Source organism: Macaca thibetana, chromosome 10, assembly GCF_024542745.1.
Source record: "Macaca thibetana thibetana isolate TM-01 chromosome 10, ASM2454274v1, whole genome shotgun sequence".
Classification (NCBI taxonomy): Eukaryota; Metazoa; Chordata; class Mammalia; order Primates; family Cercopithecidae; genus Macaca; species Macaca thibetana.
In genome coordinates, this window is record NC_065587.1 from 39,342,804 (window position 1) to 39,414,892 (window position 72,089).

The window sequence follows — 72,089 nt, forward strand, 5'->3', positions numbered from 1 at the left end:
AGAGGCCCAGTGGCCCCAGCTGCTCTCTTTTCCCTGACACCCCAGCAGGTGCTGTCATCACCTGATGAGCTCTTCAGGGCCTCAGTAGCTTTGCTCCTGGCAGCCTGGAAAACACATGTGAACAGCTCTTTTAAAAATCCCTAACTGAAGGGCACTAATTGATCCAAAGGCTCCATGCTTCTGTGGGAGGTTATGGAAACTGCCCATATGCTGGAGTCATAAGAGATGCGTCAGAAGAAGATCTGGTGGTCAGGGGCTCCCCTCCTCTCCAAGGAGAGAGGATTGCACGTGACTGGCCCACTGGGCTCTCTGCGCTGTGTGCTGCAGGGTGGGTGGGTGTAGGCGAAGGAGGGCGAGGTCAGCTCCTCGAATGCTTTCCAAGGAGGTGGACTCAGGAGTGCAGCTGGCTTTCCTCGAGGTCTCGCCTCCTCCACAAGTGTTCCCCAGATCCCTCATGCATTTCTTCCTTCATTTCTTCAAAGATAGACTTCAGGGATCAGAGCACCACACCAGGATCCTCTCATGTTTATTCTCTTAGTTTATCAGATTCTTCAGCCCATATCATCTTTACCAGTTCACGAAAGTCTTTCTTTATTATCTCTACCATCCAAGAACCCCGCCTCTGTCCCTCTTCTCCTTTTCAGCACCCCCTCTAATGTGTTGGATGCATGCCCATAAACTAGTCTTGCAGCCTTATCAAATATATGGGGTTATGGTGCTGGGGCATTTCTTTGAAGAAACAAAATAAGATTTAGAGCTCAGCTCCTAAAAACGCCACTTATTGGAGGGATCCCTGCCTTCTAAAAATGGAAATTTCTTTACCCACTGTGAACCACTGAAGTCGGAGTTCTCATGGAATTGTACATTTTCATCTTGGGAGGGCAGGGATCACACAAGCCAACAGACACAGCATAGCATGAGTACAAGGAGAAAGCGGTTGCAACAACAGCCATGCCTGCTCCCTCTGGGCCACCTGCTCCAGGTGAGATGGAATTTACTTCCCTGTCCCTGTCCTGGGATCACATGTAAACTGGCTGTTCTGGTATATTCACAGAAAGGTTCTTAAAAAGTCACAAAGGTGCTCCGTCCACATTGTTTGGGGTACTAGAGAATTGAAGGTGAACTAGAGATCCATTTTTGGGGCTATGTAATATAGAGGATATATATTAGGCAATGCTATGCAGCAGTTAGGAGCAGCAGAATAGATATGCACGCAAGCAGCAATGTTATATTGTTCTAAGATGTTGTGCTGATTGAAAAATATCAGAAACAAAATGAGATTTAGAGCACAATGCCCCAGCACAATAACCCCCTATATTTGATAAGGCTGCATGGCCAGTTTACGGGCATGCATCCCACACATTACAGGGGATGCTGAAAAGGAGAAGAGGGACAGAGGCAGGGTTCTTAGATGATAGAGATAATAAAATAAAAATAGACTTTCATGAATTGGTAAACATGATATGAGCTGAAGAATCTGATAAACTCAATTCTGCTTCTAAGGAAAAAAATAAAGGAAGGAGGAAGGAAGGAAAACAGGAAGGGAGGGAGGGAGGAAGAGGATGAAGGAGGGAGAAGAAGAAAGAGTAAGTCCACTTCATTTAAAACTTGTTTCCTTGATCCCAACCCCAAAAGACTTGCCATCCTGTGTTGGGATGGGAAGGGGGCAAACCTGCTCACACGAATGGGCACATCCCATGTGGGAGCTGATACCTGGAGAGCCCGGCCGGCACTCAGTGCTGAGCCATCCTTCCTTGTAATGTACATTCCTGCCAGGATTGGCCTGGGAATTGTGACCCGCCTTGAGTGAGGAGACATCTCCTTATTTGCTCCTAGGTCCGTGCTTGCCGTATTCTTCCAGAATAAGCACTCAGTAAACATTTGCTAAGCAGAACATGATCAACAAGACAACACGGGAACCTGAATAAACACATGTGAATTGACTGAGAACAAAGGGATGTTTGGTGCAAGGTTTTAAGAAAGAAACTCAAAAAGTTAAGGTTGTCTGAGAAAATCAGGGGAACAATGTTCCCAAGTGGGCAGAGACCCGGGTGGATGTTGTGGATGGAGTCTTGACAACTGAGTCTCTGTGGCCCAGTTGGCAGACCACGGGGGAAGCCCCCAGCCTGGGTATGCATTTGGGGGAAGCCCCCAGCCTGGGTATGCATTCAGGGGAAGCCCCCAGCACTGGTATGCATTCGAGGACTGTATCTTTCTATCTTGAAAATGTGGGAGCTCCTTGTTACACAGGGGAGTCTCCAGGGTGGTGGGAAGAGCCACATTCAACTCTTCAACTCTCCACATTCAGTTGAGGAGAGGATGCAGGTTGAGAGCACTGCTGTGAATAAACCTCTCCAGTGCTCTCAGCCATGGCCATACCTGTCATCCACACATGCAGCAGGGCACAGAACACGTTCAACGCACTAACTGGTCGGAGGCAGCCATTCCTCCACCAAAGCAAGTGAGCAGGGAGGTGTGGGCAACCCAGAGCTCTGGAAGCTGCTGCTGCAATGGCTTTCATTGCCCTGAATGTGATCAGATGCGGTGCTCACCCCACTGGGTTTCCTGCTTTGCTGTTTTATTCTTCATTGGCATCGACCATTCCCAATGGGATGTTACATCCCAGGAGGTGATTTTGATATCTGTGGGGGGTGGCGGCATGTTAAAATTCTCATGCCCTCATACCAAGCATTTAAATATTGAATACCTATTATTTTATTAACATTATGTTCCTTTCATTTCTTCCTTACATCACAGTTAGGGTTTTAATTTTTTTTTTTTTTTTGAAATTACACGTAATAGGTATTGTGCATTACCTATTGATTTTATCTCAGGATAGAGAAGGGGCAATACAAAATGTTTTGTTACGTATATATCAACACTTTCACACGATCCTGGATTGCGGCTGAAACCTCTAACAAGAGCAAAGGCCACTGTGGAGATCAGAAGTGTTTCACCTGCTGAAGGTAAAAAGCTCGGAGGACGGACTCTGGAAGCCTCACCTTTCCTCCCTGTCTGCATCTGGTAAAGCCCAAGACCTCTCAGTTCTGCAGCTAAAATGTGTCTTCAGTACTGAGTCTTTCTTCCCTCTCCAGGGTCCACCATCATTGGTGCAGGCATCACTCAGGCCCTCCATTCCCAAGAAAACAGGGGGTTCTTTTTAACACCCTGACCATGGCTCAAACCCTCCAGTGGCTTCCCATCACTCATAGACTAAAGTCTGCACGCCTTGGCCTGGGTGGGAACTCTCTGATTTGCTCCTGGCTTCTCTCCCCATTTATTTTCCAAGACTCTCCCCCGGATCCCCAAGCTCAGCCCCAGGGTCCCCCTGACCTGGACAGAGGATGTGCTGGTTCCTGTGTCACTCTTGTCACCTGGAGCTCACGCGCTGCTGACAGTCCCATGAGTGACCCTCAGATTTCTTCTCTGATGGCACTGCTGGGCTGCTGGATGGGTCCCCCTTCCTGTGACTCCCCAGGAGACCGCCTGCCCCACCTTCCTTCCTGGCACCTCTTAAGAGCTGAAATTGTGCCATGAGCTCATCTGCCTTCCTGTTGATGATTGTTCTCATGGATTAGAGTGAAAACTCCATGAGGACAAAGACTCTTGGTGTGATTCATAAGTGTATCCCAAGTCCCTAGAATGAAGTGAGTTAAGCATGTAACTTTAAATGGGAATAAAAATAGCCCTTAACTCATGGGGCTGTTATAAGATTGTATGAGATTATAGAAATCATCACTGTTTGGTGTACTGCCCCTTTTTATATGTTTTGTGGGCTTTGTATCATTTATCCCATCATAGTAGCCCAATTAAGCACTATTACTTTGCCCATTTTGCAGATGAGGGCATTGTTGCACAGAGAGGGTAAGTAGCTTGCCTGAGGTCACACAGTCAGCAGGTGACAAAGGCAGGACTCTAACCATCAGTTGGGCTTTCGAGCCCAAGCATTTTGCAAAACACTAGAGTATCTGATGTAGAGTTGGTTCCATGAATGACAGCTTCCAAGACAATGATGAGATAATGATGAAGACCATGGCACTAATGACAACTGGTTCAGCCAAGGCCAACAGCCCACCCATACCACCATCTGGCTTCAACTCTCTTGTCTCGGCAGGAAGACACAGGGCACAGAATGCCTTCAGGCTTGGTTTACTGGGAATGAATTAGCATCCTGCTTCACACAGGATTATGGGAACCTCACAAACTCCAAGTACCTTTGACCTCCATGAGCCCCTCTGACAAGAGGGGAGATCATGCTCCTTCCATGCAGACCAGTTTTCCAGGAAGATGGCCGGGCTGTTGGCATTCTCTGCCACTGTCCTAGTTTGCATTAGGATGAACTGAGAACATGAAGATAGTTTCAACAATGGGGGGTGTTGGCCTTTTCCTGGAAGAAGCAATGCATATCGCCCTGTAGCCAGCTATGGATATCTGTGCTTTCAGGCATGGATGTCAGGAGGAGAGAGTCCAACAGCTATGAAATCTCTCTGAATCTAGCGTGGCCGGCTGAATGTCATACACAGTTTCCACTAAGACTCCTCACCCACACAGAGAGTGAGGGATGTGTTGGGAGTCTTATTTTATAAGGAAAAACTTCACTAACTCTTTGATTGGGGTCCACTGTTTGCAGGCAGTTTGAAGTGGGTTTGAATCCCACCACGGAAAAAAAAAAAAAAAAAAAAACTCATCACTTTATTTGCTGTAAACAAAATTAAACCTAATTTGAGATGCTGCCCAAGACGGCATCTATCATCTTGTACCTGCAAAGCAAAACCATCTGGAAAGTCTGCAAGAGTTGGTGGCTTAAATCACAAAGCACAGGCTCTTGAGGAATTTTCCCTAACCCCAGCCACCACTGTGAAGTGAAACAGAGGAGTTTCAGGGGAAGGAAGGAAGTAGTCTTTAAGGAAGGTTGCTATGTGCCCTACAAACCATACATCACCCATGAATCCTGCCTGAGCCATGAGGGCACATCCTGTCACGTGGATGGGAATATTGAGGTACAACTATGTCAAGAGATGTGTCCAAAGTCACACATCACTGAGTGTGACCCTGATCAGTCTAACCCCAAAGCCTTCACACAGCAGCCTCCTTCTGAGAAAATGTAGTCCACATTTGCTCATCTCTGGACAGCAGGACAAGCTCCTTCAGGAGCAAATGGCCAAGTGAGTTGTCAACTTCATCAATTCTTCTTCTTTGGAATCCCAGCAAGGCAGGGACCATGCCTGTCAAGACTGATGAGCTTCCAAATCTCAGCGCTGTTTCATAAGTTTGAGGCTGTGATTTTCCCCATAGCTTCAAACAAACAGATTCCAAATGGTTTGGAGAACTGCTGAGGCCAGACAATTTATTGAGATATTACTTTGTATTTTGTTCTTCATATTTTCTGTCTCCTCACCCCAAAAAGTAGCGAGACCATTGTTCTCTGTGTTCTCATAGGCGTCTCTGACATAAAATCAGGAACAGAGATACTCCCAGAACCTCTGTCTCTGCCTTTTATGAAAGTCCGAGCAGTGTTCACTAACCTTAATGTTTTCACCTAAGATAAAGGCCAGCTTTTTCTGAAGGGTTGCCTCTCTTTTTAAGGCAGCACTGACAAACTATTGATAATATCTAGCTGCGTTGCTTTTACTGATTTAAGTGTCATGGTTCATTCATTCATTCTTCCATCAGACATTTCCTGAATCCAGACCATCAGCCAGGCACTGCTCTAGCTGCTGTTCAGGAGCAGGGGGTGGGGGCTCTCTTTGAACCAGTTTAAGATCTAGCAAAATTTCTATGACTGAAACTCTGTATGAAACATTCATTCAATCTGGCACACACATCTCTCATAGACTGTGGATGGTTTTTGATTATGTAAAAATTGCAAACACACATTTACACAAAGTATTTTTGAATGGGAAAAAGCAAATTTATAAAATAATGAAAGTGGTTATCTTTGAATGTTGGGATAATAAGCAACTTTTTCTTACTTATTTTTTGCACCACAAATTTTCTTCAATAAAAATGTTTATCGTTACCACGAAAAGAACTAAGTATTTTAGAAATACAGTTAAAACAACATTGTATGTGTTGATTGGGTTTTGTAATCAGTGCAACTCATTTTTCACAGCGTCTGAATCATTAAGTGCAATGATGCCGAATGGATTTCTGACGCGTCTGCCACGCCATTTCCTTTGTGTTTCCAAAGCAACCATATCTGACGAAACACGAGTAAATATTGGATATGTGTGAATTTACTTGGTATATCCTTTTAGTATACAGTATTCTGCAAAACTGAAAAACATGCTATAAAGAAACAAGACTATTCAAATAGAAATAAAGAAACTGGTTGTATCAAAAGTGTCATATATTTGATAAATAATTACTGGAAATATGAAAATAAAGCAGAATAACTAGAGGGGAAAAGACTTCTTGAAATCCTCTACGGGAAGATAAATAGAGGAAAAAGACAAATAAGGATGCAAAAAAAACCTCAAAAGAACATAATGCATTCTGTCACAGACAAAATGTCAGCAATGGGATAAATACAGAGATTCAGATAATATTATCATCCAGCATATCCATCAGCTGGCTTTTGTGGAGTTGGACTCCTGCGGCTCCATAGTCTCTATGCTAAGCCTGGGGCCTGGCATCCAGAGCTGGGGCTTTAATCACACCCCTGCTCAGCTCCACCTGCACCCTGAGGTCCTGCTGACCTCTGGAGCTCCACTGCTGGCCATGCTCAGCCTGTGCAGGATTGGGTGCCTGAAGCCAGGAGGCTGAGTCTCAGGCCACCCAATGAATAAAGCCTCAACATTCACACTGTACATCTCCCTCACCCCCTCCACTCTGCACTCTGCCCCTTGTCCCAGCCCCTTCCTCTGACTCAAAGCCATCTCCTTCTTCCCACCAATAAGAAAAACAAAATTCAATTGCCAGGTCACTGCATTTTCTGTCATAGATCTGAAGCATATTATAGGATGATAAGAATAGTTATCAACGAATGTTTTAATGAGCATCTACTATGTGTCAGGCACACCCACAATTATTATTTTATAGCTGTGAGAACCATAGACTATACACACTATTATTATCCCCTTTTAACAAATGAGGAAACTGAGTCACAGAGGGTTAAATGGACTGCTGTTGAGGACTGCACAGGATTATAACTAAGGTCTTATGTCATAGCTCACATTTCAATTTTTCTTGCAAATCTAGAAGTTTTACCTGTGCCATGACTCCTTGAAAGCCATACTTAACAGTCACTACGAAAAATTTCATCCTATGGCTAAACAACAATTTAATTTAATCAAGCCATTGTTATTTGATATTGATTGTTCCCTATTTCTAGTTACTACAAATAAAATGGAAATAATACTCTATACTTAAATCTTGATGCACAGCCAGTTGACGCCATATTTGACTTCAGATTTTAGACCTGGATTGATCTGTGCCATGTTGTGCTATGTTTTCAGTTCGAACATGAACTGGAAAGCTATGATGCCCATTATTACTACTGTTACCTTAGAGCATTATTAGGAACAGAAGACTAAATTAGTTTTGCAGATGACATTGCCCATCTAAAAAGGCCAATAAAACCACAATATAAAAATAACTAGTGTCCATTAATGTATTGAGTTACAAAAGTAAAAAATAAAAATTAATAGTTCTACCAAGTATTAACCAAAACAGTTATAAAATATGACTGAAGAAAGGTCATATTTACAGTGGACATGGAAATATAAAATGTTTAAAACAGATATAGGGAGAGGGAAAGCAAGGCAGTTGAATAGAAGCCTCCATCAATCATCCTTCTCATAGGAACATCAGATTGAACAACTATCCACAAAAACTATCATCTTCATAAGAACTAAAACTCAAGTGAGTGATCATAGTACCTGGTTTTAACTGTGTATCACAGAAAAAGGCACTGAAGAGGGTAGAAATTACAGTCTTGAATTGCTGACAGCATCCCTCCTTCATCCCCCAGCAGTGGCTGTGTGGTGCACAGAAAGAATCTGTGTGCTTGGGAGAGAGAAAGTGCAGTGATTGTAGGACTTTATGTTGGACCTCAGTGTTCTCCTGGCTCAGTGGAAAGCAACATGGGGCAGAACTCAGACAGCACTCATGGATAAAGCATTTAGACTAGCTTTATTGAGAGGGAAATCATCCTCCCAGCAGTGAGAATTTGAGTTCCTGCCAGCTAACCTGATCTTGGGTTCAAAATAAACTTGAAAGGTAACCTAGGCCACAAGGACTGCAATTCCTGGGCAAATCTTGGTGCTGTGCTGTGCTGGGCTCAGAGCCAGTGAAGTTGGTGCACATATGACCTAGTGAGACACCAGCCAGGGTGGCTCAGGAAGTGCTTGTACTTCCCCATCCCAGTCAACATAGCTCACAGCTTCAGGAGAGGCTCCTTTCCTGCACTTGAGGAGAGGAGAGGGAAGAGTAAAGAAAATTTGGATACTAGCACAGCTATGGTGGGACAGGGCACCGGCTGGACTCCTGAGGCCCCCTTTCCAAGTCCTAGCTCCTGGATGACAGGATTTCTAGGTACTCTCTGGGGCAGAAGGAAACCTGCTGCCTTGAAGGAAAAGATCCAGTTCTGGAAAGATTCATCATCTGCTGACAAGAGAACCCTTGGGCCCTAGACAATCAGCAGCGATACCCAGGTAGCGATACCCAGGTAGTATTCACTGTGAGCCTTGGGTAAGACTCAGAGACATGCTGGGTTAAATGTGACCCAGCACATTCCCATACTATGGTGGCTGTGAGGAGAGCCTTCTTCTGCCTGAGAAAAGGAGAGCAGAGAGTAAACGGGACTTCGTCATGCAGCTTAGGTACCAACTCAGCCACAGTAAGGTAGAGGACTAAGCGGGGACTTGGGGGTCCCTGATTCAAGGCCTTGGCTCATAGGCGACATTTCTGAACCTACCCTGGGCCAGAATGGAGCCCACTGCCACAAAGGAAGAGACTCAGGCCTGGCAGCGTTCATCACAAGCTGACTGAAGAGCCCTTGGGCCTTGAGTGAACATCAGCATAGCCAGGCAGTATTCACCATAGGCCTGGGCTGGTGGTGGCCACAGAGAGAGACTCCTCAACTTGTAGAAAGAGGAGGAAAGAGTAGGAAAGAGGTTGTCTTGTGGCTTATGTGCCAGCTCAACCTCCGTATAATACAACAACAGTTAGATCCCTAAGGTTTCTGACTCTAGACCCTGTCTCTTAGATAACATTTCTGGATCTGCCCAGGGCTGGGGGAAGCTTGCTGTCCTGAAGGGGAGGACACAAGCCTGGCTGGCTTTCCCATATGCTGATTGTAGAGCCCTAGGGCCTTGAGAAAACATCAGTGGTAGCCAGGCAGTGGTTACTATGGGCCTTGGGTGAGACCCAGTACCATGCTGGCTTCAGGTCTGACGTAGTGCAGTCCCAGAGATGGTGGTCACAGAGGTCAAGAGGTGATGGCTTGTGTCGCCCATGCCCCAGCTCCAGGCAGCTTGGCACAGAGAGACTCCATTTGTTTGAAAGAAAGTAAGGGAAGAGAACAAGAGTCTCTGCCTGGTAACCCAGAAAATTCTTCCAGATCTTATCTAAGACCACCAAGGTAGTACTTCTATGAGTCTGCAAGAGCCACAGTGTTGCTGGGCTTGGGGTGTTCTCTAATGCAGATATGACTGCAGTGATCAAAAATTTAGATTACAACACCCAACTCCCTTCAAATGCCTGGAAAGCCTTTCTAAGTAGGATAGGTACAAACAAGTGCAGACTATAAAGACTGTAATAAATACTTAACTTTTCAATGCCCAGAGACCAGTGAATATCCACAAGCATCAGGATCATTCAGGAAAACATGATCTCAACAAATGAACTAAACAAACCATCAGGGACCAATCCTGGAAAGATAGAGATATGTAAGCTTTCAGACAGACACTTCGAAATAGCCATGTTGAGGAAACAAAGTGAAATTCAAGATAACACAAATAAGAAATTCAGAATACTAACAGATGCATTTAACAAAGACATTAAAATAATTAAAAAGAATCAAACAGAAATTCTGGGGTTGAAAAACGCAATTGACATACTGAAGAATGCATTAAATCTCATTAGAGCAGAATTGATCAAGCAGAAAAAGAACTAATGAACTGGAAGATAGGCTATTTGAAAATATACAGTCAGAGAACACAAAAGAAAAAAGAATGAAGCACACCTACAAGATCTAGGAAATAGCCTCAAAAGGGCAAATATAAGAATTATTAGCCTTAAAGAGGAGGTAGAGAGATATAGGGATGGAAATTTTATTAAAAGGGATAACAACAAAAATTCCCAAACCTAGAGAAAGATATCAACATTTAAGAATATGAAGATTATAGAAAACCAGGATTTAACCCAAAGAAGACTACCTCAAGACATTCAATAATCAAATTTCCAAGGGTAAATAATAAAAAATGACCCTAAAAGCAGCAAAAGAAAAGAAAAAAATACTACAAAAAATGGAGCATCAAAACACACAGACCAGGGGAGAGTGGCACAACGTATTTAAAGTGCTAAAGGGAAAAAGAAAGAAACTTTTATCCTAGAATTGTATATCCAGCAAAAATAAACTTCAGACAAGAAGGAGAAATAAAGACTTTCCCAAACAAACAAAAACTGAGGGATTTTTATCAACACCAGGCCTGCCCTATAAGAAATGCTAAAGAAAGTTTTTCAATTGAAAAGAAACGGACATTAATGAACAATAACAAATCATCTGAAGGTGCAAAACTCATTGATAATAGAAAGTGCACAGAAAAACACAGAATATTATAACACTGTAATTGTGGTGGGTAAATTATTCATATCTTGAGTAGAAAGGATAAAAAATGAATCAATCAAAAACAATAACTACAATACTGTCTCAAGACATAGACAGTACAATAAGATATAAATAGAAACAAAAATGAGTTAAAAGCAGGGGATAAAGTTAAAGTGTAGAGTATTTATTCATTTTTTTCCTTGCTTGCATGCTAGCTTGTTTATGCAAACAGTGTTAATTTGCCATCAGTTTAAAATAATCAGTTATAAGATATTATTTGGAAGCTTTATGGTAACCTCAAATCATAATACATACAACAGATACCCAAAAAGTAAATAGCAAGAAATTAAAACATACCACCAGAGAAAATCCCCTTTACTAAAAGGATGACAGAAGAAAGAGAAGACCACAAGACCACCAGAAAACAAATAACAAAATGGCAGAAGGAAGTCCTTACTTACCAATCATAACATTGAATGTAAATGTACTAAACTCTCCAATTAAAAGACAAACAATGGAATGTAAATGTACTAAACTCTCCAATTAAAAGACAAACAATGGCTGAATGGATGAAAAAACAAGATCAAATTATCCGTTGCCTACAAGAAACACACTTCACCTATAAAGACACACATAGACTGAAAATAAAGGGATGGAAAAAGGTATTCTATGGAAATGGAAATTAAACAAGAGCAGGAGTAGCTATACCTATATCAGATAAAATAGATTCTAAGACAAAAACTATAAAAAGAGATAAAGAAGATCATTAGATAATGATAAAGGGGTCAATTCAGCAAGTTGATATAACAGTTGTAAATATATATGCACCCAATACTAGAGCGCCCAGATATATACAGCAAGTATTATTAGTGCTAAAGAGGAAGACTCCAGTACAATAATAGCTGGAGACTTCAACACTCCATTTTCAGCATTGGACAGGTTGTGCCAACAGAAAGTCAAGAAAGAAACGTTGTACTTAATCTGCACTATAGACTGAATGAATCTAATCAATATTTACAGAACATTTCAGCTGACAACTGCAGAATACACATTCTTCTTAGCACATGGGTCATTCTCAAGGATAGACTATATATTAGGCCACAAAGCTTGTCCTAAGAAATTCAAAGAAAATAAAATTATATCAAGTATCTCATCTGGCCACAAAAGAATAAAACTAGAAATCAATAACAAGAGGAATTTTGGAAACTATGCAAACACAAGGAAATTAAACAATATACTGATCAATGATCAGTGCTGTCAATGAAGACATTTTTTTAAAATTTAAGTTTCTGGAAACAAATAATAATGGAAACACAACATACCAAAACCTATCAGATACAATGAAAGGAATACTAAGAACATTTATAGCTATAAGAGCCTACATCACAAAAGTAGAAAAATTTCAAATAAACAATCTAACAATGCATCTGAAAGAACTAGAAAAGAGCAAACCAAACACAAAATTAGTAGAAGAAATAGTAAAGATCAGAGCAGAATTAAATAAAATTGAAACAAACAAAACTATATGAAAGAGCAACAAAACAAAAAGTTGTTTTCTTGGAAAGATAAACAAAACTGACAAACCTTTAGGCAGAGTAACCAAGCAAAAAAGAGAGAAGATTCAAGTAAGTAAAATGAGAGACAAAAAATGAGACATTACAATGGGTACTGCAGAAATTCAAAGGATCATTAGAGGCTACTATGAGCAACTACATGCCAATAAATTGAAAAATCTAGAAGAAACGAACAAATTCCTAGACACATACAAACCAGCAAAATTGAACCATGAAGAAAACCAAAATCTGAATAGATCAATAACAAATAATGAGATTGAAGTCATAATAATAAAAAAGTCTCCATCAAAGTAAAGTCCAAGACCCAGTGGTTTCACTGCTGGATTTTACCAAACATTTAAAGAATAAATAACACCAATTCTATTCAAACTATTCTAAAAAACAGAGAAGGAGGAAATACTTCCAAACTCATCCTATGAGGCTCTTATAACAAACCAAAGACACATTGAATAAAGGAAACTACAAGCCAATATCCCTGATAAACATTGATGAAAAAATCCTCAACAAAAAATTCAACAACACACTTTAAAAAAATAATTCATCATGATCAAGTGGTGCTTATGCCAGGGATGCTAGGATGGTTCAACATACTCAAATCAACGTGATACATCATATCAACAGAATGAAGGATAAAAGCCATATGGTCATTTAAATAGATGCTGAAAAAGCATTTGATAAAATTCAACATTGCTTCAGGATTAAAAAAAAAAAAACTGAAGAAACTGGGTAGAGTAGAAACACATCTCAACAGAATAAAAGCTATATATGACAAACCCACAGCCAGTACTATACCGAATGACGAAAACTGAAAGCCTTTCCTCTAAGATCTGGAATATGACAAGGATGCCCACTTTTATCACTGTTATTAAACATAGTACAGGAAATCCTACTTAGAGCAATCAGACAAGAGAAAGAAATATAGGGCATCCAGAATGGAAAAGGAGAAGTCAAATTATCATTGTTTGCAGATGATATAATCTTATATTTGGAGAAAACAAAAGACTCTACCAAACAATTTTTAGAACTGAAGCAAATTCAGTAAAGTTGCAAGGTACAAAATCAACATACAAAATCAGTAGCAATTCTATATACCAGCAACAAACAATCTGAAAAAGAAATAATAATAATAAGAATAATAATAATAACAAATCCTTTTCACAATAGCTACAAATAAAATAAAATACCTACGAATTAACTTAACCAAAGAAGTGAAAGACCTCTACAATGAAAACTACAGAACATTGATAAAAGAAATTGAAGAGGACACAAAAAACATGAATAACAGTTTATGTTCATAGATTGGAAGAATATTGTGAAAATGTCCATACTACCTAAAACAATCTACAGATTCAATGCAATCTCTATTAAAATACCAATGACATTCTTCACAGAAATAGAAAAAAAAATCACAATATTTATGTGGAACCTCAAAAGACCCTGAATAGCCAAAGCTATCCTGAATAAAAAAACACAACTAGAAGAATCACATTACCTGACTTCAAATTATACTATAAAACTGTAGTAATTAAAGCAGCATGGTACTGGCATAAAAACAGACTGGCATAAAAACAGGCCAATGGAACATAATAAAGAACTTGGAAACAAATCCTTACATCCACAGTGAATTTATTTTGACAAAGGTGCTGAGAACATATATTAATGAAAGGACACTCTCTTCAATAAATGGTGCTGAGAAAACAGGAATTCCATATGCAGAAGAATGAAACTAGACTCCTACCTCTCACTATATATGAAAATCAAATAAAACGGATTAAAGACTTAAATCTAAGACATCAAACTATGAAACTACTAAAAGAAAACTTTGGGGAAACCCTCCAGGCCATTGGACTGGGCGTAGATTTATTGAATAATAACCTACAAGCACAGGGAACCAAAGCAAAAATGGACAGATGGAGACACATGAAGTTAAAATGCTTTTGCACAGTAAAGGTCAACAAAGTAGAGAGCCAACCCATAAAATGTGAGAAAATGTTTGCAAATTACCTCTCTGACAAGGGATGAATAACTAGAATATATAAGGAGCTCAAACAACTCCATAGGAAAAAAAAAACCTACTAATCTGACTAAAAAATAAGCAAAAGATCTGAATAGATGTTTCTCAAAGGACAACAAGCAAATAACAAACAGGTATACGAGAAGGTGTTCAAAATCATTGATCATCAGAGAAGTGCAAATCAAAACTATAGTGAGATATCATCTGACCCCAGTTAAAATGTTTTCTTTTTAATCCAAAATGTAGGCAATAACAAATGCTGGTGAGGATGTGGGGGAAAAGGAACCCTCGTATACTGTTAGTGGGAAGTAAATTCGTGCAACCACTATGGAGAATAATTTGGAGGCTCCTTTTCAAACTAAAAATAGAACTACTGTATGATACAGCAATCCCTAGGTACGCTAGGTATACCCAATAGAAAAGAAATAAGTATATTAAAGAGATATCTGCATTCCCATGGTTGTGGCAGCACTATTCACAATAGCCAAGATGTGGAAGCAACCTACAAGTCTATCCACAGACAAATGGATAAAGAACCTGTGGTACATAGACACAATGGAGTAATACTCAGTCATAAAAAAAACGAGATCCTGTCATTTGCAGAAACATGGATAGAACTGGAAGTCATTATGTTAAGTAGAATTAGCCAGGCACAGAAAGACAGACTTTGCATGTTCTCACTTATTTGCGAGCTAAAAATTAAAACAATTGAACTCATGAAGATAGTAGAACCATGGTTATCAGAGGATGGGAAGGGTAGTTGGGTGGGAGTGGAGTAGGGTGGGGAGAGGATGGTTAATGGGTACAAAAATGATGTTAGGTAGAATGAATACAATCTAGTATTTGATAGCACAACAGAGTGGCTATCGTCAACAATAATTTATTGTGCATTTTAAAATAACTAAGAGTATAATTGAATTATTTGTAACACAATGGAAGAATAAATGCTCGAGGTGATGGATATTTCACTTGCTGTGATGTGATTATTAAACATTGTATGACTGTATCAAAATATCTCATGTACCCCATAAACATATACACCTACAATGTAACCATAAGAATTTAAAATAAAAATTTTTTAAAGTTAACAATGAAGTAAATGTAGACACTACAGTTAACACAAAAATAAAACATGAAAAACAGATTTAATAAGAAGTTTACAAGGTCAATATCAGTAAATAAATGACATTACATCCTCTTTCTCTAGGAAGAAATTTACAATACTATAAAGATGATAATTTTACATTGATTAATTATAGATTTAATTAATTAAAAGTAAATAGGACTTTTTTGCAAGTAGATAAAAGTGTTTTAAACCTTATGTTGAAGGATGAATAGTTGAAAATGGCTAAGAAAAATTTAGAAATTGAAATTTAGAGCCAAATATTCAGTTTTTAAAATTACAAAATTAAAGATGCTAAAGAAGTAAAGAGTTATATTAGCCATTGATGTTTGCTTAAGGGTGGTGTTTAATTTGGAGAGGATAGTGGAGATTTATCTAATACATTGTTAACTGGGCTATTGTTTACTATTTGGAATATTAAGGAATGGTCTGACCTCTCAATTTGCATAAACAAATAAAGCAAAGCAAAATAAAACCAATAGAAGATAAGAGAAAACATCAACATGTAACTTGATTGTGGTTCATGATAAAAATGAAACCAAAAAGAATTATGTCTGCTTATATTCCATAGTTCAAAAAATTCTTTCCTTGGTATAAAAGAAAAAAATTATAATATTATTAACCTCATATTAATTATATTACAGATAAAATACTTTATTATAAAGTATACTGTAAAAATGGAAAGGCATATCACACGCTTAGCAAAATTAATTGCCTTACAAGATAGAATATGTTAATCCCATTACATATAAAGTTAATTTATTAATCCACACAAAAATCATAAGGATGAATAAGAAAAAGCAATGACAAGAGAAGAAACACAAATAGCTAAAAATATATAACAATGTTGAAGTCAGTAACGATAAAACACAGTAAGTTGAAACAGCCATTGAATAAATATGTTAAACTACCACTTTGAAAAATGTGTACATTAAAAACTATTTTCAAGAGTTGGTGAATGTATGGCAGAGAGAACTCAGACGCATGACGGGTAGATGTTTACACTGGCAGGTTGTTCCTGGAAGACAGTTTGGCAATAGAGCTATCAAAAGTCTTTTGCCATCTTTTGATGCAGCAATCAATCGCAGGTTTGTTTGTTTTGGTGAATGTTTATTACATTTGCTCTATTCTAAATTCTTTACTGGAATTGTCTCACTTACTCCCCAAACCCTGTGAAGCAGGGACTCATAACCACCATCTAACAATTGAACATAAAATTAGAAGAATTAAGGCAAGTCAGAACCGACATCCAAACTCAGAACCTCTCAATGCTATCACGCAGGCAGGATAAGAGCTTGTGCTCTTCTCAGCCGCATTGTCGAGGGCAGGGCTGAGGCATGGAAATGCCCATTGCTTCATGATTACAGAGGAAAAGGAGAACAGCTGGGAGAAGCTGGGGAACTGAAGCACATACAATGTGGGCAGAAGACTTAAGGTTATGGACCTGTTAAATTCTGTATTTTCAAGAAAAACAAGTAAAAAATAACTTAGTTTTGTGAAAAATTGAGAGAGAGAGAAAGAAAGAAAGAAAGAAAGAAAGAAAGAAAGAAAGAAAGAAAGAAAGAAAGAAAGAAAGAAAGAAAGAAAGAGAGAGAAAGAGAGAGAGAGAAAGAGAAAGAGAAAGAAAGAAAAAGAAAGAAAGAAAGAAAGAAAGAAAAAGAAGAGAGAGAGAGAGAAAGAAAGAAAAAGAAAGAAAGAAAGAAAGACAGAAAGGAAATCCACCAAAATATTAATCATGTTGAGTTCTAGGGTAACTTTTATTTATTTATTTTTTGGTCCAAATTTCCTCAAATGAACTTGTAATACTTTTGAAATTGTATATAACACACATAAGCATGTATGTGAACACACACACACCCCTCACCAAAATCAAGTATCATTCCTAGTAGAACCGCAATGCCAGTGTTGTCTGTGTGCCCTGCAGGGATTAGAGGCCCACATTTACCAATACTCTTTCTCACCAAACCTCTGTCCAGGGCTATTTCTTCTTTACAGTCCTCCATGATTACAAACTCCTTTTTTAACCTGTCCTTGGGCCAGCTAGCAAGACAATTGCCCATCCCTGTGCTTTTGGCAGCAGAAATGCAAAAGAGATGGGAAATGGAGACTAACATGAGGGCTGCATGTTGGTAAGTAATAGGGAATGGTGGGAACTATGGTGAAGGACGTGGATAGCTCTTCTAAAGGAACAGCTGTGAGAGACCTCTAGCCAGTTGATGCTTCACGGAAATTTAAATGCAATTTTGCCGAAAGAACAAATTTTTAATGAGAATTCAGAAATCTGACCTTTTATCCAAAATATGTTTATGTACTCAACATCAAATTTCTCTTATTTAAAAAAAAAACTCACAGACAATATTAGGAAGATGAAACAAATTTATCCATCAATGAGAAATTGCTATGTTTCTTAAAAATGAAATCTAATTAGCACTGATATGCCACATTTTATGCATGTGTGTTCCTTCCTACTTTATCTTTTTTTAATCTTAACATTTTTTATAATACAGATACTCTGCTTCTAGTGTTAGCAATGGTCTCAATACAGAAATTTCAAAGCATATATTAACAAATAACAAAAGGAAATGAAAAATATTTAATATAATCAATATTGTGCTTTTGTGCTCACTTACTTTTTTTGCTTTTGCTTGTTTATTCCCTTTCTTTTCCAGACACACACCACACACACACACACACACACACACACACACACACACAGAGGTATTTTCATGACATCAACATAATTCAGCATACTTTTCCTCTGATTCAGGAAGAAGAAGAAAGCATAAAATATTCCACCTGAGATCTATTTGGAAACAAACTCGATGTGTACACAGAATAGAACATTATTCAAATAACATCATTCTTCCTGTGGACTGTAGACTCTATTAACAGCTGTTCTATAAACAATAAAACCTATTCACCCATGAAATTCATTTATGTGAATGTGTTCATTATGAACACATTAAAATAAGGGAAATGTATGCTGGACTTTGAGTGATATAACACTGAATATTGTAAGGAAATATTCCTTGTCAAAAGAACAAATATTAGTAGAAAATAAAGCCCAATTTGAATGCAGAGCTGAGGTAGGTGCTAAGTACATGAGCTGAACTTGATTTTCTTTGGGTCTATTCATTTTCAAGTGATGGAAGCAAATATGTGACTTCAGATTTGTTTCCTCCACACTATTTCTGTTCTGTCGACTCCTATTAATCTGCTTCGGGGATAACTTACAGTGTTTGGAGGCTCCAGAGACAGACTCAACCTTTCTCCATTACCTTGTGCTCAATAACACTTGAAAACGTCGGTTTCCTCCATGTTAAATACTGCACACAGGTTCCCTTTTCATTGCGATATATGGAAAGAAAAATAAGACTGTTGGCAACTCCTTTATTTCACACGTTCCATTTCATTTCTAGCTGGAATCAAAGTTTGCCATGTTCCTCAGAAGACCCAACTGACAGAGCCCTCAGCTTTTGAAACAAAACTCCCATGACATTTCCGCAGCATACAAAATGCACAGTTGTACGTCCTCAGATACTTCTCCAACCTCCAGTAGGGATGGGAAGCTCAAAAGTTAGTCAATCTTCCTTCTTTAAAAAAAGAGTAGAATGGGGATAGGGTGCACTGTTGTCCCCCAGGGTCTTGTTGCAGAGTACTTGCGATGCTGTTTGTGCTATGCGCACGCTTCAAAACACAGTTGAAGACTCAGACCTCTGCAACCAAACAAAGAAGCAACACATCCGCAGTCCACATTCTCTTGAGGAATTAAGAAGAAAACGTTTGGGTGAAAAGCATGCAATCAAAAACAGGAAAGAACTTCCAACACGTAGAAAATTTGCGTGTCCTTTGCAATGTAAAATGAACTCGTTTGCGGAAACTTAGTTTAATCTAATATATTGTGGCAGTCTCAGGGAAGAAGAGATTTTTTAAAACTTGAACTGTGCAGTTTGTAAAATACTGTAAGACAGTTTATAAAATGTGAATAAGCAGATTAAAAGTATTAATAAAACAGACCCTGGAGTACTTGCCACCCAGGAGTGAAATGGAGCATCGCTAACATCCTACATGATTTGCCTGCATCAGGGCAAATGAAATATCCATCACCTCAAGCATATATTCTTTCATCGTGTTACAAATAATTCAATTATGCTCTTTTAGTTGCTTTAAAATGCACAATAAATCATTGTTGATGATAGCCACTCTGTTGTGCTACCAAATACTAGATTGTATTCATTCTATCTAACATTTTTGTACCCATTAACCATCCCCTCCCCACCCCATCCTACTCCCACCCAACTACCCTTCCCATCCTCTGATAACCATGGTTCTACTATCTTTCTATTACTTTCCTCTTCTTCTACTCTCAGATCATAGCTATCCTAAATTTTATGTTGATCATTTCTGTTTTCTCCTAATTTTATTACCCATGTGAGTGTCTCTGAACAGTACAAATACACATTTTTATTACTTGACTTTCTCTGGATCTATTCATTTTCAAGTGATGGAAGCAAATACGACTTCAGATTTGTTTTCTCCAAACTATTTCTATTCTGTCAAGTCCTATTAATCTGTTTCAGGGATAACTTACAGCATTTGGGGTCCCCAGAGATAGACTCAACCTTTCTCCATGTAAAAAGTACAATCTCCGTACAGGGATTCACAAAATATTTGTGAATAGGGATTCACAAAATATTTGCGAATAGAGATTCACAAAATAGCATGCTAGACTTTTGATTGGGATTTTGGCTAGGCTATAGATCAGGTTCAGAGGAATTAACATCCTACCAATATTGAGTCTTCAAATATATGAACATGAAATATCTCCTTCTGCATCTAGGTCCTTGATTTCTTTCCTAAGAGTTTTCTGCATATAAATCCCACACATTTTTCTTAGATTTATACTAAGTATGTCATTTCTTGGGGCTACTGTAAATGGCATTGGATTTTAATTTCTCATTGCTGGTACACAGAAAGTTAACTTTTATATACTAACCTTATATCCTGCAACTTTGACATAATTACTTGTTTTATGAGGTTGCTGGTTTGTCAATTCTTTGGAATTTTCTACATAGGCAATCAAGTCATATGCAAACAAGGACAGTTTTTTCCTTCCTTCTCAATCAGTATGTATTTGTTTTCTTCCTTTGTCTTATGGGACTAGCTAGGACTTCTAACGTGAGGTTGAATTAAAAGTAGTGAAAGGAAACATTTTCATCTTCCTTCAAACTTTAGGGGGAAAGTATGCAGTTTCTCATCATTAAGCATAATGCTAGCTGTAGGTTTTATGGAGTTTAAAAAAAATATGTTGAGGAGGTTCCCCTGTGTTTCCATTTTCTGTGAGTTTTTAATCATAAATAGGTGTTGGATTTGTCAAGTGATTTTTCTACATCTGTTGATATGATTATATAACTTTCCTTGCTTAGTCTGCTGTTGTGTGGATAATATTAATTATATTTCCATCAGTTCCATCAGTTTTGCATACTTGGAATAAATCCCACTTGATTGTAGTATATAATTATTTGTATCACACTGTTGGATTTGACTTGCTAATATTTGTTGAAGATTTTTGCATGTATATTAATGAGGTATATTAGTTTTGTAGTTTTTCTTTGTTATAATGTCTTTATCTGGTTTTGGTAATAGGGTAATTCTGGTCCCATAGGATGAGTTTAAAAAGTAATCCCTCTACATATATTTTCCAAAAGAGATTGTAGAAAATGGGTATCATTTCTTCTTGAAGCGTTAGGTAAAATTCACCGTTGAAACCACCTGGGCCTGGTGCTTTCTTTTTTAGAAGGTTAGTAATTACAAATTCAATTTCTTTACTAAATAGAAATCTATTAAGATTATTTATTTCTCCCTACATGAACTTTGATTGCTCAGTTTTTCAAGGAGTTAGACCATTTCTTCTAGGATATAAAATTTATAGGCAGAGTATGATTGGATTTTTAAATTATCATCTTAACATCCATGGGATTAGTAATAATGGTTCCTTTTTGCATTTCTTTCCTTTATTTATTTATTTTTTTTTTTTGAGATGAATTCTCATTCTGTTGCCCAGGCTGGAGTGCAGTGGTGCGATTTCAGCTCATGGCAACCTCTGCCTCCTGGTTCAAGCGATTCTCCTGCCTCAGCCTCCTGAGTAGCTGGAATTATAGGCACATGCCATCACACTAATTTTTGTGTTTTTAGTAGAGACAGGGTTTTGCCATTTTGGCCAGGCTAGTCTCAAACTCCTGACCTCAGATGATCCACCTGCCTTGGTCTCCCAAAGTGCTGGGATTATAGACATGAGCGACCGTGCCCGGCCCCTTTTTTCATTTCTAATACTAGCAATGTGTGTCTTTCTCTCTTACAGGCTTATCCACTTTGTTCATTGTCTTAGTCTGTTCATGTTACAGTGGGTAGCTAGTCTGGTATGAGCAGGGCAGGAGAGGGACCCCCACTACACACACCAGGAGAGTCTGGCGACCATCAGGTGATGGTCAGGTGGTTAACTGTCTCTCTAAAGTAATAATTGGTCACAGCTGGTGCCAGGGAAAGGTAGTCTTTTTTTTTTTTTTAGAGTCTCACTCTGTCGCCCAGGCTGGAGTACAACGGCGCAATCTCAGCTCACTGCAGCCTCCATCTCCCAGGTTCAAGCTATTCTCCTGCCTCAGCCTCCTCAGTAGCTGGGATTACAGGCACCTACCACCATGCCCAACTAATTTTTGTATTTTTCATAGAGATGGTGTTTTGCCATGTTGGCCAGGCTGGTCTTGAACTCCTGACCTCAGGTTATCCTCCCGCCTTGGCATCCCAACATGCTGGGATTACAGTGCGAGCCACCGCACCCAGCCAGTATCCTAACTGATAGAAAACACCACCTGAAACTGGTGATCAGTAGCTTCCTGATAAGATCTCAGGAGTTGGGAGAAGTAATGCAAGGCAAGACCCTGGAAGTGTGCCCACGTCTAAAACTCCAAATCAGAAGGTCAAACTACACACTGTTTTTTTTTTTTTTTTTCTTTTGTTTGTTTCTCTTTTTGAGATGGAGTTTTGCTCTTGTTGCCCAGGCTGGAGTGCAATGGCATAATCTTGGCTCACCACAACCTCTGCCTCCCAGGTTCAAGCTATTCTCCTATCTCAACCTCCTGAGTAACTGGGACTACAGGCGCCCACCATCATGCCTGGCTAATTTTTGTATTTTTAGTAGAGATGGGGTTTCACCATGTTGGCCAGGCTGGTCTCAAACTTCCGACCTCAGGCGATCCGCCCGCCTGGCCCTCCCAAAGTGCTGAGATTACAGGCGTGAGCCACCGCGACTGGCCTGCGCTTATTTTTTAAGTTGCCAGCGTGGCCGTCTTCCAAGTGTACTTTCTTTCCTTTCCTTCCTGTTCTAAAAGTTTTTAGTAAACTTCCACTCCTGCTCTAAAACTTACCTTGGTCTCTCCTTCTGTCTTCTGCCATTCAGTCAAATTCTTTCTTCTCAGGAGGCAAGACCTGAGGTTTCTGCAGACCCAAACAGATAGCTTCCACTGCTAACAGTGGCTGCAGTAACGAAATACCAGAGGCTGGGTGGCCTACAAACAACAGAAATTTCCCACAGTTCCGGAGGCAGGAAGTCCCAGATCCAAGTGTCTACAGATTTGGTGTCTGCTGAGGGCCTTTTTCCTGGTTCATAGATGGCATTTCTCACTGTGTCCTCACATGGTGGAAGGCAAGAGGGAGCTCCCTGGAGTCCTGTTTACAAGTGCATTTGGATGGCTCTGCCCTCATGACCTAATCACCTCCCAAAGGCGACACCTCCCAATACCATTACCTCGGAGATTAGGATGGAGAGGGACACAAACATTCAGTCTATAGCATTTATATTTTTGAACAACCAACTTTTAGTTTCACTGATTTTTTTCTATTGATTTTCTGTTTTTAATTTCATTGATTTTGCTCTGATTTTTATGGTTTCATTTCTTCTGCTTGCTTCGGGTTGAAGTTGTCCGTTTTCCTCTCGTTTCCTAGAGTGGCAGTATAGATTAATGATGTCAGATCTTTTTTCTTTTCTGATCTATGTGTTTCAGGCTAGAAGTGCCTCCGTAAGCACTGCTTTCACTGCGTCCCATAAATGTTGATGAGTTTGGCTTTTATTTTCATTTAGTTCAAAATATTTTTAAATTTCACTAGAGTCTTCTTCTTTGATCCATGTGTTATTTAGAAGTGTGTGGTTTCATCTGCAAATACCTTGGTGTTTTCTAGCTATCTTTCTATAGTAGATTTCTAGTTTAATTCCATTATGGTCTGAGAATCCACTTGGTGTGATTTCCATTGTTTTAGAGTTGTGAGGTGTATTTTATGGCCCAGGATGTGAATTTCCAGTAGATCTGGTTTTACTCTCAGAGAAACAACTCCTCCTCCTCCTCCTCTTCCTCCTCCTCCTCCTCCTCCTCCTCTTCCTCCTCCTCCTCCTCCTCCTCCTCCTCTCCCTTCTGTGGAGGGAGCAGACTCACTCAGACACTTCCCAGCCTCCCTCTCAGCTTGGCTTCTGGCTGCGTGAGGCTCCTGAGAGGCATAGACAGGAGACTGGAATGTCCAGGAAGAAGAAACTGGTTTATTTATTCTCCTTTCTCCACACTGGGGGGCATCGTCCACAGCAGCTCGTTCTCCCCCATAGCTTCAACTCCTGCTGGACAGACCTCCCTGCTTCCAGCTTCTGCCGGGGCTCCCACCCCTGGTACAACTGCTTCTTCCTTGTCTCCCACTCTTGAGTAGTGGAAGGCTCCCCCACTGCCAGTCTCTGGGGTGACTTCCCGCCTCCTAATTCTTCACCCCTCCATCACCTTTAACAAGCTCCCTATGTTAAATTCTCTCTGAAACCCCTAGGATTTTCTGTTTTCCTGACAGGCTCTAAACCTCACATGAGAATTTTTCTCTCTCACCTCTGCCTCTCCCCTTCTGTGCACACCAAATAGACTTTTCCAGTTTTCAGTTCACATGGCACAAAATGATCATTAACAATATTCCCCAAGTTTGTAATTCCTGTGATCAAACTAACAGTGGGACTGTGGCTGGAAACTCTCAGCCCAACATTGAATGTCTGGAAATTGGCCTACGTTGCATTCAGTGACCAAACACTCTTCCCTGGGCTCCCATAGCAAACCATCACAAACTGGGTGGCTTAAAACAACATGAATGTATTCGTTCATAGTTCTCAAGGCTGGAAGTCTGAAATCAAGGTGTTGGCAGGGCCATGCTCCCACCAGAGGCTCTAAGGGAGAACTTATTTCTTGCCTCTTCCAGTTTCCAGTGACTCCACACAGTTCCTGGCTGGGGCCCCAGCACCCCAGTCTCTGCCTCCATCTTCATGTGGCCTTCTCTTCTTCCTGTCTCAAGTCTGCCTCTGTTTCTATTTTATAAGAACACTTGTCATTGGATTTAGGGTCCACCTGGATAATCCAGAATGATCTCATCTCAAAATCCCTAGTTAATCTGCAAAGATGTTTTCCACATAAGGTCATATTCACAAGTTCCAGGAATTAGATAGGAAAATATATTTTTAGAGGCCAAGACCCACTACCATGACAAATCTGGGTATGGGCAGAGTAATAATCGTCACACTTTGGAGGCTACAATTCTATCAGTACAGAAGGGTCAGGAGGAAGAAGACAATGACAACTTGCAGAAATTTGGGAGGGGTGGGCAAAGAAAATAATGGTTGTAAATGACATACTTCACATTCCCACAGAAAGTTATTGACCAAATCAGGACTAGAGCTGAGACTACTCTGACATACAAACCTACAGACTTCGTTTCACATCACATTGTCTCAGCCAAATCAAATTCCTCCCTGTGGTCTGAGATTAGGGACTCAGCCTCTGTTACCTCAAAATTATTACCCATTCCATCTAATTTTTATAAGAAAAGATACATTGAATAACTTAAGGCAACAAACAAAACTGCACGCAATATACCCACCCAATATAAATTGTCTATTTTAGAATGCATATACATCATTCATGTATCCACATTTTACTGCAAATTCATAACACACACGCGCGCACACACATTTTTAAAGCAGTCCTGCTTGTAGGTAGAAGTTCAAGCTGATTCATTAATCAAAAAGTAGTAAGATGACATTTGTTTTCCATATTGTATTATTTGGACATTTCACTAATTCACAGAGCCACAATGTATGTAGTTCTACTGTGTTTGATTTTCTCTTCTGTGAAACTGACAGAAACCCAAAGAGATTCCTTCTCCTTTGGAGTGGGGTTGTGTGGGACACCGAAAGGACCCAGCATCATCAGAGTCTTTGAGACATGAAAAACACAGGCTGAAATTCGAGACGAGTGGTTTGCCATATCTGGTTTATAGAAAACTTCTGAGAAATGTATTTGTGGGGTTCACCTCCCCTTTCCTTGAGTTGTGAGAATGCTGTGTTCGGTTAATTCCTCTTGAGATTATTTGCTTAGTGTGAGTCCAGGTAAAACTCAGACCAACAGCATCAGAAATCTAGAGTCAACATCTCTTGTCTTTTTTTTTTTTTTTTAAGAGAAAGCTCCAAGTAATCCATTCTTTCAATGTACGGTGAAAGTGACATTTTCAAATGAGAACACATTGTCAGCTGTTTTTGTCTTGCTCATTCATTTCAGTTTTGTTAGATTCTTTGTTTCTTTGATGCTCACAATATTGCACCATTTGGCTTTAGAATCTACATTAGAAGAGCATTAATTAAAAGCAGACACAGTGCAATGGAGACAGTGTTAAAATTATGCTTGAAGGTACAATGTAATTAATTTTGTACAAGAGAAACATAAAAGAGGGAGAATGAAACTGGAGGAAATAGCACCACAACCCACAAAATGATAATGAGAAATACAATTGTAGATTAGACAAACTATGAAAAGACATATGGTGTAATTTGACATCAAGGGGGAGAATAAAAACAAAGGGTTACCCACTAAGTGCTCATAAAAATTAAATGGAGAACACACATTTTATGTCTATGATGTCTGTTTTCCTGTAGACAGGATGACTTGCATTAAGTATCTGCCAAGTGGATGAAGAAGATGATTATGATGCAAATTTGCCAAAAGCTTGGACCATGGAGGTAGGAAATTGATCTGACTCAAAAACAATCCTGTTTAATGAAAGTGCGAGAGATAGATGATGATCTTCTTACAAAGTTCTCCCTCCCAAGATGGGCCCAGAGCTAACACATGCAGTAAGACTTATTATTCCCAGAAAAGTCAACATTGCAAAGATGATTATTAGGGCCAACTCGATTTATAATGCCTAGTTATGGTTCATATTTGAATTTATTGCATCCATATTTCGGTAGTGCCTTAGGGTGTTATGATACAAAGTTATAGAAACCTCATGAGACTGGGTCTAGTGAAAAAGAAAGTGAATTAATACAAAATATTCTTCATGTGGGAATCCGTCCAGTGACTCTGTGCCACCACAATAATGAAAATGATCATCTGATAATGAAGATAACTAACCCTGACCAAGTACTTACTGTGTGCCAAGCTCTGTTCTAAGGGTCATAAATGATTAGCACAATTCCTCACAGCAATCCTAGGGAGCATCTCCAGCACCGTGCCTGTTTAACATATGAGGGACTTGAGTCTTGCAGAGGTTAAGCAACTTAGCCAAGGTTATACATTTAGCAAACAGCAGGGTAGGAAGTTGAATCTAGGTATTTTGATTCTAGCATCTGGACTCCTTTTTTTAAATTTATTTTTATTTTTTATTATACTTTAAGTTCTAGGGTACATGTGCACAACGTGCAGGTTTGTTACATATGTATACATGTGCCATGTTGGTGTGCTGCACCCATTAACTCGTCATTTACATTAGGTATTTCTCCTAATGCTATCCCTCCCCACTCCCCGCACCCCACGACAGGCCCCAGTGTGTGATGTTCCCCACCCTATGTCAAAGTGTTCTCATTGTTCAGTTCCCACCTATGAGTGAGAACATGCGGTGTTTGATTTTCTGTCTTTGCAATAGTTTGCTCAGAATGATGGTTTCCAGCTTCATCCATGTCCCTGCAAAGGACATGAACTCATCCCTTTTTATGGCTGCACAGTATTCCATGGTGTATACGTGCCACATTTTCTTAATCCTGTCTGTCATTGATGGACATTTGGGTTGGTTCCAAGTCTTTGCTATTGTGAATAGTGCCACAATAAAAATGCCAACCCCGTCAAGCTACCAATGACTTTCTTCACAGAATTGGAAAAAACTACTTTAAAGTTCATATAGAACCAAAAAAGAGCCCGCATTGCCAAGACAATCCTAAGCAAAAAGAACAAAGCTGGAGGCATCACGCCACCTGACTTCAAACTATACTAAAACACTACAGTAACCAAAACAGCATGGTACTGGTACCAAAACAGAGATATAGACCAATGGAACAGAACAGAGCCCTCAGAAACAATACCACACATCTAGCATCTGGACTTCGTAGCCACTTGGCCATTCTCCATCCAGCCTCTTTAAAATATAGGCAACATATACAAGGATATATGGGCAAGAAGTTGTTTGTTTTACGTTATTGTGGTGGCAAAAAAATGCTGGACTCAAGTGCTATTCTTTTATAAAGTTATGAGTGAAAAATTGTGGTTTCCTTTTATTACAAAAGAGCATGCTTTATCTGCCTTTATCTGTTATCTGTTGATTTAGGGACATTCATAATGAAATATTAAGTGAGAAAATGAAGGTGAAGGACAAGATTAGTTGTAGGTGAATGGAATACATTTTGTAGAAACAAAATAAATCAAAGAACAAAAAACACGTGAGCAGAAGAATGTGCGGAAGGAAACACCCCAGGCTGTGAACAAAGACGGGGCTCCCAGGATCAGAAGTGATCAATATGGGGCTGGGAACATTATTCAAGTTTTCCTTATATACCTATACTGTCAACAATTGTGTTGCTTTTGTAACTTTTGCAAAGGAATTTAATAATCTTTAAGAAGCTTTTTAAAGATATAGGCACTCTTCAGGGATACCAGTGTGGGAAGTATAGTCGGGGTCTATGGGAACAGATCTTGTGGGAACAGTTCCTGGGGGGTTGATGTCTGTTTCTCTGGGCTTCTAGGTTTCATGAAGTTAAGCAGGTGAGGCCTGGGGTCTCCCAGAGGGAGTTCAGCTCCTGCCTCTGCCTCCCATTACCTGCCAGCCACCTCCGAGGGCTTCTTTCCTTCTTTGTGAAATGAGACAGTGAGAAGGTGCAGGAAAGGGATGCTGGCTGCACAGAACAAGTGTTGTTCACCATCGAGAGGAAAGAGGTAAACAAGAGACCTGAGGATCACATCTTACCCCACATCAGTGCTTAGGTGGCAGGCACAAGGAGAAAACTAGAAGAAAATAGCGATCATTAGCCTGGACAACATGGCAAAACCCCATCTCTACAAAAAATACCACATGGTGTTGTGAGGATATAAAGAAATGTCACACATGAAGCCCCAGAATAGCGCATTACACAGATGAAGTGCACAATCCATGTAGCTCCTGTGATAATATGATGGCATGTCAGCATTAGCATGGCCTTCTCTGCAGAGCAAGCTTTGCCCTCTGTGCAGCTTCTAATTTCTGCTGTGTTGCAAGCTCATCCTTTGACCAGCTCACTCCTTGGCTATGACTCTGGCCCCATGCCCCACTGTGACTGTTCCACTGCCCACAGCTAAGGAAGAAGGCGCTCACTGTCCCCTCTCTGGGTCCCCAGGACAGAGAATCAGAAAGCTCAGCATGGGTCAAGTGTCCAGCACTAACTCAACCAGCTTTGGCCAAGGCAACCTGACCACCTTGAGTTAAGGCAGCTTCTGTTAGAGGACAGGGTAGATGCAGGAGGCACAGCAGGCTTTTCCAGAGCAAATGCAACCTCTGGCTTTTGCTCAGGGCCACATGGTTTTATTTAAGCAGCAGCCTGGTTAGACTGTCTATGGTTTATCTTCCATGGAAACAATGAAAACAGGGATTTGCATTAACTTAGTTGCATGGCAGCTTACATATATAGTGGGCTTTGTTTGTGCAATGGACTGTTCCCTGGCTTTACGTGTGACATGTCCTTACATCCTCATAGTGCTGTGTGGCGCTCACTGTCATGTTTCACAAAGAAGGAGTGAAGTCCTGGCTGCTGGTGGCAGGTAATGGGAGGCATAGCCAGGAACTGAACTCCCTCCCTCCGGGAGACCCCAGGACTCACCTGTTTAACTTCAGGAAAACCTGCATGAGTTTTCTGTGGCTGCCATAACAAATTACCACAGTATTAACAGCTGAAAACAGTACCCATCTATCATCTCAACATTTCACAAGTCTGTAGTCCAGGCACAGAGTGGCTCTGTTGATCCTCAGCTCCAGCTCTTACACATGGAAACCAAAGTGTTGGCTGGGTGGGGCTGTCACCTGGGCACTCTGGAGGGGACCCCTTCCACACCCTAACAGATTTCTGGCAGCATCAGCACCTTCTCCGCATGGCCCTGGATCTTCAAACTGGTACGGGCGTTCTACAGCCATTTGACCTCAAGTCTCTCTGATCTCCCGTACTGGTCTCCTCTAATGCCACCCTCCTCACTTTATTCTGAGCCTTTGTTCTAAACAGCTCCCCTCATGTTGCTATTTCTACCAACAGCCTATTCAGGATGACTTCAGTATTTTCTGAGGTGATTTATGCTTTCTCTATTCCGCTCATCAAAACTCTTCCAGCCCTGACCACATTTCCATCCCTGCCACTGCCCGGAGATTACCCTGAAAAATCAAGAGGGATTTCCCCCTGCAAGACTGTCTTCGGGCAGCTTAGCCTCCCGGGTTCTTCTATACAGCCAAATATGAAAACAAAGCTTTTCTGGTGTCTATCAAAAGAAAGCCCCCAGCTAGGCTAACATTCTTCCATCCACTTAGCAACCACTTACTATGCACTGAGTCAGTGCCGAGGGCTCCAGAGTGAAGGATGCACAGCCTCTGCCCTCAGAAGACCAGTTCACGGTGAGTGAGGGGGAGACACAAGCAGGCAATGAAGATGCAACATGGCCAGATAGATGACAGGAAAACCAGGGGTCTGAAGGAACCCAGAAAATAGCTGACCAGGGAGGCAGGGAAGGCTTTCTCAAGGAGATGACATGGAAACAAAGACCTGAAAGTCACTAGAGCCAGGTACAGTGACGGATGCAAGAAAGAGATGGGGAGGGCAAGCGGCAGAAGGAAGGCAGGTACGGAGGCCTGGAGGCAAGCAGCCGTGGAAGATGACCGACCGTCAGGACTGAATCCGGAGGAGAAGCTCAGGGACCTCAGTGGGATCCACAATATTTAGGTCTGTGTGTCCACGGGGAGGAGCTGGGTCATGCTGCGTCTTCATTGTCTGCTGGTCTTTCCCCCTCACCCACCGTGAGCTGATCTTCTGAGGGATGGGCTGTGCGTCCTTCACTCTGGAGCCCTTGGCACTGACTCGGTGCACAGTAAATGCCTGCTGAGTGGATGGAAGAATGTTAGCCTCTTCAGTCCCAAGGAGTGTGCAGTTGGCTGGGGATTTTCTTTTGATAGACACAAGAAAAGCTTTCTGTGTATATATTTAGCTGTATAGAAGAACCTGGGAGACTAGGCTGCCCAAAGACAGCCTTGTAGCAGTTCTGAAGGTAATGGACAACTCTTGAATATGGGAATGACCAGATGGGTGTGGAAGACCCACAATACAGCACTATCATCCCCTTCTTTCTCTCATTTGACCCAAGTGTTTACCAATCCCCTCTGGGGCAGTTTTGGCCCCTTTGACTTGTCCTAGCCACAGCCAGTCAGACACACCTGCTGACAAGGTGGCAGGTTCAGGGGCCTGCAGGGGTGGTCGCTCTGGAAACCCACAGCCGCAAAGCCCGACGGGAGTGTAGCCTGTGACTTTTATCATCTTTTTATCTCTCCATTCAGTGTCGCTTGTGGCAGTCCTGTGAAGTCTGCAGCTGAATAGGGTTGGGAGGGAAGGCCTCCTCTCCCCTCTAGTCAAGGGTAACATTTTCTCCTCACCCCCTTTCCCGTCTGCATCATCAGTGTTTGCCTACACACTAATCGGTGTACTAGTTGACCTCATTTAGGAGAATTTCTCTCGTTTGGCATTTCCTGCCTGACCTCCTCTGACAAGTGGGACAAACGTTGATGCATCCCCTGGGATCTTAGTGAATTTACCTTGCCGGAGTTGATTCAAGCCACTATAGGATTTCTCAATAATCTTAGTAACCTGAAGTCTCAGCAATGCTCTTCTTTGATGTTAAATCTTTTGTCTGAGTAGAAGTTTCATGATAAAAATGAAGGCAGTGTCTTTATAACAAATGATGTGCATGGGTGTGGGGTTCACTCACTTTTTCACAGCTGGCTTCTCTCAGATGCTGCTGTGTGTTGAAATCTACTCCTGGATGTCTCTTCTGTCATCTCTGCAAACAGAACAGGGGCTGAGTTGGAGAATCAATTCAGAAATTAAGATCTGGGTGCTGAATGTCATTGTCCTGGCCTTATATCAAAGATCTCCATCTTCTGCAATGAATTTCTAAAGCCAAGCTAGAAGTTGCTGAAGGTCTGCAAATGGCATTCTTTAGCTTTTAACTTTCACATAAAACAGAATAAAAGATTATTACATGTCCAAAAAAAAATCTGGCTGCTGCTTGTAATAAATTCCCGTGCATGCTCCAGATGCAGAATTGGATAGTGTGTTGTCAGCTCATCCATTCTTCATGGAGCTTATTTTTATCTGGGTTGCAGGCATTAAAAAGATGTCAGATATGTATATATTAATATCTCCTTCTATTTATACATATGCACACTTCCAGATACATACAAATACATGCCCACATATACTCCCATATACACACACAAAGATATTTTCCCAACCAACTCCTCTGGCAGTATTCTACTAGGGATGTTCTCAGTGCAATGTTTCCAGTGTATTGAAAGTAAGACCTGGAAGGAATCCTCGGAGTCATCTCAACTCTTGCATCTGGTCATGAATAATTCCTGTGTGTGGAATTCATTGTCTCCTGAGATAGACCCTTTGAATTTCCTCCCTTACTACTATGGTTTGTCTCTCTGTCCCCACCCAAATTACATCTTGAATTTTAATCACCACGTATCAAGGGAGGGACTGGTGGGAGATGATTAGATTTCAGGGCAGGTTTCCCCCATGCTGTTTTCATGATAGTGAGTTCTCACGAGATCTGATGGTTTAAAAGTATAGCACTTCCCTCTTTACCTGCTGTCTCCTCGTGCTGCCTTGTAAGACGTGCCTTGCTTCTCCTTTGCCTTCTGCCATGATTGTAAGTTTCCTGAGGCCTCCCCAGTCATATGGAATGGTGAGTCAATTCAACCTCTTTCTTTATAAATTATCCAGCCTCAGGTAGTTCTTTATAGCAGTGTGAAAATGGACTAATACACTCAATTTGGAAAAAATATCTGTTTTCCTATCATATCCTCCCTTCAGGACACATTAAAGGAATGTACCTGACAATTATATACAAATGACTGAATGACAGAAGGGAGTTTTGAAATGAGAATACAAATTTAAAAATCATCAGCTTATCCATGATCATTGTAACTTTAGGAGACAAGGAGTCACAAACAATACTCGAGACCCTGTGGACTATGAAAGACAGAGGATGAAACACTGGGGAAAACCAACCTTTCAGGGTCTTGAAGAAAGAGTAACATGTCAAGGAGACTATATCAGTCAAGATACCCACAGGAAACAGATGGAGCTGATGAAGAGACTGCAAGAATGTGAGCAAGGTAAGAGGAAGCTTTGGGGAGCACCAGCAGGGAAGCATGCCCATCAAGTATTCTGAAGGGTAAAGGGGGTATCTCCTGGAACCAACAGAGACATGTAGATGTTGGGGAGAGAAGCCCACAAAAAGTGTTGGTCTTTGATGCAGGAAAACAGGCACTGCTGTGAACCAGACTAGGCAGAACCAGAAGGATCAATACCTCAGCTTCTCCCTCCTCCCACTATCCCTTCTACTAGTACCCCCACGCCCATGGCTTAAACCCAACAGGAGACCAGAGGGAAAGGGTGATCAGTAGATGCCATCCATAGGGCCAGCACTTGGGGCACTGCCCAAGCAGGAGGAGAAAGGGAAAGAGTGAATCAGAAGATGCAAATGGAGAATCTCAAGCACAGAGGTAGAGAAGAATAAAAGTGAGGTAGCAATATTTAAAAAAAGAAGTGATCAACAAGAGGTGCAGAAGAGTTAAGCAATGAGAAACTCAACAAAATGCCTATGGGATGCAGCCTAGGTGACAGAAGAACAGGAGAGTGGAACAAACTAGGAAGGAAATGGAAATTGATGAGCAGGCAGAGTGTAGATTACCCTTTGAGAAAGCTATCCCAGAGTGGGAGGGAGAGAGATCATGTAAGAGCTGGAAGGGAAGAGGATTAAGAAAAAAAGATAGAAACATGTTTATAAGGGGATTAAGGGAGTGAAATATTTGATGGCATATTTCTGTTTAAGGAAATTCTGGGTTTACTAAACTTCCCAGGGTTTGACTACAATTTGACAAGGAAGTGGCTTTAGAAAGTATTTTTTTTTAATTTTTTATTATACTTTAAGTTCTGGGATACATGTGCAGGTTTGTTACACAGGTATACATGTGCCATGTTGGTTTGCTGCACCCATCAACCCATCATCTACATTAAGTATTTATTCTAATGCTATCCCTCCCCTTGCCCCTCACCCTCTGACAGGCCCTGGTGTGTGATGTTCCCCTCCCTGTGTCCATGTGTTCTCATTGTTTAGCTCCCACTTATGAGTGAGAACATGTGGTGTTTGGTTTTCTGTCCTTGTGTCAGTTTGCTGAGAATGATGGCTTCCAGCTTCATCCATGTCCCTGCAAAGGGCATGAACTCATCCTTTTTAAGGCTGCATAGTATGCCATGGTGCATATGTGCTACGTTTTCTTTATCCAGTCTATCATTGATGGGCATTTGGGTTGGTTCCAAGTCTTTGCTGTTGTGAACAGTGCCACAATAAACATATGTGTGCATGTGTCTTTAAAGTAGAAGGATTTATAATCCTTTGGGTACATACCCAGTAATGGAATTGCTGGGTCAAATGGTATTTCTGGTTCTAGATCCTTGAGGAATCGCCATACTGTCTTCCATAAATGTTAAACTAATTTACACTCCCAACAACAGTGTAAAAGTATTCCTATTTCTCCACATCCTCTCCAGCATCTGTTGCTTCCTGACTTTTTAATGATCACCAGTCTAACTTGTGTAAGATAGTATCTCATTGTGGTTATTATTTGCATTTTTCTAATGACCAGTGATGATGAGCTTTTTTCATATGTTGACTGCACATCTTTTTTTGATACCTATGTAAGAAACCTACACCATTCTGCACATGTACCCCAGAACTTAAAGTATAATTGAAAAAATAGAAAGTATTTTTAAGAGTCTTCTATGTTCCAATTAATGTTGGGAATATGGAGGTGAGCAAGAAGTTTTTATTCTCATAGAGGGCATTAGACCTCTGTGGAGGAAATAAACATGATGACAGGTGTCAATGACCACTACAGAAGACAATTTGATGTCACAGAGAGCACTTGAGTGGTTGAGTGGTGATTTTCTATTAGGTGTTCAAGTTAGACTTTCATGTGCAGTTTTTAATATGTCATTTAAACTGATATTTGGAAACGAAACAGATCCAGCATTCAGTGATCATGGAAAATAATATTTTAGGAAGAGAGATCAGCTAATGCAAAGACTCGAAAAAGCTAATGTTCTTTGGTGTGTCCTGGAGGCAAGCAAAAGACCAAGGTGTTTAGAATAATGTGGGCATTAGGCAGAGTGTTGAGAGGTGAGATGGCAGAATAAGGCAGAACAGGTAATGTAGGACTCTGGACACCAGTCAAGGTAACTGGATATTTTGTGTTATGTGAGGCCATTGGAGGGCTTTAACCAGGAAAGTGGCATTACTTGACATAAGCTTTTAAAAGAGCATTCTGGCTGGCATGTGGACAAAATGAAAATCAAGGAGAAGGTTTGTTAGGCTCTTTCAATAGCTGAGCAGAAGATTATGTTAGCCTTGGCCCTGGTGGAGGTGGTGAGGATACAGAAGTGGGGGGCATTCAAGATGAGCTTGGGGGGTGAAGCCAAAATGAAGCTGATGACTTGCTGATGAAATGGTATGAGCATTGGTTGGAGTAGAGCGGTTCAACAGAAATATAATGTAATTATGTTTGTTAGTAGCCACATTAAGAAAGTTAAAAAGAATTAGGTGAAATAAAGTATAATAAATGTATTTTTATAACATTGCCTTATGAATTTAATTTTTTCCGATTTTTAGCTGTGTTAAAATACATATCATTTTTGTCATCTTAGCCATTGCTGAGTGTGCAGTTCATTGGTATCAAACACATTTATAGTGTTGTGCAGCCATGACCAGCATCCATCTTTATAACTCTTTATCTTATAAAACTGAAATCTATGCCCCTTAAAAAATATTTTTCCTTTCCCCCAGCCTCAATCAACCATCATTATAATTTCTGTCTCATGAAATCCTATTTGTTGGTTTTTTCTTTGTCTATGCCTTTGATATCATATCCATGAAATAATTGCTAAATCCTTTGTCACAAAGCTTTTGGCCCATGTTTTCTTCTAAGAGTTTTATAGTTTTAGGTCTTTAAGTTAAATCTTTCATCCATTTTCAGTTAATTTTTGTGTATACCGTTAGATAGGTTTCATTCTTTTGCATGTGGATATCCAGTTTTCTGAGCACCATTTGTTGAAAAGGTAGTCCTTTCCCCCATTGAATGGTCTTGGCTCCCTTGTCAAAAATGACCCTTGTCACCTGACCCATGTAAGTTTGGGTCCTTCAGCTTTGTTCCTCTTTGCCAAGATTGTTTTGTCTATTTGGAGATCCTTGAGATTCTATATACATCTTAGGATGGGTTTTTCTATTTCTGAAAAAAATTGGAATTTTGACAGGGATTTTATTGAATTTGTAGATTGCTTTGGGTAATATTGACACCTTAACAATATTAAGTCACATCAGTTATCTTCTTTAGTGAGTCCATCCGTATCATACACTTGCACCAGACAGCTGTAGAGAGCCATGAACCAAATGCCCAGCTGTGGGACAAGGAAGCCAACTCACACCAAGCCACAAATTATTGAAGCAAGCTGCTACCTTGGGTGCCAAGAAAGAATAGCAGAGCCAAAAAGAACACTTGAGTGGGTAGATGGGATCTCATTCACTTCCTTAAAGGCTCTCTGCGTGAGGATCTAATTCATGAAAATAGGATGCATTTCCCTTTATATCTTTTTTAGTTTCTTTCAGTAATGTTTTGTAGTTTTTACTGTACAAGTCTTTTATCTCCTAGGTTTATTTCTAAGCATTTTATTCTTTCTGATATGATTATAAATTGAATTGTTTCTGTAGTTTGCTTTTTAGATTGCTCATTGTTAGTGTATAAAAATGCAAACGATTTTTGTGTGTTGTCTTTGTATCCTGCTTCTTTGCTGAATTTATTTATTAGCTCTGACCATTTTTGTGTGTGGAATCTTCAGGGTTTTCTATGAATAATATCATACCATCTGTGAACAGTGATAATTTTACTTCTTCCTTTCCATTTTGAATGCCTTTTATTTCTTTTTCTTGCCTAATTGTTCTGGCTAGAAATCCTAGTACTATGTTGAATAGAAGTGGTGAGAATGGGAATTTTTGCCTTGTTTCTGATCTTATAGGAAAAGCTTTCAGTCTTTTACCACTGAGTATGATGTTTGCTGTGGGTTTTTCATATTTGGATTTTATTATGTTGAGGTAGATTCCTCTATTCCTAGTTTATTGAACATTTTTATCATGAATGGATGTTGAATTTTGTCAAACGTTTTCTCTTCATCAATTGAGAAGATGATGAGTATTTTCCTCTTCATTCTGTTAATGTGGTATACTACTACATTGATTGATTTTCATATGTTGAAACATCCTTACATTCCAGGAATAAATACCATTTGGTAATGGTCTACATACCTTTTTATTTGTTGATGAAGTCACTTTTCTAGTACAGTCATGTATATCATAACAGTTTGGTCAACAATGGATCACATATACAACAGTGGCCCCATAAGATTATAATATCATATTTTTACTGTACATTTTTTACGTTTACATACACAAACACTTACCATTGTGTTACAATTGCCTACAGCATTCAGTCCAGTAACATTCTACACAGGGTTGTAGCACAGGAGTAATAGGCTATCCCATACAGCAAAGGTGTGTAGTAGGCCATGCAATCTAGGTTTGTACAAGTATATTCTATGATGTTTGCACAATGGCAAGATTACCTAATGACACATTTCTCAGCACGTATCCTCACTATTTAGTGGTGCATGACTGTATTTTGTTGAGGATGTTTGCCCTAATGTTTATAAGACACATTGGTCTATAGTTGTCTGTTGTTGTTATTGTTGTTTTTTTCTTGTAATTTCTTTGTCTGGCTTTAGTATCAGGTTAATACTAGCTTCATATAATGAATAAGGGAGTGTTTTCTCCTCTTCAATATTTTAGAAAGGTTTGATAAAGACTGATGTTAGTTCTTCTTTAAATGTTGGATAAAATTTACCAGTGAAGTCATCAGATCCAGGGCTTTTATTTGTCAGAAAATTTGGGATTACTGATTCAATCTCTTTACTACTTATAGGTCTATCCAGATTTTCTATTTCTTCATAATTTAGTCTTGGCAAGTTTTGTGTTTCTAGGAATTTGTCCATTTCATCTAAGTTACCAAGTTATTGGCATACAATTTTCCATGCAATACTTTGTTATAATCTTTTTTATTTCTATAAAATTGGTTGTGATATCCTTACTTTCCTTTCTGATTTTAGTAATTTGAGTCTACTCTCTTTTTTTCTTAGTTGAACTTGCTAAAATTTGTTAATTTTATTGCTCTTCTCAAATAACCAACTTTTGGCTTTATTCATTTTCTTTATTATTTTTCTAGTCTCTATTTTGTTTATCTCTGCCCTTTTATAATTTTCTTCCCTATGCTAGCTTTGGGTTTAGTTTGTTCTCTTTTCTAGTTCCTTACATTTTAAACCTAGGGTGTTGATTTTAAATCTTGCTTTTTTTTTTTAATGTAAACATCTACAGCTATAAATTTCCCCACAGCACCACTTTCCCTGCATCCCACAGTTTCGTATGTTGTGTTTTTATTTTCATTCATCTATAAGTATTTTTATAAGTGAACCTTGTGATTTCCTTTGTAATCTGTTGGTTGTCTGTGTGTTTAATCCACAAAATTACAAATTTTCCAATTTTACTTCTATATTGATTTCTAACTTTATCTCACTTTGGTAAGAGAAGATACTCTTATGATATCTATCTGCCTGTCATGGAGTTCAGAGTGGGAAATGGGTACCTCATACTGTACTGTGTTGAGAGCTCAAATTGACTGAAAATAACTGCACTTTCCCATCTATGCCTTCCCCTGGAAGCTGCAAGCCTTCAATCAACTCCAGAGTCCCCAGACAGTCACATCAGACAGATTCTGACAACGCAAGGCCGTCTAGATGGGGAGACAGATTCCTGGTGCTTCCTACTCTGCTACCTCCTCTGAATCTACCTGCGTAATAATATATTTTATTAATCCATCATACACAACATATTATCATCCCAATATACAATTGATATATAAAAATTATTGATGAGATATATCACCTTCTTTTTTATACTAAGTGTTTGAAATTCCATGATCATTTTACATTTCCTTCCAATTCAGACCAGCTACATTTCAAGAGTTCAGTTGTCTACCTAGGGCTGGTGGCTGCCATATTGGATAGCTCAGGGTTGAGCAACTGAGTAAATGTTGGTGCCATTTATGAAAATGATGAATACCAGGGAGATGTGGATTGTGAGGTCAAAGTTAAGGAGTCTATTTTGGTCACTGTAAGTCTGAAGTCCCTAATGGACCTACAAAGGGAGAGAACAAGAATAGAGTTGGATATAGAATCCAGCAATCTGTGAGAGACCAAGGCTGGAGACATATTTGGGAGTCACCCACGAATGAGTGATACATAAAGCAGGAGACTGGAAAGAGTATAGAAGAATGTATAGGTAGGGAAAGACTTGGAACAGAGCTCTGGGAGAGTTCAACATTTACAGCATGATTTCTCAGCCATGGCACGACTGATATTTGGATGGATATTTCTTTGTGATGAGTGCTGTCCTGTACATTGCAAGATGCTCTGCACCATCCCTGACCTCCACGATTAGATGCCAGGAGTGCCCTTCCACCCATTCTGAAATGTGACAGCAAACACAAAAATGTCCCAGGCCTTGCCATAAAACTTCTCCTGGGGGAAATTTTGCCCCTGATTCAGTGATTTACAAGTTGGATAGAGAAGAAGTCAGTAAAAGGGTTTGAGAACAGATGCCAGTGAGGTGGGAAGGATGGGAAAGCCATGCCTGAGGATTGATACACAACGATGTTCTGCAGAGGAGAAGGGGGCGAGATGACTGCAGAGCTTTAGCTTTTATAAGCGCCTAAGAAGCAGGCAAAATTAATCTAAATAATGCATTTTTTAACCCAATATAGAGATGCGAGGGATTTCACAATTAGCCTGTTAATCTCTGGGGAGATGCTGAATTGTGTGAGAATGGTAAGCAATCCTTCATTAAAAGAGGGAATAAGGCCGGGCGCCGTGGCTCACGCCTGTAATCCCAGGACTTTGGGAGGCCGAGGCAGGCGGATCACAAGGTCAGGAGATCAAGACCATCCTGGTTAACATGGTGAAACCCCGTCTCTACTAAAAATACAAAAAAAATTAGCTGGGTGTCATGGCGGGTGTCTGTAGTCCGAGCTACTCGGGAGGCTGAGGCAGGAGAATGGCGTGAACCCGGGAGGCGGAGTTTGCAGTGAGCCGAGATCGCACCACTGCACTCCAGCCTGGGGGACAGAGCTAGACTCTGTCTTAAAAAAAAAAAAAAAAAAAAGGAATAAAGTAGAAAGGAAATTTCTTCAGTGGTGAAGATGTGCTACTCCATCTCTGCCTCTCTGCCCACACACCTCACTCCTCGCCAGGCAAAGGGGCACTGGAGAGATCAACATTCTCAAATAACAAAAACACAAAGAGAGGGGGATTAATATTTTTCAGAAAACACAATGTCATATTTATTCCACTTTCTGAGACTTATTAAATTTCCTGCTACAGTAATTACAGCCATGTATTGTTAGGGAGGTATAAACACTAGAGGAACTTATTACTGTCAGAGATTATTATTAAAACTACAAAATTTTGCCTACAGACTAACCCAAGCAAAAAAGAAAGTTATTAAAACTCATTTTTAGGAGTCCACTTGTGTCCTTGGGCTGAGTTCTAAAGCAGAGTAGGAAATTGATACTCTGATAATTTTCATTTACAGCACTTTTATTAACAGCATATCTTGTCTCCAGCAATTAATCTTGGCAAAATTTTTACTCTATTCTGAATGCAGACTGAATTTTGAATCTATTTCTTGCAACCCCTATAATGGATGAAAATGTTTCTTCATCTGTTCCACATTGTGCATTTCTCTAAAAAAGGTGGCTAAACTCCAAAGCAGTCAAAATATTCCACTACTGCAAAATGCTTGGTAAAAAATGCATTATTACCATGACAGCATTCACCTCTTTCTCTCTTTCCAAGAGGACATTTCCAGTGAGCAGATACCATATGTCTAGGGACTCTTGCAGGCCCTTAGTAACCACTGTTGTGTTTTCAGATTTGCTTATCCCATAACATAAACAGATTGACCATTATGGAGCTATGAACTTGCACAAGCATCGGGTTTACCAGGGAGAATGAGTTACTTTCAGGGAATCAAAGTATGTCCAAGTGGAGTGACTCAGACCAGTTGCATTCAGCCAGGACCAGAGCTAAAATAAAAACCGTTTTGCCCAATAAATGCCGTCTTTGGTCCAGTGAGCAATATCTTCTAATCTAGAAAATCCCCAACCTGAAAGTTGCGGTTTTACTAACTGCCAACTGAGTAGCAAATAATCTAGAAAATCCCCAACTTGAGAGTTGCAGTTTTACTGACTGCTGACTGAATAACAAATAATCTAGAAAATCCCCAACCCGAAAGTTGCGATTTTACTGACTGCTGACCGAGTAGCAAATAATCTAGAAAATCCCCAACTCAAGAGTTGCGGTATTACTGACTGCTAACTGAGTAAAAAATAATCTAGAAAATCCCCAACTCGAGAGTTGCAGTTTTACTGACTGCTGACTAACAAATAATCTAGAAAATCCCCAACTCGAGAGTTGCAGTTTTACTGACTGCTAACTGAGTAACAAATAATCTAGAAAATCCCCAACTCGAGAGTTGCAGTTTTACTGACTGCTGACTGAGTAACAAATAATCTAGAAAATCCCCAACTCGAGAGTTGCAGTTTTACTGACTGCTGACTGAGTAACAAATAATCTAGAAAATCCCCAACTCAAGAGTTGTGGTTTTACTGACTACTGACTGGGTAACAAATAATCTAGGAAATCCCCAACTCAAGAGTTGAGGTTTTACTGACTGCTGACTGAGTAACAAATAATCTAGGAAATCTCCAGCTCAAGAGTTGAGGTTTTACTGACTGCTGACTGAGGAGCAAAGACTCTTGTTTGGGATTGCTCATTTGTACATTTCAGGACGCAAGTGGAATCTTGATGTGGTTCCTGCCCATGTAAGAGCAGGTCCCTAAAACACTGATTCCAAACTACTCATGAGGGTAACTTGGAACCTCCATTAATCCTTCAGATAATCAGATTCAACCTTAGCCCTACCAAAACAGAAGTGTGGGTAAGGCAGTCTGAGGCTTGGGGGAGAAACGTCTAGTTTTTGTGATCACACAGACTTGCAGTGTATCTGGGTGGGGAGAAGCTTCTGGTATTACTCAAACCTGATGAGAATATTTCTGTCTAGGAGCAGCTTGGTTATTTTAATGATGATTTTTGCTTTCCCCTGTGCAATGTCAGGCTTTTTAGGTTAAGTTTCTAAGAAAGTGAGAGTACACATCTGTTGTAAAATGTTGATTAATCACTGCATTTAACATGTATTGCCAGTCAGAACCGGTAACCACTGGGATGTGATAGTTCTTCCAGGACAGAATATAAGTTGGCAGACCCAACTCCATTTATTCTATGGATTTAAAATGGCTGATAAGGGCTACCTGCTTCAAATGGAGAAACTTTAATACAACTAGCTCATTCCTCCGCCTGGACTATTTACAGAAGGCAGATTCTGAGCAATGTTTTCCTCACTTTCCTGAAGAATCGCTTTTGCCCTGAGAATTATATTTCCAAATTAAAGATACTGTGTTTCATGCTCTATTAGTTTTACAGTCAAAATTCAAGTTTATTTATTTTATTATTATGTTAGTCTTTTAAATATTTTGTAGGTCTACAAAAATAAATAATATTGTATTTATTTGCTACTGTTAACCAATTTTTCAGTTAATGACTAGGTGATCTGTAGGAATAAGAAGTTGGAAATCTGGAATCCAGATGTATTATTCAGGTGAAAAAAGGCAGAGTTAATTGTAAAACTTTGCTAAAAAAATCCCCAGCTGATTTCCATAAACCTCGTCAAAGAAAAAATAAATACTGAAGTGAAAGATACTTGATATAGTTGATGTTAATAACTGTTTTAGAGCACCAGAAAAAGGAGTTCTTTGTTAGAAATTAACAAGTACCTTTTTGGAACATTTTAATATTTTAAGTATAATTTTATGTTTTGGGGATATTTTCATCTGTATACCAATGTATTACACATATTAATTATTTATTTTATAAATTATGCCTAGTAAACCAGAATGCAAGTCAGTAATATATGTGTGTTTCTATGTCTAGATACATACATACAAATATATGCACATATATGCAAGGGTTTATATACACATATGTATGTATGTATATATCTATATCTACATATCTGTCTATTCAACCTAACTCACATTTTAATGCAAAGATTTTTGCTCAGTCAGCATTCATGGAAATACAACTGATTTTTGAAGACATAGGATTCTTAGCTTTTATAGGTAAGTATTTAACACAAAAATAATATCAATGTAATCTAGGGTTTATAACATTTGTAAAAATAATGTGACAAGGCCAGGCGCGGTGGCTCAAGCCTGTAATCCCAGCACTTTGGGAGGCCGAGGCGGGTGGATCACGAGGTCAGGAGATCGAGACTATCCTGGCTAACATGGTGAAACCCCGTCTCTACTAAAAATACAAAAAAAAAAAACTAGCTGGGCGTGGTGGCAGGCGCCTGTAGTCCCAGCTACTCAGGAGGCTGAGGCGGGAGAATGGCGTGAACCCGGGAGACGGAGCTTGCAGTGAGCCGAGATCACGCCACTGCACTCCAGCCTGGGAGACACAGCGAGACTCCGTCTCAAAAAAAAAAAAAAAAAAAAAAAAAAAATAATGTGACAAGAATGCACAAAGGCTGAGAGGGTAGATCTGGAAGTACATCATTGTAATGTCATTATCATAGATATAATATTTGAACATGTACTAAGGTAAATATGTACTATATTTACATATGTACTATATTATGGTATAGTGCATATGTACATATATAATGTATATGTGTACATACATAATAGCATATATGTACATACACATATGTACATATACATAAACACATACATATGTACATATGTATTATGTACATAATATATGTATATATTATGGTATATATGCTAAATATGTACTATATTGTACATACAATACACGTACATATATTATGGTACATATGGTAAATAAATATGTAATATAAATCCTGGAGAAAAAGCTAAAAAAGAAGGTTTAGTACCAAGATAGATAAAAAATTGAATCACAAAATAATAATTAATGGATACAAAAGAAGGCAAAGAAGGAAAAATGAAATGTAAAACTGATGAAATCTTTCCCACAAATAGTCCTGGAACAATCAGAAATCCATGAGGGTGAAAATGAACCTCAATCTTGACCTCCCACTATATACAGAAATTAACAGATTACAGATCAAAATATATGAGCTAAAACTATAATATTTTAGATAAAAACATAGAAGAAAATTGTATTTACCCTGACTTATACAAAGATTTTATCAATTGAACTCTAAAAATCACAAATTATAATAGAGATATTTGATAATTTAAACCTAAGCGAAATTTAAAATTTCTATTCTTTAAAAGCCATCATAATGAAAATCCAAAGGCAAGTCAGAAACTAGGAAAAAATTGAAAAATATATATCTAATAAAAGATTTATGTCCAGAATATATAAAGAATTCTTAACATCCATTAATTAGAAAACACATTTTTAAAAAATGAGCCAAGACTTGACCATATGGCTCACCAAGGAAAATATATGGGTGGCTTATATGCATATGGCAAAATACAATGTCATTAGTCATTAGGGAAATGCAAATTAAAATCACAGTTACATATCACTACACACCCACCAGAATGACCAAAACAAAAAGTGTTGGCAAGCATATAGAAAAACTAGAATTTTCATACATTGCTCATGAAAATGGTAGAACTAGCTACTTTGGAAAATGTTTTGACTGCTTCTTATAAACAATCACCTACCATAAGACTCAGCAATTATATGCCCAGTTATTTATTCAAGCAAAATGTTAACATATATGCACACACAGTGTTGTATGCAAATATTTATAAAAATTTGTAATAGCCCCAAATTAAAAATAGCATAAATGCCCACCCACCAGTGAGTGAATCAATGAACTATCATGTATCCATACAATGAAACATGTGTTAGCAACCAAAATAAACTGAACTACTGATACATCCTGTATAGAGCTGAAAAATATATTAAGTGAAAGAAGCTAGGCAAAAAGTAATAATAATGATAATAACTACATGCTGCTTGATTTCATTTATATGGAATCCTAGGAAAAAACAAAATTACAGTGATGAAAGCAGATCTTTGCCATGGGGCAGGGTGTCGAGTGGGGCATTGACTGCAAAGGGAACAGGGGATGTTTTGAGGTGACAGCATGTTCCCTGTTGTGAGCATGGTGATGGTTACCTGGCTGCATTCATTTGTCAGAACTCAACAAATTGTAGATTAAAATTGGTGGATTTTATTGCATGTAAATAATAGTTCTATAAACCTGAATAACACAAAATAATGCTGAGGGGAAGAAACCAGCCATAATGTGAAGATAATGGCAAAAAGAAACAAAAATCCTGATTGCCTCCGTTTTAACAGAGGCAAACTGTGATTAGGAGCCTAGAAGCCTCATTACCTTTCAAGCACTTGAGCAATGTCAGCCCATTAATCCTTGCTCTCAGTGAGCAGAAGAAGGGCTAGAAATGGCCTTAATGATTCTGGGGGAGATAAGCAGCCATGTCCCGACAGCACTCTGCCTGCTCCATAAATACTGAATGATGGAAGGACGGCAGGAGACAGGGAACAGAAGAGGGCATTGTTAAACACCCAGTGCTGTCGGGGTCGACTGTGGGCTGGTCGCTGGGCCAGGCGTTGAGGATACGGCAGAAAACAACAGACACATACTCCTGAAGATGACTCATGCAGAGAATCAACTATTCACAGATAATCTTCCAAATTCTTAGAATTCCAATTACGCTAACTGCCATGAAAAAGTGAGCAATATTGTGAAAGTTTCCAGGAATATGCATCATTTAAAATGAGACTTAAAGAGTCATTGGAAATTGGTCAGGTAAAAACAGGGAAGAAAATTATCCTAAGCTGAAGAAACAATTAAAAAAAAAAAAGCAAACCATGACATACTTGAAAATCTCAAAGGCTGGCATGCCTGGAGCAGAGAAAGCAATAGAAAAGACACTGAGAAATGAGGAAGTGAGGACAGATCTGCAGTTCTCCACTTTGACTGCGTGTGAAAATCCCATGGATCACTTTGAAAACATTATCTATGTACAGGTCCTGTTCCAGTTAGCTAAATCAAAAGCTCCTTCTCGGGGGAAAAAAGCGCTCTAGCTGTTTCTCATTAGCAAAGATGGTTGAGACCCTCAGGGTGGAAAGGCAAAAACCAGGTCAAACAGAGCCATATAGACTGGTTCGAGGACTGGACACTCTCTCTTAAAGGTAAGGGGAAACCAACGGGAAGAGATTGAAGTGAGAATGCAAAGTAAAATTATTTAAAGAAAATTACTCCAGTTCCAGATTGGGGGTGAGACCGTTCTAATTTGGAGAGACCTATTAAGAAGTCCTTAAATATCTAGGTCAAAGACAATGGTATGGTATGGAAGGTAAGGATGGAGTAAATGGAGTGGAACTAAGTTTGGAGGTAAAATTGATAGGACATGTTAGTAAATTGGGTATCAGGGCACGGTGAAAAGATGAAAGTATCAAGGACAGCAAGGATGACTTCCTGAGTGCTTTTCGAAGACTGGGTATCCTGCTTTCTGACATGTCCTAGAAAACAAAGGACAAAAGGCATTAATTTCTTCTTCCTTTTTTTTTTCCGCATGAATCTGTAATCTCTATTGGGCTTGAGCACTGGGTATGTTTGGTGGAAGGCAAGATGTGATGTCTTAAGGGCATCAATTTATAAGTGGACAACGATTTTCAACACTTTCCCAAGGCCTTCACTATCTCTAGTGTGGTAACGAGTCCAAAATTCATTCTTGAAGAAAGAGGAAACAATGGATCATGTTCACACACATGAAGCACCTTTGTTTTAAAAATCTTTTCAGAAAAGGAAACTCTTATCCAAACAAGGTGGAGGAAAAATAAATTTTAAAATTAATCTCTTAAAAGTTCGTGCTGTCTAAAAATGCTTTGCTTCCAGCCTTTCTAAATCTTGTAAGAGGCTTACAACCAAGTGGAGGTTTCTATGCAGATGGACGCACCTGAGCCAGTTTATCCCTTGAGTCGAATTCTTCCCACACAAAACCAAACAAGGGTTCTGAAATGTACTTCTAAGTGTTGCTATGTGTCAAGCCCAAACAATTCCCCAAAGGTTGGGAGGAATATTGGCACAGAAATGGAAGCCAAGAGAATATATCGTTTTAGAAGGGATAGGGGGGAAGGATCCAGCTAGATTAAAATGAATTGCCTGGGAGAATTTTTTATTTCTGTTTCATCATAGATAATCTTTCAGCAACTCCAGAGGCTTCTTTCTAGCTTTATTCATCCTTTGTAAACTTCTGTGCTAAGAGCCAATGCAGACACAAGTAGACCGCCCTGGTTTGTAGTATAGAGCCGCCAGGAGAAGTTGATAGTGGGCATATTCACCTTCCTTTTGATGTGGAGCAGTTGGGTTAGGGACCACACCCCGATCAAGCATCTGCCTCTAAAACAAGCTTCTTTCCACTTACTGAATTCTACAGGCAGGTTGCTTACGTCTGCATTAACAGATTCCTTTAATTTCAACTGATTAACTCTCTCGCACCAACTCACTCCCCAACCCACCCCTCAAAAAAGAATCAGAGACCTTTCTTGTCTGACCTGAACTTGCTCAAGCAGCCGCAGCTTCCCTCTAAGGCTGGGCTTCCCAAGCTGCCCTGTGTGTAAGCCTTTAGGTCGCATTTCCCAGCTAAGGCCAGGAATCATGCTTCAAAGGAAGCCAGGAGACAAATGTCATTAACAGGGTTTGCAGCGGATTTGAAATCACGAAGATGGTCAGGCCACCTGTCTTTATACTGCCGGCTCCTATTAAACCATCAAAGGCTTATTTGTGTTCCTTTGATGTGGCCTGCAAGTGCATTTCCTATGCATGATGGTAGATTAAATGTTATAAATGGGCCCAAAGGCATAGCTGGAAGAGTACCAATTCCTCATCTTAGGATCACCTGTATTTCCAGCTAAATATCGGATTTTTACAATTGTAGCTAAGGTGCATATACTATATAAACTGGGCTACCTCTTTGAAGGTTGTTGAATAACATTATTACATTTATCAAAATTGAAAATGTCCGTATCTGGGTTTCTGATTTGTGTTACAATGGTGTAGCTGGTTGCAGACAACACTACCATTGAGAACAAGAAAGAAAAATGGAAGAAACAATCCATCGAGTGGCCAGTGCATCCAGGGAAGCCAGAATCCCAAGGATTCCCTAAGCTACCTGCCTTCTGTAAGCATAGGTTTCCAAGTTTTCCAGCAGAGCCACAGGTTCTTGGTGCAGGGTTGGGAGTGACAGGTGGGGCAGAGGCTGGGCAGCGTGATCTGCCACAGAGGGAAATGCCAGAGAAACCTTCTGCCATCTCCTTGAACTGGGGAGACAAAAATTGAAGCATGGGGGCTGCCAGGAAATGAGGTGCCAAGAGTCTTTTAAAAAGAGGGAGATTAAGAGGTGAACACAATTCCCTGTAGTCTTGCTCTTGAACTGTGCAGGGTAATGGGCTGAAAAGCCACAAGGAGAACAGATAAAGTAAAACAGGGTTTTCAGCAACCTTTAGGGCTAAAAGACAATAATTAGATCAAGAATATTCTGCCAAGGAGGGAGATATATAGTAAGCACAACAGGCTCTCATTCGGGACTACTGCAGGCTCTTCCTCAGGGGCAGGTGTGCACTAAAGCAGAGGTGAACAAATGGACCAGTGAGGCAGGAGCTGTCCCACACAGACACGATCACAGGAGTAAGACAACGGTGGTACACGGGGGAGACGATGCTGCTGTAGATAAATGGCAGAGGGTCATTTAAGTATCCTTAGGCCAAGAGCAAGGGATCTTGACTCCTAACAGATGCCATACACAAAGCAAGACCACACGGATTGTAGATCTAAATGTGAAATGTCAAACAGCAAACCTTTTAGAAGAAAGAAGAGACTATCTTCATTACCTTGGGGTAGGCAAATATTCTTAAACAGGAGACAGGTGGCGCTGAGCACAAAAGAAAGAGTGATTAATTAGTTGCCCTTAAAATTGACAAGACATCTCATACACACGCCAAGGCAAGCCACAATGTGGGAGAAGATATTTGAATACTTGTATCCAAAAAAAGACTTCGATCTAGTATATAATAGAGAATGCCTACAATTGATAAGGAAAAAAAAAAAAATCAAAAACAAAAACAGATGTCCCAGCAGGAAACAGAAGACTTGAACAGCCACTCCACCAACGAGGAGGCCAAATGGCCATTACAGGTGTGGAAAGGTAATTTCTAGCATTCATTGTCATAGAAATGCAAATTCAATCCAAAATGTGGTGCCACTGCAGACTCAACAAAATGACTAAAGATAAAAAGACAGAAAATACCAAATATTGGTGGGAACGTGGAGCAACTTGAACTGTCGTGAACCGCTGGTGGGTGAATAGATGTTACAATACTTTGAAAATCTCTTTGGGGATTTCAAAGCAGAACACTTGGATATCTATGACCAAACAAATCAACTTTCGGGGATATACTTAGCGGAAATGCATACTTCTGTGCACTAAAAATATGTCAAAAATGTTTATAGCAGTTTTATGGGCAATAGACAAAACATGGACGCAGCCCAAATGTATATCAAAAGTAGAATAAACGGATACTATTGATATAAGGCAGTCTTACACAATAATGAATAGGTACACACTTACAGCACACGCAATAGCATGGGTGAATGTTACAAAGAGTGTGTGCTCCATGCTTCTCTGGCATGAAATCCACAAACAAGGAAACGTCGGCTATGGTGATCGAAGACAGGATGGTACCTCCGTGGGGCACCAGCAGCCTTCTGGAGTTTCAGCTGTCTTTGTTTTTGGATCTGGGTGACAGTGATCTATGTGTGCTATTTGTAAAAACTCATGGATCTGCATACTTATGATTTATGCATTTTCTATATGATTGTTTTACTTCAGTAAAAATCTTACTTTAAAAATTCACCTATCTCATGGCCCTGAATTTCTTCTCTTAGAACTTAATCTATAGATATGCTCACATGAAATAAGGATACACGTCGAAGGTGGGGTTCTTGTTTTACTTTGTTTTACAGCATTATTTTTACTGACAATTGAAACAACTTAATGTGACTCTGTTTAAATACATTAAGTTGCACCTATACCATGCGGTATTATATGGCTGTGAAAAAAATGAGCTAGGTGTATGTGAACCAGTGAAAAATAATATCTGAATATGGATTAACTGCAAAAACCAAGTTGCAAAACAGTAAGCATCGTATTCTCCCATTATTGCTAAATACAGCAGAGAGAGAAATCTATGTATAGCTGAAGAATTACACTAAGCTCGTCATAATGGTTGATTCCGGATTGAGAGACAAAGCATTCCGATCTGAGCTAACCGGGAGGTGTGCATCTTTATATCCATTGTTCTCTTCGATTTTTTAAAAAAAATCATGAGCATACATTGTTTTTCAGCCTCACCCCACCCCACATTAAAGAAAGATGATCTAATGCAAAGAAAGCACAATAGCAGCAAAAGTGACTGTTAATAATTTGTGACTACATCGTTCTTTTCTTTTCCTTTTGCACTGATGAATCCAAGGCATTTCTAATTAATCCATGAGCATTAAACGTGGGTGATGTTCTATTGTTTACTCAGAGCAATTGCATAGTACAGAGGCTGCTACATAGCACCAAGTGTCAGCACAGAGCAGGAGAGGATGACAGAAGAATCAGCCCCCACCCACTACATGGGGAGGAGGGAGGTGGGAAACAAGGGCTGCAGTGAACAGAGCGAAGAAGTAACTATAGATTAGCTTATAGATTAGCTATCCAGGCAGTTCTTTAAAACACTGCAGGGATCAATACGGCCCTGCTCATGTTATTGTATTCACAGGGGAAGGGGTGTGTGTGCCTGTGTGTGTGTGTGTTTTCAATCCTGGGAGTCCTTTTTAAACAGATCCACTCTTCAGTGTGGTAGGAAATGAATTCAATTCCTTGAGTGAGGAGGAGTGGTCTTGGCAAGAAGGAGTTTTGCTTTAAGCCAATTTGGAAATTAGGTGGAAACACTTGAAGCAAACACAATACACACGTAGATTATGATGTTTTAAATCTACTTTCTCAAAATGAAATTAAGTAGGAGGTAAATAGGGAATAAACTGAAGCATAAGGTGAACTGAGAGCAAGAGTCTCAGAGCACGCCTTGAAGGAGAGTCAGTGAGTGAGACAGGAACAGTGAGTCCCTAAATGAGAGGGCCCAGGCATCCCTGGATGGAAATGAACATGCTGTTGGCACCCCAGGGCAGGTGGGAATCAAAGCCCAGGAGCTGGTGCACTCTAAGACATATTTTAAACAGAGCAGCAGATACAAAAGCCACTAGCACGTAACATGGTGTGTAGTCAGCACTCAGCAAAGCTTTCTTCATCAGGATCTGTGAGACGCCCAGGAAACAACGCTAATCCATTTTCAGGGCTACTTCAAAGATCAGATGCATTTACAAAAGGATTAAAAATGAAATCTAGTCATGGTAGTCACAGGTACAGAGAAAATATGTATCTGTGTGTATGATTTCTTTATGGCATATAATTCATATGTGTATATATAATTTACATATTGTATCTATTATACATAATTTATATATACATCATGTAATGTATAGTTTATAATGCTAGATATTTGTGTCTATAAATATGTACATATATATATAAAATCAGAGAAATTTCACTTCTTCATTTTAAGGATATTCTTTATAATAAAGATATATTGCAACAGCCTAACAAAGGGTTGAACAAGAAAACAACTGCGCTTGCAATTGGATTTCCACACTATGGAATGCAAAGTTGTTGCCAGGAATAAGCCAGTTCCTCGTACTGACATGGGGAGATTCCAAGATGTCATCACTGAGTGGCAGCTCTAATCCTGAAGCATGACCACATCTATGCTCCACACGCAGGCGCAGGACCCTATCCTTCCACGGTTGTGTGTCTGTTTTAGAGATGCATAGAGAAAGGTCTGGAAGGAACTCTCACTCAACCACTAATGAGGATGGAAGGAGAACCAGGTCTGGCTTTGGCGGTCAAGAGGAGCTTTATTCTTGGTTGTGATATGTGATATTTTTAACAAAGATTGTGTACTCATGTAATCTTGTAACTCATTTTAGTTTGGTGAAACGATAGATATGAGGTCACTTTGCAAATTATATAGCAGTATTCAAATATGATGGTATTAAGTGCATATACTGGGTATCGTGTTCAGGAATATAGTGGGCCCAGAGCTGGACCCACTGCTCTGTATAGCTCTATGTACACAGTATCGACTACAGCCTAGTATTATCTCAAATGATGGTCATTCATTTATTCATTCTACAATTTTTTGTGTGTGCCAAGCAATGTGATGTGTACTCGGGAAACACCAAATTTCTAGGCTGCTTGGAGAGAAAAGAAATACACAGGAAATAAAAATAATAGCTGGCCCTTCCAAGTGCTTGTCAGGGGCCGTGTACCATGCCAAGAGCTTCACAGCATCCACTGAATCCTCCTGCTACACCATGAGGCGGAGCTATTATTATCCCTGCTGCGCAGATGAGGAAATGGAGGAGGAAAGGCTAAGGTCATGTGTGTAGTCAAGAGGTACAGCTAAGAAATAAAACCAGGCACTTTGACTTTACAGACTATTTACCGCCAGGCTACAGAATGATAATAAAAAACAGCACTGTACAAAGGCAGAAGGGATTCCTCAAGGCAGTGTGGGTAGACTCAGAAAGAAAAGACAATTCTGGTGAGAGAAGCTTGTGGGGGCTTCACGGCTTTTAAGTTTCATGAACGAGCAGAAAGAACACAGCAAAATTTCCACACTCGGGAGGGGGTATCCCCCAAAAGCATGAATACAGGCAGTTGTATGATTTTGAACAATATGACTGAAACAGAATGTTCTTACAGAAATAGTTTAATGTCTCCTTTTTTCATTTATATACTCATCCTACAAATAAACATTTGTTGAGTCGCTGCTGTATTTCCCTCACTGAGTAGGAGCTGAATATTTAGTCAAGAGCAAAAATGGGGATGAATGCCTGCCTTCACAGAGCTGACAGTCTGTGGGTTAGGAATGGCAGGAAACTTACAATAAAAATTATGTAATTACTGACTTCTGATTCTAGCAAGAGGGCAGAGAAGATAACCAAAATTACTCCTGCTATTATTATTTTTTCTTTTTTTAAAAAAAATCAGCTGGTTCTTAGTGTGCATATTATTTTATTTTAAAAGATGATAAAACATATTAAACATTATTTTATAAGCATGACTAAGCAAGCTGGAAAGAATGAAGAATTCCCAGGTGCAGAAAAGGAGAAAAAGCTCAAAACCCCAGGGGGCTAACCAGGTGGGCTGTAGCTGCCCTGGAGAGAACAGGTGTGTGTGCAGAGACTCGGTCTCACCAGCCGGAGTGGTGGCCGTCCAGGTGCATATGAACCAGGTGCATATGAAAAATGTGTGCATATTAAAAACACATTTTTCTAGACCCACTCCACCTGCCTAGTTTCTGATTCATTCAGTTGGTCTTGGTTTGGGTGTGAGATTTTGTATTTCTAACAACTTACAAGTGATGTCTAGGTAGCTGGTTTGGGGATCCCAGCAGCATTTAAAAACATTGACTTAGACGTTTTTGTACCCCTAAGAGCAGAGCAAGGAGAGCAGGTAGGACTGACACCCCCATAAAACTAGGACCCTCCAAAGCCACACCCTTAGTTCAGAGTAACAGAAAAGCACAACAACCTGCAATGCCACAGCCTCTTATTTGTTGCTGGCTGGCCTCACTTGGAAAAGAAACATAAAAGATCTCTCCTGAGAATTCATCATCGGGACATGAATCTCACGTGGACTTGGGGTTCAACATTAAACTCTCATCTCCCCAACTTTCAAGTCAACGTTTTAACATAAAAAGTAGCCTACAACTGGCCATAACCCTAAGACATCTGACAGAAACATGCACAAAATTGCTGTGGGGAACACACCTACAATCCAGGCACACGAGAGTCCGCTGAGCGTAGATTCACAATTCAAATCGTAAAATGTGTAAGGAATCCTCCACCATAAGTGAGTGTCCCACAGGCCAGACAAACGGCAGGGTGAAAACCCAAGCACTGCAGATAATGGGAAAATTCTATCATAAATTTAGTACATTAAAACTGAATCGGTTGGGCGCAGTGGCTCACGCCTGTAATCCTAGCACTTTGGGAGGCTGAGGCGGGAGGATCTCGAGGTCAGGAGATCGAGACCACCCTAGCTAACATAGTGAAATCCCGTCTCTACTAAAAATACAAAAAAAAAAAAAAAAAATTAGCCAGGCGTGGTGGCTCATGCCTGTCGTCCTAGCTACTCGGGAGGCTGAGGCAGGAGAATGGCATGAACCCAGGAGGCAGAGCTTGCAGTGAGCCGATATCACACCACTGCACTCCAGCCTGGGCGAGAGTGAGACTCTGTCTCAGAAAAAAAAGAAAACAAAACAAAAAGGAATCTAAACAATTAAAAATGATCGAGAACATAAAAGCAGCAGCAAAGGTATGAGAAATGAATGCAGTGTGATGACAGTCGCACAGGCAAATTTAAAAGGGGACCAGACAAACTTTACAGAATAAAACTGTAGTCACAGGAATTACAGACTCAGTCAATGAAAGGATGAAATAGTAGGTAAATTGCTGAAAGGAGAATTAATAATACAGAAATTACCCTGAAAGCAGCCTGGAGCGAAAGGGCAATGGAAAATGGGCTGAGATTAAAATGCCATGGAAATTAGAATAGGTCCAACATACATTGAATAGGAATTCCAGAAAGATGGACCAGAGATAAAGGGTGGGAAGCCATAATTAACATAGACGGCATGGGCATCCTACTGGATACATTTTAAAAAGAGAGTCCACCCCAAAACATGTTAAAAATGACCTGAGAAAAAAGACATTTTCCTAGGAAGGCAGGACTATTAGACTGGCAACGGGATTCCCAACAACAGCTGCAGAAGCCTGAGTCTTGAGAGGTGATACCCTTCATTGTTTGCCTCTGCCTGCATGAAAAGGGAAAGAAAGGAAAGCCTCCCTGGGAAGTTTTGATGAGCGCCTGTATCCCACATGGTTTGGGAACAGAGAGAGTTATTGAGGCAGAGAAGACAGAGAAGAACAGCCTAAGAACAAAGAACATCCCCCAGAGGGTTCCCAGGGTGAAACATAATTGGTTAAAGAAATTGAAAGACAGGGCTAAGTTGGAGGAATGACAAAACATAGAGCTCTGGAATGTGAGGATGAGCTTGTCACTTTACACTTAAGAATTTTAAATGTCATGAGAATGACAAATAAATTGTCATGAGAATGACAGTAAAAATAATATTGACCACGATAACAATGTCCAAGGGCTTCCCTTGGCCGGTACCATTACTCTTATGTTCATGTGCATTTAAGAGTAGAACCACCCTAGGAGGTGGGGACTGTGGGCATCTTGGTTAACAGATGAGGCAACTGAAGTTTTAAAAAGGTGAAGCACTTGCTCCAAGTTACCAATAGAGTCAAAGGGAGAGCATAGATTTTAACTCGGGCCTTCTGGTACCAGGGCCTTAGGGTAACAATCATGATTTGACATCAGGAACAGTGCCCTCCTTGTGCAGGTCCCCAAAGAAACTGAAATCAACAACTTCTGAAGGTACCTCCATGGCCCACAGTCCTGGGCTCAGGTGGCCATGGATTCTCCACTCTAATTGGAGTTAATGACTTAAGCACACAACTCCCCAGACAGAGATGTAGACAAATGTGAGGACATGCAGATGAGTTTGAGTTGGGATTAATCTGCAGCAGAAATCCAAACGATTAAGACTCAGTGTCATGATTCAGTAATTCTGATAAACAGAAAATAATTAGAAAAGACACTAATGGGATTGTGTTAGGTCTTAGTAAGACAAAACTTAATTTGAGCCTAAATACTTTAAAGGGGTTTTGTTAGGAAGAGCAAAATAAGAAAATATTTCCATATTTTAGGTGAAGTCTCTCTAAGTGTCTGTTATTCAGCATTATCCAAGGAAAAACTGAAATCCTCATCATGCCCAACCGGTGGGTCTCTGAGATCAGCTCAGTGTTAGCAAGGACAAGAAAAGGAGTGCGAATACCTACTTCATTCTGAGAATAATATCACAGTGTTTGTCCAAGGATAGAATATCCGTTAAGAATCTTTATGATGTGAGTTGTAGAAAGATTACTTTATACCAGTGAAAATATTATCAGAAATTGCTCAATTATGGTTAACAATAAATAGTCGGAATATTGGGATTTGGAGATTTAAACAATGCTGTATTTTAACAACTTAAGAACAAAATATCTTTTGTTTGAAATATAAGGAAACAGGCAGAAAATACACAGACAAAAGAAATATGACAATCATGGTGATCTTTATTATAAGATAAAATATATTGCTTAGAAGGAAAACAATTAGGAGTGGTAGCATGTGGTGTAGGGCAATTCAGTTTCTGAGGATTCATCTCCTGTGGTTATGAAACAGTTGAGATCTTGGTCCTCATCAGCATCCCCATAACCTCATCCCATCCGCATTCCCATAACCTCATCCCATTCCCATCCCCATCCCCTCATCCCATCCCCATCACCTCATCCCATCCCCATCCCCATAACCTCATCCTATCCCCATCCCTATAACATCATCCCATCCTTATTCCCATAACCTTAGCACGTCCCCACATCCCCATACCCTCATCCAATCTCTGTCTCCACACCTTCATCCCATCCCTGCCCCATACCCTCATCCCATCCCCATCCCCATGACATTATCCCATCTTCATTCCCATAACCTTAGCATATCCTCATCCCCATCCCCCATCCCATCCCTGTACCCATAACCTCATCCCATCTTTATCTCCGTAACCTCATCCTATCCCCATCCCCATAACCTCAGCACTTCCACATCCCCATAACCTAACACATCCCCACAACTTCGTATCACCCCTATCCCGATAACCTCATCCCATCCCCATTCCTATAACCTCAGCACACCTCCATCCCTATAACCTCAGTGCATCCCTATCTCCATAACCTCAGTGTATCCCCATCCTCATAACCTCATCCCATCCCCATTCCTAAAACCTCAGTTGATCACCATCCTCATAACCTCAGCACATACTAATCCCTATAACTTCAACCTGTCCCTATCCGCATAACCTCAGCACATCTCCTTTCCCATAGCCTCAGCACTTCCCCATCACCATAACCTTATCTCATCCCAATTCCTATAACCTCATCTGGTCCCCATAACCTCAGCACATCACCATCCCCATAACCTCATTTATTTCCATCCCCATCACCTCATCCCATCCCCATCACCTCATCCCATCCCCATCACCTCATTTCATCCCCATAACCTCATCCCATCCCCATCACCTCATCCCATCCCCATAACCTCATCTCATCCCCATCCTTATAACCTCATCCCATCCCCATAACCTCACTCTATTTCCATCTCCATAATCTCATCCCATCCCCATCCTCATAATCTCATCCCATCCCCGTAACCTCATCCCATCCCCATAACCTCATCCCATCCCCATCCCCATAACCTCAGTGCATCCCCATCCTTATAACCTCATCTCATCCCATCCCCATAACCTCATCCCATCCCCATCCCCATAACCTCAGTGCATCCCCATCCTTATAACCTCATCTCATCCCATCCCCATAACCTCATCCCATCCCCATCCCCATAACCTCAGTGCATCCCCATCCTTATAACCTCATCTCATCCCCATCCTTATAACCTCATCTCATCCCCATCCCCATAACCTCATTCTGTTTCCGCTTCCTTAACCTCATCCCATCCCCATCCCCCTCCCCATAGCCTCAGTGCATTACCGTCCATTCTATGCCACTGTCCATTGAAAAATTTCAAAAAATTATCATAGTTTTAATGTCAGAGGGCCATGTAATCTGAAAAGGTGCTTCCCCATGTAGACTGGCAATGTCCATAAGAACCAGTTTAATTTTCTGTTTAACCTGGTTAAGTAAAAAGCCCTGTGAACAGTCAGGTTTCACAGCGAGAGCAATGGTGATGGTGTGGTGTGTTATATAGACAATGGTTTTGGAGTCAGAGAACATCTAAGGAAAGCTAGTTCACCTTGGTTTTTTTCATCCCCTAAGACTGGTGTTGGGAGCGTTTTTTCTGTACAAGGTCAGGTCCATCCCATCAAATCTCTGTCACACACTTAGACTGTCCTTGTATCGCAAAACAGCCATACACAATACACACATACATAAATACATAAATACACACAATACATACACACAATACAATACACACAATACATAAACAAATGGATGGGGCTAGGACACCAATAAATCCTTTACTTATGGACACTGAAATTTGAATTTCATATATTTTTCACATATCACCAAATAGGATTCTTCTCTGATCTTTCTTCAACCATCAAAAAGTGTAAAAAACATTCTTAGCTTGCAGATCATATAACAACCAACAGGGAGCTGGAAGAGGCCTTAGGTCACAGCTTGTAGCACTTTGAGCTAAGATAATGCTCCTTGTGGCCGTGGGTCAGTTTGTCTCTGTCAACGTGCTGTTCCCATGCATGGACACACAGCAGATGCTCAGTAAATATCTGTTGGATGGACGAATGAACGAGGCGAAGGGAAAGTGAACAACTCACAGAGTTTTTTGCATTTCACATGAAGCAGTGCATGTGGAGGCAGAAGGAAGTCCATAAAAAGTGGTGCCCATCATTATACATGAATTGATCGCATGTGGTTTGATGCTTACAGCATTCTGCCCTCCCCCTGCCATTGCTCTGTAAAACAACAACTCCATCTATATACACATTTTTAGGTCTCAAGTTTTCAACAGCAAATTTTGAAAATGCTAATTTCTTTTTCTCTGACATCAAATCAATGAGGATGCGATGAGGGCCTACTATGCTCTGGGCATATTTCTTTATCACCTTTCAGCAGAAGGGGGTGTATGTCAGCCAGCAACCCTGAAAAGAGAGAGGGTAAATAAAGCCTCAATAATTTTCTGACCTATATTTGAACGTGGTTTAAGCCACTCATAAAACGGGCATTAAGGGGCTTATGCCTAAGTCACTGAGCAATATCCTGAGATGTGTATGCATCTCTTCCTAACTTTTGATTTTCTGCGACTTCGAAGGCTCCAAGGTAATTTGATACAGGAGGCAGGGACATAAGACAAGGATGGGTCAAGAAAAGAGATCTAGAATGGGGGACTCGGAAGGCTGTTACTGCTACAACTAGGAAAAACACGCTCTCTGCAATTTTTCTGTGTGTGAAATTCAACAGTTTATAAATGTCCCTGGAGCATTCCTATCACATGGATCGAAGTACAGTCAGCCCGATTCAAGAGCTGGAATCAATTTCCTTCTTTTCTATAGGACATTTTTCAATAGATGTTTGTTTTTAATAGCAGATGGGGGAATCAATCTTAGAAATGCTAAAGAAAAATTTGAGAGTTGCCAGCATAAATGGCACTGCAAAGTGGTCGATGGTAACACTTGTAGAAAACAATCCAAGTAACATATTCTTGGTAATGAAAAGTGATGTCATCCGGAAAAACAAATGGCTGTGTTCCTCCTTCTCAACTTAATAAAGATTTGGTAAGTTTTCTCAAAGTTGACAAGGTTGCGCTCAGGTCCTAATCTGGTCTTCTAATTATCTGGCAATTTTAACCCCACCAGAGATTTCAAGCAGGTGTAATCTGTGTTGATTTAGACCTAAATGACTTAGTAGCTACAGTAGAAGGAAGTACTTTGACGAAAGAGAAAAAACATTGTGAGACTAAAGAAAATTATTTTGTAAGTGGAATGAGATATAAATATTAATGTATATAAAATAAACATATTTCATATGTATATTTTTCATTTTGTACCGTTGTCTGCTACTGCTGAGAATGTTGCATCATTTGACTCAAGACGGAAAAGAATAAGCAAAGGAAAGACAATCTTAAATCCCATGGGATACATATCTGTGGGAGCTGAAACAATCTTCCATTTTCCAATGGTGAATCCTGCAACAACTTGAATAGAGGCAGCATACTGGGCAAGTGGTGTGGAAACAAGAGGTTGGCAAAAATAATAGAAACACACCGGCAAAAGAATTAAGAGAAAAAACACCGCTGCCAATCACAGCTACAGGTTCTAAAGCGCAATTGTAAAAATGATAACTTAGCATTCTCTTTTTCTCCTCTATCACTGAGTTTTATCTCAAACTTGTACTGTTTACAAGTCAAAACAAGCTTTTGGCAACAGCCATGCCAACTCAATCATCTCTGAAAATCAAGCTGTGCTCCAGCTAGCAAGAAAGACTCTAGGGTGACATTTTTTGGGGGCGGGGGGCATACGGGCTTGTAATGCACAGGAGAGAAGAGACTACGCTTGTTTTACTTTTTTCTTCTTCTTCTTTATCTTGAATTTCGCCCATGAGGCACTAGAAATGTAGCTGTCTTTTTGTCTTGATGTCTTCAGATATGAGAGGTATCTTAGGTACAAATCGTAATTGGATAGATTGGCGTTTTAGAACTACTACATATTTGATTTCTCTTGGGAATGAAACTTTAAAGTTTAAATGATGTTCTGAGTATCTGCCACACCCTTAACCACCTCCTGAATAACATTTCGGTCATCTTTCTACGCATGGTAAATATCATAAAACAGTGATTTCTTCCTGTTCTCTCCCTCCCTTCTTTTGCCTCTCCTTTCTTCCTTCTCTTTCTTTCTTCCCTCCCTCCCTCTCTCTGTCCTCACTTTCTTCCTTCTCTTTCTTCCTTCTTTGTTCCCTCCCTTCCTTCCTTCCTTCCTTTTTCTTTTTCAATATCCTAGCCAGAACTCACTGGACTAGGGACTGACTGCTGAAACAAAGATGATCCCCATAATCTGGTCAGCAAGCCCTGAGTGGCCAGGTGCAAGAGCTCTGCCCAGTGGATGCCTCTCATGCTAGATAAAGGCTAAAAGGCCAATCTGACCCTCCCTAAAGAAGATAAAAGCTTGCTTAAGTATGCCCAAAATGCTGAACAAATTGTCTCACGTGTCCTACGTAGCTGGGTTCATAAATTCAGAAAAATGGCAACTGAAGCCACACACGAAATTTAAAAGAACAGCAACAAAAAGGCAAACAAATGTGACAAAGTATGCTACACTTGTTTCACCAAATCTGTGTTACATGGCACAGAACCTGGAACGAAGTCACCAGAGTATTTTATTCCATTAAAATGCACCAATGTTGCATGGCTTCTTTATGGAACTGGTTATCTTGGGAAGTGGGATGTGGTCTCAGTGGTGACCTTATGACTAAACAAGCCCAGGTCACTGCAAGCTACTCCCTAAACGGACTATTCAGACAGGCCACGGGAGTACCTGCCTCCACTTGTTGTAAAGTTGCTTTTGTCTAACATAACTTTAGATTCTAAAGGGTATCAGATGGAATGTCAACATTCTTTGCAGCAAATTGTGATGGAAAGCCGAGTGCTTTTAATCATGTTGTCAAAACCAAAATAAGCCAATGTATCAAGTTGTTTCTTCACAATGTGGTTTAATTACATGAGAATCATCCCCACCAGAAAAAATAAGTGCTTGAAGAAGCACTTTTCTTAATCACACCAAACCTGGTTAATAGTGTTTGCCTTGAGATAAAATGAGTAATTACAAAGCTCATTAGAAGCCAACAGAGAAACAACTAATAGGAAGGGATCCCCAGATGATGTGGAAGAGAAAGATAAATCTGTCACCAGTATGTATAAAGTAAACATAATGGATCCCATTGGCATCCTGAAAAGCCAAGGACCAGGGTTTCAGGGTGAGCTGCCTCAAAGCCCTGGGAAATTCTTAAGAAGTTTAAATTCTTAAGAGTTTCCTAAGAATAGTCAGGGATAACCCTTCTGTGGATGGTTCTTTCCCTTTTCTCTTCGCCCAGGCACTGACCAAAGAGAATAGTGAATTATTACTTCAATTAAATTCTCTTTTTAGCTCAACTAGCTGTACACAGGATTTCTGAGCATGAAATGTAATTAAGTTTCAGCTAAGATAATTTTGGTAAATTCACGAAAGGGCCTATAGGCAGCCAAGAAAAATATGTTTTAAAAATATTTAAGGGTACAAAAATTATATAAAGTTAAACAAAAAAGCAGATTATGGAGACCATCCCTCAAGATGGTTTAAAAAATGCATTTTATCCCACTATTTTCTTGAAATAAGAAACAATAGCGATGGGGGAAAAAAGCTATATCATCAATGAAAAAGGAGGACAAAACACCAACAAGACACCTGCTGAATATTTTGAAATCTGGACAGGAAGAGGCAGACAGTGGATGGTAACATAGCTTCCCCAAGCCCCTAGATTTCCTGAAAGCAGTGAGGTCAAATTGGAGGGCCTCCTCACCCAGGCTGGCCAGGAAAGATTCAAGATGCCTAGTGACATTTAAATTCCAGATAACAAGTATTTTTTATATAACAATGTACCAACTATTGCATGAGATATACTTACACAAAAAGTATTCATTCATCATTGGATATTTACATTTAACTGGTCTCTGCACTTTATTAAACTGTGTTTATAGCAAAGGAAGAAATTGGACTGATTAACAATGGGCTTTGCTTTATAGTGTTTTTAGTTGTTTAGTTGACTGTCAATCTACATAAATAAGGAAATTTCACTTAAAAATTTAGGCCAGACACAGTGGCTCTCGCCTGTAATCCCTGAACTTTGGGAGGCTGAGGTGGGCGGATCACTTAAGGTCAGGAATTCGAGACCAACCTGGCCAACATAGTGAAACCCCACCTCTACTAAAAATACTAAAATTAGCTGGGCATGGTGGGCTGTGCCTGTAATCCTAGCTACTCAGGAGGCTGAGGCAGGAGAATCCCTGAATCACTTGAACCCGGGAGGCCGATGTTGCAGTGAGCTGAGATTGTGCCACTGCACTCTAGCCTGGGTGACAGAGTGAGACTCCATCTCAAAAAAACAAAAACAAAACCTTTAGATCCTTTAGATCTCTGGCTCCTTTTGAAAAATTTTAGAATATGCCCACACTGGGCCACCACTCCTGCACGACACCAGCAGGCTGGGGAGTTTTGACCATCGTTTTGAATGTAATCTTCATGCTCAAGCTTGCTTGTTTGCTTTCAGTATACATGCCCCATTTAATTCATTTGCATTACTACTTAGCTCTTGGAAGTGATTGTTCTGTTTGTGTTTGGACATCTCTCCTTTGAATCTGCAGGTGTCAGTAGCAGGAAGCTAGGAATGTCCCTTTAGCAACTTGGTGCCACAGTAGAAGATCTAGAAGATCACCAATGCCCCCTTTTTGGCCTCTGTGGTGCTGGGGCTGGAGCCTCCAGGCTAAAGAAATTGGCTTCTAGTGTGGAAAAGGAAGTCAGTGCTATGAGAGCAGGCAGCTGTGACTTCAGAGCCTTACTAAGAGGTACATTGCTGTCTTGAATGACAAAAACTCAGGGATGTCTCAAGGCAAAGAAGTGAAAACAAAGTGTAAGAACAACCAAGACCTCCAAGACCAACATGGCCTCTGGAGACAGTTTCAGGTAATACAGCAGCCCTTACCATTTTATTTTTGCTGATTTCCCTGTTTTAAATTAAACAGCAAAATTTTTTTACATTAAAATAGCAAGTCTGGGCGCGGTGGCTCATGCCTGTAATCCCAGCACTTTGGGAGGCCGAGGCAGGCGGATCACCTGAGGTCAGGAGTTCGATGAGGTGAAACCTCGTCTCCACTAAAAATACAAAATTAGTCAGGCGTGGTGGCAGATTCCTGTAATCCCAGCTAACTGGGAGGCTGAGGCAGGAGAATCGTTTGAACCTGGGAGGCGGAGGTTGCAGTGAGCCAAGATCGCACCACTGCACTCCAGCCTAGATGACAGAGCAAGACTCCGTCTGGGGGGGAAAAAAAAAAAAAAGAAAAAGCATGCACAGAATCATCGTCTTTCTGTAGAAGGTAATTGATCTATTTCTCCTTTATCTGCACATATGCTAGAGAGAGACGCTGGGAGTGGGCATGATTAACTACTGTGGGTGAGAGATCAGATGATGATTTTCAGTATCTTCCTTTGAATTTTTCTGTATGAGTTGAATTTTATAGGATGCGTTATCATTTTTATAAAAATATTAAAGACGTTATTCTTGAGTATAAAGAATCATCTATAACTATCCCCAAATATATATGAATATAGAAAAATAAAAGACTGGTTACCCCAAAATGTTAATATTGGTCATCGCTGGGTGATAAGACTACAAATGGTTTTTATTTTTGCATTGTTTGTTTTCCATATGGCCCACAATTCATATGCATTAATTTCACTTTTAAAACACAATAAATAATATATCTTAAAAGAAAGTGAAAAATTTCCACACCAAAATTCCTGAATAGGGGGCAAAGTGTGAGCTCTTTTGGTCTAAGCTAGACGGGTTGTAAATGTGATAAAAAGGGAAAATGTCTTTCATTCTTTTTAATGATTATTCTGAAGTCTAATATGCCCAAGTCTCTCTCCGAAGAAACCATTTCCCCTTCTAATGGCTCTGTGTAGATCAATAAATCTGTCCTTTTCACAAAATTATTTCAGCTTTGTTCCCACCTACCCTAATTTTATTTGGAGAGACCAGAAAGCCATTGGAACCATCCTCCTTCTTGAAGTTAATGTATTCATTAGTTATAATTGCCTCCAAAATGTCCTCACCAATCTTAGTCTCCTAGTTACTTAATGGTTTTGATTGGATGTAGAACACTTTTATCTGGGTTAATTTACTATTCATAGTACAATGATGGAGTATTCATTTTGTTACCCAGATTACAGCTGTAAATGGAGTTATATATCATCCACGGGAAAGCTACATGGGAGCTTAGTGTTAAAATGCCTTTCAGGCATCTTAAAGTCAAAAACAGCATTCCTGACAAAACTTTGTCATTTTCAACATTTTCTGCCCAAACTTGAGGTTGTCATTGCCCTTATGTGAATGAATGTGCTTGTCAAACCTGGGCTGTCCTCTTCCAAGACCCCTTTACAGCAATCCTCCAAGATTTGAGGTTTATTGTGACCACAGGCAAGAAATAATCTACCATAAGGATGCAAAGATGAGAGTCCAGGAATCCAAGATATGTGGAATTCATGGGGATGCCTGGATTTGCTGGGACATAGATGTTCTTAGAATTTCCCAGGACTCTGGCTCAGAACCTGACCTCCTGCCTATCAAGGTATCTAGAGTATGCCTAGATCCCCATTTAAAATCTAGTTGTTGTAGTCCTGACTGTTGCCACATAGATCATATCTAAGGATTTAATTCTGCTGGACTTAAGACCTGTTCTGGCTATGTTACAATCGCAACTAAATTTCACCTCCGCACAAACCCCAGGTAATTTAGCCCCCCCTGCCTTTGCTCTAAAATCAGAATCCTCTACTTAGAATACTTTCTGCAACAGTGGAGACAGGCAAGTCTCCATTCTAACCAATTGAAAACTACTTTCCCCAGTCTCCTCTGAAACTCTTAGTTCTGCCATGTGAAACAACGGCACACAATTTCTACCCCCATTCCGTCCACTGACCGTGAGAATGTCTGAAAACAGGAGTACTCCTCTCCTTGGCCTGGAATGTGTCTCCACTAGAGGTCTCGCCATCTGAGTCATGGTCCAGGCCGGGATTGCTATCAGAAGTAAATTGAGGCCCAACATCCAGGAGGAATCTGGAGGGGCTTCTATGGCCTGTTCTCCAATGGATCCATCTGCTACTCATTCCTGGGGTTCCCCCACAAACAGCTGGTGGGATTGTTGATATTGAGAAGGGACCCATAGGGTAAACGAGATGGCAGCTGAAAGCCTCAACCATCCAACGGAATGATCCAGGATCTCGAGTGTCTGCAAGAACCCACTGAGCTCTGAGAGCCAGAAAAGGCTTCCTGGTGCAATTGGGGCAAAATTCCTTGCAGGACAGGATGACAATGGAGTTGCAAATAGCTTTCTTTCCCTAATGGTGTATCTATCATTAAATAAGCTGCAAAGAAATGTCAGCCTTTCTTATCCGTGCATAGGAGCCTGTAGTCTTTGGGTATTTGAAGAATGAACTCGTACATAAGGATACATACACACAAAAATATACTATGACATTGTTGCCTGGCCAAAAAAAAAAAAAAACTGAAGATGAAGCGAATGTCCATCAAAGGGCCAAAAGTCGCTAAACTATATTCACAGAAAAATTAGTATGCAATAATATTTTGAACATTTTATCTATACTTGATTGGAGGGATTCCTAAATGAAATATGCTGTTTGACACTCAAAAAAAGACGGAGGAAAGTATTAATACATACATAGAAATAATATGTGTGTGTGATATGTTGAAAGATTTGCTTGAAAAAAATAGAGTCACCAAAAAGTTTGGCAGGGGGTTATATTAGGGTGTTGGGGACTCAGGAGGTTTTTGCTTTATTTTGTATTTATATGTTGTGCAATTTTTAAACTAATGAGCAACAACTAGTTATACAATGAGAAGGAAAAATACTGAGTGTTGAGGGAATGAATCAAGTATGTTTGGCAACAATAGGATAGATACTAGGTCTTGCAGCCTGCAGGCTGGGAACTACAGGGTCCCTAACCAGCTTCCTGTGTGGAGAGAATCTTCCAGCACAGAGCTGTCCAGATTCTGAGTATTCAAGAAACAGAGACACAGGACCAGAGGTCCAACCTGGAAATGTTTAGTGAGTACAGAATGATCATGTTTCCTCCTAACCCCTTCTCTGAGCCATCAGCCTCTCCAACAATCATCTGAGTATTTGGGAAACCTAACATTTTGCAAAACCTGAAGGACAGTTTTCCTTTTGTAAATAAGAGAGCCAGATTCCCACTGGAATAGCAATCCAAAACACACAGAAACATCTGTTTGAATAAGGAGACGTTTGTTGGGCATGTTCAGAAGGCAAGAGTCAGTTGCTGATCAGATATGGACATCGAAGACCCCCACTCTGGTGGTGCAGACAGTGTGGGATGTTGATTAGTGTCTAGGGAGGCTGCACACATCTCCCCAAAACCCTCCAAGGTCCTGTGTCCTCTTGGTGCCAAAATTAGTTCACCTAGGGTGAGAAAGACCAGTCCTTCTCAATTTTCAGAGAAACAACCCCATCAGACCAGAATTGTCAATAGGCCCCCACATCAGCCCTCCCATCTTTGGGGAGTAATTATTGCTCTGAAGATGCATCTCACCGGATGGTAACTGTGACAGATGTTCTGCTCTGTGCATTTTCCAATTTTAATTGAAGGAAAGTACCTAATTATCTTGGAGAAGCAGTCATTATACACTGGCTTCAGGCTGGCCTTTTGCAAGAGATGACTCCAGGGTTTCTTGGGGCAGTCAATATGTTACCCAGTCATTACAGACTGTGATTTCCAAGGGAGCAGACAGCTCCAGACCCAGGATAGGCACCAGCCCTGGCTGCGGCTGCAGGGGAGGAAGGTGCCTGTCATACTTCCCAAGAAGTCAACTGAACACAATATTGATAACTAGTGAACTGCAACATCTCTGTGACCCTCGATACCAACAGGAAGGGTAATGTGTGTCTGTGCACTGTGAGCAGAGAGGTCTGTGCTTCAATTTTTCTCCGTGGCTGTGGTTAGTTTAAAGCACATAGGGGAAGGGGAAGCATATGGCAATTGATATAGTCTATATAAATGCCTGGGGCTCTAAGATGGGGGTTTTGATATCGTATGTGCACAAAATAACGTGCACATGCATACATTTATGATGCATGCAAATGAAAGGTCAGGGCCTCCCACTGGGGCCAAAAAACACATTTGATGTTGGACAGCCTGGGGAACATGCCCACGTTTTAAAATGCAAAGCTGCTGCAACAAACAAATGGAAAAACTCAAAATATCAGCCTTACCTGAAACAATTACAACAGCAGAATTTCAGGAGCATAACGAAGGCCAAAATCAACAACGATAACAAAATAAATCCAAAACCAAGGGAATGGGCACCATCATGGCCCGTGCATTCCCTTGAATGAGGAATCCATAAAAGTGAATGAAAAGGGTAGTAGTCAGAAGCGTCACCAAGAGGGTGAAGAGCACATGTGGGAGGTGGCCCTCGGCTTTGCTCACTTGGTGATGTGCAGCCGTCTTTTCAAAGGGCACACTGACCTTGAGATGGGGTTGTGATGAGAGACTAGGCGCTGATTGTCAGCAACTGCAGAGATGTTCCCGGGCTCAGCCGGTTAAAATTTCCATTGTCTCTACCCCAGGCTTCCAGAATATTTCCAAACCTGCTTCCATCCAGACAGTCCTCTGCTCCCCTCCTTCCACCTCTGTCTCTGAACTCCAGGGCCCTCACTGAGCTGGCCTGGCCCTGGTATCTCCACCTTCTGCTCCTTTACCCATTGCCACGGACTCTCTAACCTGGCCCTTTAGGTGTGTTCACCCTCCCATAATATGATCCCCGCCCCTGCCCCGTGCTCCCTCCAGGAACCCTGCTGACTCTGCAGGACCCTCCCCAGGAAGCCCTCTCTGATGGACACCACAGGCATTGCTCTCCCTGAGTACAGCTTAGAGCTTTGCTGTCTCCCTGCCCATCCTGTTGCCTTGGCACCCAGCTGGGCCTCAGGACAGCTGCCCTGGTGCTGTTCATTTACTACCCTGGTAGCCATGGCCTGAGTTCATCAAGCTCTTACTAAGTTCCATCTACTACCACATTCAGTGCTCACAACAGCACCTGAAAATGCCCATTCCACAGATGAGATAGCTGAGACTCAGGTGGGATAAGGGAGAGTCAGAGGCAGGCAACTGTCTCGGAAGCATCCCTTGCAACCACCAAACAGTGTCACCATAGCACTTTTCCGTGTCACATCTGTGTCCACTCACTCATCAGAACCAAAGGGCCAACTCCTGGAGGGGAGGGGATGCAACATCTCCTCTGTTGTATCCAACATGTCCCTCTGCAAGCACCATGAGGGTCAGGTCCCCTATGCTACCCTTGGCCCCTGTGATGTTTAATCTTAAGTGTCAACTTGATTGGATCAAAGGATACAAAGTATTGTTCCTGGGTGTGTCTGTAAGGGTGTTGCCAAAGGAGATTAACACTTGAGTCAGAGAACTGGGAGAGGCAGACCTCCCCTCAATGTGGGTGGGCACCACTCAATCAGCTGCCAGATGGTTAGAATAAAGCAGGCAGAAGAAGGTGGAAGAAACCGACTTGCTGAGTCGTCCAGCCTTCATCTTTCTCCCGAGCTGGACGCTTCCTGCCCCCAAACATCGGACTCCAAGTTCTTCGGCTTTTGGACTCTGGGGCTTACACTAGTGGATTCCCAGGGGCTCTCAGGCTTTCGGCCAGAGACTGTTGCTCCCTACTTTTGAGGTTTTGGGACTTGGAATGAGCCACTACTGGCTTCCTTGCTCCTCAGCCTGCATTCAGCCTATCGTGGAACTTTACTTTGTGATGGTGTGAGTCAGTTCTCCTTAATAAACTCCCTTTCCTTATATACGTCTATCCTATTAGATCTGTCCCTGTAGAGAACCCTGCCTAATACAGCCACCAACTGACCTCATGTGCCAGGTAGAGTCTTCTGTTTTCTCTTCATGTGACATGGAGTTAGGTGACTGGACACAAACTACCTGAATCTGCAGGAGCTAAGCCCCCCAGGCCACTTCCTCCCCCCCGCCCCCCACCAGGCCACAGGAGCTAACCTCCTTCCCTGGTCACTTCCTTCCCCCTCCCCCACCCCCAGGCCACAGGAGCTAACCCCCTTCCCTGGCCACTTCCTTCCCCCTCCCCCACCTCCAGGCCGCAGGAGCTAACCTCCTTCCCTGGCTACTTCCTTCCCCCTCCCCTGCCCCCAAACCACAGGAGCTAACCCCCTTCCCTGGCCACTTCCTCCCCCTCGCCCCCGCCAGGCCACAGGAGCTAACCCCCTTCCCTGGCTACTTCCTTCTCCCTCCCCTGGCCACTTCCTTCCCCCCCCGCCCCCAGGCCACAGGAGCTAACCCCCACCCCCAGGCCACTTCCTCCCTTCCAGCCTCACTGCCTTTAAGACTTAGGATGCTGAAGTTGCCAGTTCCAGGAGCGCTTCCCTCCCTCCTTGGACCTCAGGCTCCTCCTCAGGCTCCTCCACGTACCCCGGGATGATGGTTAATACTGAGTGTCAACCTGATTGGATTGAAGGATACAAAGTATTGCTCCTGGGTGTGTCTGTGAGGGTCCTGCCAAAGGAGATTAACATTTGAGTCAGCAGACTGGGAAGACAGACTCACCGTCAATGTGGTGGGTACCGTCTAATCAGCTGCCAGCATGGCTGGGATAAAGCAGGCAGAGGAACGTGGAAGGACCAGACTGGCTGAGTCTTCTGGCCTCCATCTTTCTCCCGTGCTGGATGCTTGGATGCTTCCTATCCTCAAACATCGGACTCCAAGTTCTTCGGCTTTTGGAATCTTGGACTTATACCAGTAGTTTGCCAGAGTCTCAGGCCTTTGGCCTCAGACTGAAGGCTGCACTGTTGACTTCCCTAGTTTTGAGGTTTTGGGACTTGAACTGGCTGCCTTCCCCCGAACTTGCAGACGGCCTATTGTGGGATTTCCCCTTGTGATCGTATAAATCAAGTCTCCCTAATAAACTCCCCTTGATATATACATTTATTCTTTTAATGTCCCTCTAAAGCACCCTGACTAATACACCCATCATCACTGCACCTGCTGCCCTGGGTTGTGGAACCACCTGGCCCTCAGTGTATTACCCTGTGGACCCTATGTCCCGGTGTGGGGCAGCACTTGGGTTCTGTATCTTCACCCTCACCCTACTGTCTAGCATAGCATTTGACACTTAGAGGTGCCAGCAATGAGTTTTAACACTCTTTTGATGCAGAACAGCGATGCAGAAAAGAGCAGGTGTCATCCTCGTCCAGTGGGATGAGCTTTCCCAAGTGCAGTATGCTCACGGAGCAGCCCCCAGTCACAACCTGGACAGTTCAGCCCGCAAAGTCCCTCCAGCGCTCAGTCCCTTGAGTGGTTGGGAGGCTTTGGGGCTTTGCTCCAAGAGTGCAGCTTCCAGAGCCAGACCGACCTCGGTGGAATCTAGACTCTTCCCAGAGCCAGACAGATGTCGGTGAGAATCTAAACTCTTCCCAGAGCCAGACTGACCTCGGTGGGAATCTAGACTCTTCTCAGAGCCAGACAGACCTTGGTGGGAATCTAGACTCTTCCCCTTCTCCGCCACTTGTTCCCCTTCTCAGATTCTTGGGCAAAACAGGGGTGCACAGGCCTCCTCTGAGCCTGTACTTACCCTCTATCAGCAGCACTGGTTGAGAGCCTCCCAGGCCCCACCCTGTGTGGTCGCCGCATAGCTAATGAAGAACCGGCCAACCCTGCCTTGGCCATCTGGATGCAGACCACCCAGGGCGATCAGACAGACACGCGACATCTTCATAAGCCTCATAATTAGCGCTTCAAAAGAAATAAGCTAGGTATGGTAACAGAGAATTGCAAGGGAAGGCTGCTTGAGAGAACTTGGGCCGTGGAATTAAAGCCAAGACCTGAGATAGGTCAGTGGGGCCAGGTGTGGTCCAGCAAGGGTTGGGGGAGCCTGTTAGCTGGGGATGTCACACCTTGAGGCCCTCCCAGGATAGAGACCAGGGCGGCTCAACACCAGAAACTGGCATTAGGTCAGTGTGACGGGACCAGAACTGAGTGAGGGAGAGTGACGGGAGAAGGTGGGAGAGACCCGGCCCCCTCCACAGGTTCCCTGGCCTATGGAGTCGCGGTGACAGACAACA